Raw genomic sequence first — 72,089 nt, 5'->3', positions numbered from 1 at the left:
AATAGATACTTTGTCAATTATTTTTGAATGAAAATGATAAGATTCCCTCGAGGAAAGCTTACATGTAAAGTCAGGCTTCCATTTGAAATAAGACTTGACATGGGTGATTTATGGTCATGTGTACATACCATATCATGCCTTCATGGTATTTATGGCTTACCATATTCAACATTTTATTCTGCATGATGGCTGAAAGATCAAACTTGGCAGTTGGTATCCATAAGGAAAGAAAAAAAAAAGGATCTTAATCCGTAAAAATAGGTGCTAGTTCAAAGGTAGATCCAGGGGCCAGTCCGGGATCCCATTGGGGCCAGTTTTTACATTTTGATTCCCTATTTGAAAATGTATTGTTCAATTTTTTTCTGCACACTCGGCAGGTATTCTTTTTTTTTCTTTTCTGGTGCCTGGTTTCACTGAAATGGTCTAGGAAGTTTTTTATTACGTTCAAGATCAAATTTATTTCGTTTCCAACTTTGAAATAATATTTAAATGTAAATGTCACTTTTATCTCACTGCAAAGTTCGTGTTTAATGAGAATCCTATAATCTGATGCATGCTAAACAAAAATCAACCCAAGAAAACCGGCTAAGATCCTGTCAAAAAAAAAAAAAAGGAAAGCTATACGTGTATTAACCACTTAACGGAGGTCCTTGAAGCTGCAAAGTCCGTGCTGTGTTCCACGTGCATTGTGAAATTCATGTGTATAATGATGCTATGATGTGACCCTGCATCACAAAACCAACAAAAAATTTAAGTTAACTGCACTAATCCTGAAAGAGCATGCTCTTAGCATCATTATATATTATATATACATATACATAATGTTATGATAATATGAACAAAAAATACAATTGTCTCACATAATGTGTGACATATTTACTGATAAATATTTGACATGGCTCTCAATTTTGCATGTCAAATAACAAAATGCATAATAACGTATCAGTATGGACATATGCCCCCAGTAAATTGATGACAACAGTCATGTACACATATATAATATGTTAAATAATATGTACACATATAATATGTTAAATAATATGTACACATACATAAAATATGTCAAAAATTGAAAAGATCCAAAGTACCCAAAATGACTGTTGGTGCACTTTGGTATCTCCCTGGCCCACTGTATGCTGGGGCAAAGAGCATCACAAAATGTTGTCCAGTTGAAACAGGAATACAAAGCAGAGTGTATAAAGCAAAACATTTGATTTAAGTTTTTACCCTAGGACTACAGCTAACAAATAACAGCAGCTTTTTTTTTCTTCTGAAACGAAAATTTTTCTCTAGTAATATGAACTTTTAAAAAATATGAATATTCCCTTTTGCTCCAGACCTTGGGGCGAAACGACGCAACCTCCCTAAGAGTTCGTGGTGCATGAGTGCAGATTTAGGACAGCATAATTATATCTAGATAAAATGAGAGTGTTTCGTCTTATGGCTCGGTCACAAATACCATTAAAGGGAACGCAAACCCAAAGAGCAATGTGGATTGATGTTGGAACCGCTGGATGAGCAGACTACTATAGAGGTTATGACGTATGAGTGGACGACAATACAAAGAAAATATAAAGACAATTCAACAAAAATTCACTTTTCTAGCATCATGAAAGAGCTTTTGACTAACCGCCTTCAGAAAGCAGGGGGATAATTGCTACCCTCAACATATGTCTGTATTAAGTTGATGGAATTTTTAATTTTCATGGAAAAATGAATTTTTGGGGAATTTTCTTTATATTTTCTTTATATTGTTGTTCTACGAACTCCAGAATTCGTACGAACAGTGACATTCGTACGAACGCATCGTTCGTAAGAACTTTGTGATCGTAGCTTTACCTTGTGTTACTCCTTGTAATGGGTTCTCTTGCTAGTCACGGGTGAACTAGCACAATGAAAAGAAATTCTCTTTTTGTACATCTCTGTTCGGCCAATACATCCAAAAAAAAAAAGAGAGAAAAGAATAATGAATGTCCGAAGTCTCGACGAGGCTGAAGTCCGTCGCGATTCAAAAGCTATGCATAAAGACATCGAATCCCCAGGAATGCTCCATCCCTCAACTAGCCTCGCAATGTGCACCTTTCACTGGTCAGTAAACACAGCTATGTAAAGTGAATACAACAATAAGTGTATAACGCGACTCTGTCGCACGGAGACATTTGCCGTCGTGAGCAGATAGAAAGAGCGCAAAGGTAATGTACAAGAGTCATTGCAGGCTTGTTCTTTAGTGCTTCCGTTTGAGATTCTAAGCTAAAATAGGGATTTTGGTATGTTTTTTAAGTTGTTTTCTCGAAGTATTTCGTTCTTTTTGTTGCTTTCTTTTATCGAGACATTTTTTTTTCTTTCTGGGTCTCGGGTTTCAAAAGCATCGGATTCTAAACACTAAGGAGAATGAACTATAACGACAGCATCGCTTGTTGCTGCAAAATAGCTAAAGTCTTATCATCTGAAATAGATAATTTGTCAATTACTTTTGAATGAATATGATAAGATTCCCTCGAGGACTACCTACATGCAAAGTCAGGCTTCCATCTGAAATAATACTTGACATGGGTGATTTATGGCCTTGTGTACATACCATATCATGTCTTCATGGTATTTATGGCTTACCGTATTCAACATTTTATTCTGCATGATGGCTGAAAGAACGGAGCTCCGATTGTTAAGACGTTAATATTTCTACAAGAACTCACTTCCTTTTCTCTCAGGTGAGCCAAAGTCGTCAAGTGAGCTATTAGAGATCATTCATTCGGCTGGCTATTATTCTCAATAACACCCATGTCAGAGTTTTTCGTATTTCTTTGTACATTTTCGTTGAAAAAAAAGGTGAAAATAAAGTTTGAATTTGAATTTGAATTTAAATGTGAATCATCCAGCGTCGTGCGTAAAAGATTACGTTTTCCGCTTCTTAAAAGTAATTAAAGTGTATCTGCACCCTGAAATTTATTTTCTGACATTGTAGGTTGTTGTACTGGTAATATCCCTGTCAAATATAAGAGTGCAAAGTTACTCACATGCAGAGATATAGCAATATATAAAGAGAAATATTTAGAGCAATCTCTAAAATGCCAAAAATTAAATGCACCTTGATCTAGGGGTAGTCGCTTGGCGTTATCGACTGCATTCGATTGCGTAGTTCGATAACTTTTCGTACGATCAGTGTACTACGATACTAGTGCTCTCAAAACACGCAAACGCACGCAAATGTTCACGTACGCAGCTAGGTTGATGCTGCCACGCCACGCCGCCGGGCCACCAGGCAGCCAGCCGCGGCAGCATCTACTCATGCGGATGCATATCCGGCTAGAGAGCTAGAGAGCCAGCGCGTGAGGCCGGTGCGGCATGCATGCAGTGGACCGGCCCAGCGTCTATGCACAGACTCCCAAAGCTGCAATGTAGTCCGTAGTACTACCTAGTAACTGTGCACTCTCGAAATAAAATTGCAAGACGCTCCGACGATGGAAATCTGATACTGAACACAGTCCCGGTCATAAATTTTGATTCAGTGCGCTTGTAACAATTTTAAACAGGATGGCGGTATTCGAGCCCCTGGCGAGGTGCGGGCACCTCACTACTGTTAGACGTCTGACGTTATAGTAACTACACATAGAATCTAGAAATATGACAAGTTTGATATCTACGGAAAGCTAAGAAGCTAGTTAACAAAACTGGATATCTTTCAGACGATGTAACTTTACCCCCAAACTGTTTTTTGAGATTGAAAAAAAAAACACCCAATTTCCATGACCACGTAGCTCCGTTCGCTACAAGAAACATCGGATTTGAGGCGACGTCACCAATGTGTATGAGCTGATTTGCCGTACGCAATATGAGACCCGCTCTGGCAAAACCTGAAACTTCTCGGCAAATGTGATTTCGCGCTACAGCCCGAAAATGGTCAAAAATGACCTCAGGGACCAAATTGACATTTTGGTATCACGTTGTAGGGGAAAGTTTCTAGTTTCTGATTGATATCAACAACATTTCGAAATACAACCTACAAAATGTGGAATCTTGAAGAGAAAAGTTGGCCAAAATCTTTTGTCTAAAGACCAAATCGCCTTCGCTTACGGCGAAAATGACTGTTCTTTTGGCGATCGTGTCTTATTCTGCCTTGAACCCTGACACATTTGGTACCTACAGAAAGCTCTACCTCTGCTTACTCCAAATATGGTCATGGCATGATGTCATGCTACTCACTTTCATTTATTAATTCGTCTGAAACATGCGTAAGTTTATGCAAATCGTCTCACAGACGCGTAAACAGCCTTGTTACCAAGACACTTGATCGGAATACGTGCAACTACTTACCTACGTGTTATACTATGGGGATTGCTGCAGCAGCAGTGCATGCTTGCATGCAACACGTGTATCGTGACTGCTGCTCAGCACGGAAATGTTGTTGACTTAGTTATCATCCTTCATGAGTATGTATATGATTACCTCAGCTATACGCAATTCCCCCACAATGATCGATTTGTTCTGTCAATAATAACAGCAAATTACGGCTGTACGAAGGAACAGCTGATCACGGCGATCGTGAATCTTGAGCAGACGATAGGTTTTGTGCTTTTAATAATAATAATAATAATAATAATAATAATAATAATAATAATAATACATACAATTTCTATAGCGCCGTTCTCCACTTTGATTAAATGCTCAAGGCGCTTTACAATTGTACATCAAAGCAAACAGACTGAAGATACAAGTACATAACCGTAATAGAAGAAGATGAAGAAGTAGAAAAAAAAGACATGAAAGTCTGTCTTCAAAAGACACTGGTCTTCAAAATGCACTGCTAAACAAATAGGATTTTAAATTACTCCTGAAAGATGTTATAGAGCTTGAGTCTTTCAGCTCACGAGGAAGTGAATTCCTCAGTGTTGGTCCAGCGTGAGCGAAAGCTCGTTCCCCCCAAGATATCCTAGAAAACGGAATATGTAAGAGACCTGAAGTTGAGGATCGAAGAGTTCGTGAAGGTTGGTATTGACGAAACAAACAAACATTGTAATCAGGAGCTGTTCCCTCAATAACGTGATAAACCAAAAGAAGTATCTTAAACCGAATACGCTCCTGTACAGGCAACCAATGAAGACTCTTCAGGATAGGTGTGATATGACTGCGTTTACTTGACAAAGAAACAATACGTGCAGCGGCATTTTGTAGCTTTTGTAATTGGGCAATTTGCGAGTTTGGTAGATTGAAAAACAAACCATTACCGAAATCAAGGCGTGAAGAAATAAGTGCATGAACAAGTTTTTCCGTGGCAGAGCGAGTCAAATACTTGCGAATAAACCAATATTGCGCAATTGATAACGGACTGATTTAGAAATGTTGGTGATTTGATCAGACATAGCCATGTGAGAGTCAAACATAAATTTATGGGTGTAAAAAATGATTCCAATGAACACAAACAAACAAACAATTTCACGACGTAAATATATAGTTTTGGCGGACGATTTATTCTAGATTGACAACAAATTACACACCAATATCCTGAAAAGTGCACACAGTTTGCCGATAGATACGTAAATTCCACTGGGTTGCATACACATTTTGGTGACGTCGCAGATTTGGCACTTTTCGTAGCCGTATCGAACTTTTTACAGTGCTCAAATTTGGTAAAGATAAAGATTCTTATGATAATTCAAAGCAGAGACAACTTTATTCCATGATTTATGTCAGATATTAATCAAAATAACATTAAATGATGGAAAACAGTCAGTTTATATGATATTATTTCCTATAAATTTTTCTTTAACGTAACTCAAGCAAGAGTCGATCGAGTCGTGATCGCCAAGCGCTAATTATAGAATGGGTAGCGAGAATCCTGCGATCTGATTGGTCGAAGCTATGTGTTGATTTTTACTGGCCGCACGCTGAGTCACAGTGGTAAACATGTTATCGCGCACTTGTAGCAAGAGTACGCGTACTTGTAACAAAGGTTCGCGCACTAAGCGAGCGTTCGCGCACTCAGTACGAGACGCCTATTGGCTAAAACAACCATGCATCAGTATACAAATGACGCACAGGTCTGAGTGCGTCAGTCGGAATTGTGTGTATAAGGTAACTTAACACTCAAGGCGAAGCAGAATGGGTTTAGGCTAAATTCCATAGTTACCGCGTGCATAGTTTCCATAGTTTTTACTGATGCACGGTTGGCCATGCGTCCAGTATAAAGTAATGCACGGCTGGCCGTGCGTCCAGTAAAAACTGATGCATGCTCGTTTACGGCAAGCCAAAAGGAAATGCATCCAGTAATTTTGTCATCGGGTAACACGATAGAAAAATGGGTTTTTGGCAAAAAAAGTACCCATTCTATAAATCAGATGACGCACATGTCTTTTCGTGCGTCAGTCGGAATATAGTGTGCATGCGGTAACTATGGAATTTAGCCTAAACCCACTCGGCTTCGCCTCGTGAGTTAAGCGTTCCATAGTTACCTTATGCACACAATTCCGACTGACGCACTCAGACCTGTGTGTCATTTGTATAATAGTTGGTTATACCGGGCGCATCATCCGGCGGGCGGGCCGGCTAGGCCGGGCTAGCGCTGCTACGATGCTGTCTAGTTCGATACATGTCACGCTATACAGGCATTAAGGCACACGATACCGATAGACAGTATTCGATATAGCTGTGTGCGGACGGAGGCAAACGAGGGAAACGTGCACACACGGATGGTCGACGCGCGGCTACTATTTTCAGATTTGGCTCTATTGCAGAGCGCACTAGTGCGTGCTGATTTATTAAAATTATGGCTAATATTTCACAATTTTGGGCATTTTTGTGATGGGATATGATTTTCTCTAGAGTTCTTAAAGGGGATGGCTAGTAACTGATCAGTGGGAACCAGTGGGAATGCTGGAGGATGATTGTTCCAATCCTTGTGGGATTCATTTAAGAGTACATTATATATCTATTCTTGTGTGAAAATTATTTGCTTCAGGATGGTCTCATATTCAAGTAATGTGCAGTTTAATGTTTCCAGGTAAGCGTCCCTGGTCAGTGACGGGGCATTAATCTGCACATTTCAATATATCAACTGACAGTTGATATATTGAAAACTAAAAATTGCCATTCAATTAACAGTCATTAAAAGACAAAACATAAATGAACAATGTAAAAGATTCCGTGTTACCAAAGTGTAGATATACAATGTGAGTCTCGGTATTATAAAGGAGGAAAATGGGGAAAAAAAAGTATTGGATCTGACAATCTGTGAACATGTTCTTACTCCAGCTGAGTATACCAGGTTGAAGCATCTTTGTGTGAAAATGCATAGATTATGTAATATGGGTCTTTGAACACAAGAATGAAAGACAGACATAGAAATAATATGGAAATATGTATGTGTATTCAAATGTATGGTATTCAATATCAAGAACGTCACTGGCTGTTAGAAACGTATTTCTTTTTGTCACAGCACATTCCTCCTTTTGTGGTATTGCTTTGCTCTTTGCATGTGGGTTTATGTGTGTGATGTGTGTATGTGATGTTAAAGGGATCGTATAGTTTTGGTTGAGACCTAATTTCAGGTTTCTAACATTTTTTGGTGAGATAATGAGAAACCTCTTATGAAATATGAAAGAGCATGTAATTCCATGAGGAATTCAACATTTATTTGATGAATATTGGTTTTGAAATGGCTGAGATATCCAAAACAAAGCAATTTTAATAAAGTCTGGGACCCAGACTTTATTACGATCACTTTGTTTTACTTTGTTTTTGGATGTTTCACTCATTCCAAACCCAATTTTCATCAAATGAACTTTGAATTCCTCTTAAAATGTTATGCTCTGTACTATTTCATAAGTGTTTTCTTGGTATCTCTCAAAAAGTTAAAAGCCCAATTCTCATCTCCACCAAAACTGTACCATCCCTTTAATGTAAGGCCAAAATCAAAACTCTTAGCAGGGAATGAAGTGACAGACGGACGAAATCTGGGAAGACGGGATTGTTGCTGCCATGGATAGTCAACCTTCGGAGAGCTTGGCGTCGTCCAGCGTCCCAAACCCAAACAGTGATGCGAAGAGACGCCGCACCTTGACCAGCATCGTAATCTTCGTCCTTCTCACCGACTCTCAGGTGTTGATGACGGTCGTCGGTAAGTTCACCATCTCTTCTGGGAGTATGAGAGGAGTGCGGTGTAGTGGTTAAGACTCTTTACTCTTAAAAACTGGGCTCATGGGTTCTAATCCCATCATGGTATATGGTATATCCTGAAATAAGCACTTTCACCTATACCGAGTCCTTATCCATCTGTTTTAATGGGCAAATAACGATGTCGGCCAGTGATAATGACTCGACCCTCTTCGAAACCAAATTCGACTTCTGAAGGTGATACTATTGGTAGATGATGTTTTAGAATCCATGTGGTAGAGAAGATTTTCACGAGCTGTCTACAACAGTATAGATGTGATTTTATTGCGAATTGAATACTTTCAACACAAAAGTAATAATACAAATTATTTTTTCCCTTTGCTGTAGACTATCGAACCTGGGAAAAGTTTGTAGATTTATTTGCAGAACATTCATAGCAAAGATAATACACCCAATTTCGAACAACTCACCACAAATTCAAACAAACATATTTTGCTTTCCACCCACCAAGGATGCCGCATTCTGTAGTAAGATCCTTTTGATTTCTTAACAATATTTTCTTAGGGAGCTAGGATAACCTATGAGCACTATAAGTCTGTCAGCCTTCCAAAAACGAAAAGAAAATCCCTTTACGCTTGGATCCATGCGTAATGATTAGTATCTGTAACTATTTTTTCGCTATCCTCTTGTGTATTTGTAGAATAAAGAGATACGAGTATAGGACTTTTCCCTGGTTTTTGCCTTTGAAGACGAATGTAAGATGACAATTCCGTGTTCTCTTTTATCTTTTACAATACTTTGATTTCAATTCCATTGTGACATCAAGAATTACGTTGAACGTAGTAACGGCTAGCAGACAAATAGAAAACAACCACAAGCACAATGTGATTTTGTCTTAAACCGTATAGTTCCCCTGGTTCCAGAAGTTCTGAGAGATATCTGCCACAAACGCGCTTCCCTCTTTCAAATGCGGGTGAATATCTCGGGCTGTCATCGGACGTTCCGTACATACGTTGACGACAAGGGGAATTCGACAAACTATGTCACAGCCTTCAGCACCAACACGTGGTCGCACCCGATGACGTTGCTCGACGAGGTCGGGGAGGTTGGTAACGGTAGCTGCTTGAGCCTTCTCAGGGACATCTACGCTGCTAAAAACAAAACATTGTCCAACTGTGAAGACGCCATCAACAGGAACACCGGAATAATTCTATCTGTCAAGTTTCTGACCCGGCTGGTACTTACCCTGCCATGCAGTTTGCTGATCGACAAGTACGTACACCATGGGCCCGTTTTATAAAACTTGTCATCAGTGCCAACTGCCACATTTCTATGACAAATTTGCTCTCGGCCAATCAGATGCAAGGATTTCAGTAGCTTATCACATCTATGACAACTTGTCACTAATGACAAGTTTTATGAAACGGGCCCCAGGTATCAGATCAATCATTAGGTTCCTATTCGATCCCTGGCTACTGTGGTTGTGTCCCCATGCAGGCAAGGCACAATTGGACTCTTTCCTAACTATCTAGTCCTCGGCAATTTATGTAGCCTGTCTTTCTACCCAAATCAGAATTCATTAAAATATGTGTACTGTTGTGTTGAGGAGTTCTGAACGAGTAAATTGACCTACTAAAGCTTATTCTAGAATGTATGAAAATAGTAATGATCCCAGTGTATACCAGAACAGTCAATCATCAAATGAAAAAATCTCGTAATCCATTACATTACTCAAAATTCTGCAATCACATTTTTAACTTCTGTTCTTGAAGTACCACAAGGGAATATTTGACCCTAACCTGGCTTTTTGCATAGAATTTAAATACAGGAAATGGTTTTGACTGTTATAACTGATTTGTGGAATATGAAAATTCTTAAACTTATCTACACTCAGCAAAAAAAGAAAGTAAACGCTTTTTCAAGTTTAGATTTCTCATCGAATATTTAGCTGAAAGCTAATGTATTATATATCATATTGAAGGTAATTTAATTGGCTATCAATCTGGTAGGTCATCAAAAAGGGAAACTTTACGCATGAGTGAACACCATTGTTTTTCTCTTCCAAGGCATAAAAGCAAAAATTGCAAAACTGAACAAGTTGTCATTCATGAGTATGTGCTCTTCCATGGTATTGGAACAATATGAACAAACAACAAATTTTACAAAAATAAACATGAATTAAGTTGCAAAAATAAACCTTTTATCTCCCTGATATCTCTAAAGCCCAAAAGATCAATGAAGGCTAAAATAATGGAGGAAAATAAAGCATTTTATGTCAAATCTAAATTCAATTGAAATAAGAGAAGTAAAAATTAACAAAAATGGCAGAAATTTGAGGGTTTTTTTCAAATTCAGAAATTGTAAGGAATGTTTGGTTCTTGAGATTGTTAAATGGACTCTTAAATCACTAAATTAAAAGAAATAGATGAAGAAATTCTGCTCATTTAATCATCTTTATTCTTATCATTCATTAGGAAAACAGTCTGTCTAAAACAATGCTTTGCTAGGGTTTTCGACACCGTTTTGTCTCACCAGCCAAGCTTCTTATCTGCACAGTTAATCCCTTGTACAAACATTGACCTATAACAACAGAAGAAGGTACTCCTTTGAATCCATACACGAGTAGCAAAACTGATCTAGTTGGCAAAGGGTCTAGAATTCAGACTACCCTTATCCAGAAAAGGGTGTCCAGATAATCCCCAAACCCGAGTTGGGAAAGATTTTAGACGTGCAACTCCTCCTCCAACTCGGGTTTGAGGGATATCTCAGCACCAGTTTGTAGGTACGTAGTCTACATCAAAGACACTCTTATACATTTGCGGCAGTGGAAATGCAATGGTGATGACCAAATTAATTCTTGTTGCATGATTGTGATGTAGGCATTCGTAATATTGTGTTAATTTTCTACCATACACAGGCTGCAGGAATTTTTTTTATTACGTATTCAAGAAAATGCAATCTATGTGCAGAAAAATATTTTTTCTGCAAGAGTACTTCACAGCTCCTTACCACTCTGGTCTAGGGATTTATTCAACAGCTGTTTTAGGGGATGCAAGGTCTAAAACCTGAATTGTATAAAGATACCATATTCAGGGAGGTGGGGAAATCAATTCCCACCTCTCTGGCATGTAGAAATGGCAGAAAGAATACTCATGACAACATAGCAACAGCAATGTGCGGCAAAGCACACTGATGTGTGCGTGCACCCATGCATGCAGTCATTTTACACTTGCCAGACTGAAACAAAGGGGGCGGGGGAGGTGTCTCTCTCATGATGTCTCTTCTGGGTATATGGCAGTCAAATCCTAATAGGATTAAGATAGCAGCTTTTCTTGTGTAAACATTCAAAACGGTGAGTTCAATTTAGACGAGGTGTTCTCGTCATGTTCCCTATGTCATTTGAAGTTTGACTTGACAGAAAATTATTTTTCCCCTTTTACCACTTTGTGTTTCTTAGAGGTTATAAAGAGATAAAGAGAACGAAAACTTATTTTTCCTATTTCCTGTCTCTCATTGTGTAAAACTAGTCTTTTGTTGTCAATGTTATCGTGAAGAGCATTTGCAAATGAAAGAGAACATGTCAATTTTTGCAATTTTTAATTTTGTGCCTTGGAGAACAAAAGCGAATGTGCTCACTCATGGGTAAAGTTTTCTTTTTAATTATTAAACCTTTCAGCTTAATAGCCAATAACCTTTCACATGGTATATAATACATTGATTTTTATAAAGATCTTCTATGAAAAATATGACTTCGAAAAAGTGTTTACTTTCTTTTTTTGCTGAGTGTATTTTAGGTCCAATGTTATTGAAAAGTCTCTAAGGGAATGTTCATCTCACCCTACTCTTTTTACTATAAAAGCCTTCTTGAACACAATATGAAACTTGTAGGCCTACTTCAAACGGTAAACACCATTTCAACAGATCATCGACGCCTAATACCTTGGCCTGTCGATTTGCAAGAAAAGGGTCTACTGCTTTGAAAAGGCCTGAATGGTGCGTTCTGTATGTGATGAATGTATACGACCTATAAAAGGACATCTCCAGATGATTTTCAGAATTCATAGAAATCGGGATGAGGAATAAGAATGTTTCAAAATTTTTAACAAATTGCAATGAACAAGCATGGTGACATGGCAGCCTCACCATAAGAATGCATGAATTGGGGCTCAAGGTAGCAGAACAAAAGAAGGCGCGGACAGACTCTACACTGGTGAAATTTTTAAGCAAGAGTATTGGTTTCTCTGCTCAAGGACCACAATCAATTCCCCAAGTCTATACATGGAGCTGTCGAATAATGTATTACATGATGTCACATTTCGAAATTCGTCTGGAATGCCCCTTTAAAGCTGGCAAAGAGTTCTGCTCCTGTCTGGATTGCTTCAGACAAGAACTACTTGAGCGTATATAGGGAATATCAGAATATTCCTTAACAAGCACAGGAAAATGGTCTGAGCTATTGCTCATCTGGTCATACTCTGATCAAGTTCGCTCTAGCTATGGGAAGTTTCGAATGTCTTTGCCATTATGAATATAAACATAACTGATTTTTTTTTCATTATGATATTGATTTGGATATTAACTCGGACCACATTGAATCATTATTCTATTAATTACTTTCAAGGTATGCATTTCAAAACAAGAAGATTCCAAGGTTTTTAAGTTCTCATGAATTTGAACTTCACAATAAACTGAGAATGTATATTGTGTGGAGAGTATCTCCATATTTGTGCGACGCATATACATTTGTTTAACAAGTGGGATATGATCTGATTATTATTTTGTTATTATCGCAGCGACACCTCTGAATTTCACTCGTATCTCACAATGGAGAAAATTAGATGGACCTGTTTGTAAACCGTTGTGCAAGGGAACCTGGTGGCCTGTGTAAAAAGCCTATATGAGCATTTCAGAATTCAGTAGGGAACGGGTTAAATTTGCCAAATCTACACTAAATCACAAAGAAAATATCTAATTAATTTCCCAGTAATATGAGAGACATACGGGAGCTTTTTCAAACTTGTGTCAAACTTAAAAATGAACACGAACTGGAAACTTTTCAACAAAAAAAAATGAAATGGTAAAACGAACAGTTAAGATATCAATATAAGGTTTTGTAAATGGTGAAGTCGACACTCAATGTTGTATTTACTATTTCATTTCTTATCTAAAATAATGGTAATGCAACATTTTGATTGTTAATTTGGCATTTACAGGTTTGACGATTGTCAACATTCAAAACGTTGATTTTGTCATTTCATTTGTTAGAGAGTAGCAATTAGGTAGCTTTTATCTTTTGATAACATTACTATTTGCTCCCCTTAAGCATTATTAAGGATCAATGAATAGTAACAAATTCAATAAGAGAATTCATCACCAAAATATAAGAACGTGACTTCATTTTATCTAATCTATAAAGTAATAGTAGTCATAATAAAAGTAATGATAATCATATTCAGATAAGACCATAACTCGTTATGCGTGTTTATAAACACAAAACTCGTAAAAGAATAAATGTTCATGTAACTATTAAATGATAAGTTTTTAACACTGATTTTACTTTTTTTCAAAATCTGAAATAGATCTAAGGTTAAAGGGGATATCGTTTTATAGTGATCAATGGTGATGGTGCCATTTTTCTAAAGCTTCTGGTGTTACCTAGCGTTTTTGATTTCTCACTGATTTCAGAGGGGTATCTTTTACTTTAAACGTTAGATTAAAACCAAGCTGTTATTGCCTGATGATTTCTCAGAGATACTGTATTTTGATCTTACTACACAGAATTGGGCTATTCATTCCTTTTATAGTCTCCACTGCACTACTGATGTTATCATGTTTAGGTAAGTGCTGCTTGTATAATTATATCATTGTCTGTGTTGTACACATTACTTTTACTTTTGCAAATCATAAAACGTAATGAAGGAGTATCAATGTGTGGTCATTATAATGATATGATGGAATATGAAATCTGATTCATACGCGTCATGTCAAAATCCTTCGACTCAATTACCCGATTTATCGAGAAAAAAAAAAGATTATTTCTCCACTCTCTCTTTCCTCTTGTTTTAAAGGTCTTTTTTAATTTTATGTTACGAAATTAATTCGATTCAGGATTTGCGTTTGCCCACAACATGCCCTTCCTTTTCCTGGCTCGTTTTCTGCATGGCGTCGGTGGAATCGGTGTTGAAGTCGCGGGTAATTCATCGTGTTTTTCTTATTTCTTTTTTTTTTTCATTCTGTACTGTTATCAGGTTATATTTTTCTTCCAAGTCATCAGCTGAATCCCGTTATCATAATTATGACATAATTACTTAATTGCATAGGTTACAAATTTTCCAACTTGATGCATGTACCTGGCATACTCCACTTTACATTTTGAATTGTTAGCAGTTGGACAAATCTGACTATGTAAACGGATTATGATAGCAAAAGGAAATTGATAGTTTATATTGTCAGCAAAGCACAGAAGATCACAGGGTATATGAATAATGAATGATACATACAATATACATTAATCACACTGGTTTCAAAACATACACACACAATCATTCACTAAAACAATATTTGACAGCAGTATAATACCGTGATCGAATGCATTATAATAAATAACAGAGTGGCTTACATCTCTACAGTCTTGTTTCTTACTTACACGTCTCCTTTCTGATAATGATTTTAACAAACACTTTCATAGAGGTTATAGAAGTTGCTCATGTTTTCCTCCGCTTATGGCCGGCGGAGCGTTTTCCATGAGCTAACAAGCAAAAAAAAAAAAAAAAAAAAAAAAAAAAAGGGTCCTCATGTCATCTCTCCCCTTCCATTTCCTTACCGCGCTCACACTTCAAGATCTCTATCTATTTCTATTTAGTGCCACTTACGTACTTCCGGGTTAAAAAAAAGTGTGGGGGCCCAAAGTGATGACACCTTATGTATTCCTTTGTCTGGTGCACAAAAAGTGTGGGGGCCCGAGCCCCCACGGCCCCCACGGTTCCGCCGGCCATGTTGAATGTATGTACACATTTCTTATGAGCACGACGAATCATTAGACTCGAGTTATTGGCAATACTGCCTTTTCGATCATTTTGAATTATGTTCCAATAGAAATTTAAAAACTGTATAAGACTTCTTGAAATACAAATGATAAGTTCACGTTAAATAGCAAGACACGTAAAAGTAAACTTTTTTTTCTGGTTTGCCTTAACTCGTCTTTTCAGTTCCAAGATAATATACCTGAAGAAGTTGTGCATCAGTGCTAATACATAAAAATACTGCTGGAGCATTTGTCCTAAAAGACAGCGTCCGAAGCCCTACAAATCAGTTACTTACAGCATTAGTTAAAGAATTTAAGTTTAAGATTAAGTTATGCCTTAAAGAAGGAGGAGTCCCGATGACAGAGATATGAAACAACTTCATGGGCAAACATGCACTAACTGTATTTTTGTTCAACATTCAAGGTCTATTTTGACGTTGACAGGAAAAATCGGATATTCTGATGTTGCTTAATTCATCTCATATTTTGCAGGAATTGCATACCTTTCGCTTCTATACGACCACGACAAAGACGCAAAAGGATTGGTGTTTGGCATACTCACAAGCTGTTTCGCCGGGGGTAATCTAAGTGAGTGTTTGGCTTACGTAACTGACCAGTTCAATGTTAAATAGAGTGAATCGCGACAGAGTTTAATCGGGCAACATACAGCGTGCCAGATCGCGCCAGGATCCTTGTTTATTTTAACAGTCAGTGTACCAAGAACTTTAACAATATTGTATTATCTAATTAGAGGTTATCAATGGTAGAGTTGTAGTAAATGTATATTTTAACGAGTAGTTTGGAAATACGCAAGATAAGTTTTCCTTATGTTTAAAGAAATTTGTATTACATTTGAACCATAACGAAACATTTCTCAATCCTAAATTCATAATATTGATTGATTATTTGAAATTCCATCACAATCACTGACAATGCAGAACGAAGATGTGATTTGCAAATAAGACACACAACAACACTGAAGAAGAGTTCATTAAAAAAAATATCCTAGAACAGCGCTCTGTCTGCCTGTGCTTCTCCGCTAATTATAGGGGACACATGATTATTACAAGTTTGACATCATAAATAGAAACGTATTGTTAATCATTGAATTGAGAGGTAGCTTTTGATCTATGACCATGCAACGTCCCGTTTCCTTTGCTTAAATTTTATGGAGAAGCATTACGGTTGATAAGCTTTACTAAGTTCCATAACTTAAGTAATTATTATTTTCTAAGAGAGTTTCTATACGGTGTAGCAGTTAGTTATAGCAAAATCTTCAGAGACTGTTTTCCCTAAAGTTTAATTGTGGCCGTGCATCACAAAACAAACAAAAAATCGCATCCCTCGATTTTCCATAAGGACTCAAAACAGGTGAAATGGGTCAACTTTTAAAGTTAATCTTGAGTTTTTCATCTTTTGTGGAAGAACTATCTTTCTTCTACAGTATTCTTGTTCTTGAGCTTTGGATCACAACACAAATTGGAAAGTGTGTTTTCAGCATTTTTTTTACAACCCCCCCCCCCTTTTTTTTTGGGGGGGGGGGGTAAAGAGTAGAATGATGAGGTATGTATTCGAAGCTACTTTTCGTTTCTTGAAATCCTTTAAACACTCTTCAATTTCAAGTCTAATAACTTTTGAAAAGATAATGCTACTGCTTTGAAAGTTTGAATTAATCATGACAGAATGTGTTAATAGAACACTCTCAATTTCAGCTTAACCCGATTGTCACAGGGGACTTTCCTCTGAATGTGGGGAGCGAAAGTCCTCCCTGCGACTGGGATCTTTTCTATAGTCAAAGGTTGACTTTCTCTAAATGCAGCAGATTGTTAGCAGACCATTCATTCAATCAACTCTTTCGACTTGTGCAACCACAGTGCCTCGAAAGAAGTAGCCAATCACACAGTGTTCTTACAATGTAACAAGCAATAAGATTCATTATACTGGTCTCAAATTGTGGTCGTTTACAATAATAACATAGTACAAACTTGAATACAGATATCAAATTCCACTCGATCTTGAGCTTGGTTGCTGTGCTCGTTGGTTTATTCTAGAAGCTCCCGTGCTTGGTTGTTCTAGGTTGTCGACGATGCCCTGCCTGATGTAGCGGGTCGTCTCCCCTTACTGGTCGTTGGCTTCCCAACTTCTGGTCCTTGTCGGAACCCTGAACTGTGGCCCTCTCTGGAACCCTAAACGGTGGCTCTCTCCCTGGAACCCTAAACACCAACAGTTGTTGGTGTTTAAACTCGAATCCTCCTAGATTCTCTTCTGGACGGTCAGGCTGTCCAAGCCGAAATGCAACAATCCCTGAATCACACTGATTCCAAATAACACTCTGCTACTCTCTAACTTCGCAATCTCGAAGTAACGTAGCCTGGTCCTGAGTGTTCCGCAAATTATGTGGCATCTGAATTTTATGCCCAAACACTGCATATTTATACATTTGTTGGACCATAGGTTTCCATGTAAAATTAATTAAATGAAGTGACTTCCTTGAAAGTTTTCATAGAAGTCCTGCCCCCTTTTCTTATTGGTTGGCGTTTTCTGTCTGTCAAAACTTTCCTGAGTATCTCATTTTGCATTGGTCAAGCCTCTGCTTGACGTCATCACTTCCTGTCCACGGAAACCAAAATTCTTTGAAGTGGTCCTGTTTTGACCTAGCTAGAAACTTGTGTTTGACGTCGTGAATGACGTCCACATACCAGATAGTATGAGGCATACTACCAGGGATACCCTTTCCTCGTATTTTGACGTCATGTAGGGTTTACTCATCCCCAAAACATTTAATTCCAAATCACTCTCTTTTACTTTGATTGTGCATCGCAACATCTCCTTATATGGTTATTTTGATGCAAGCTTTTGTCTTTAAAGCTGCACTTCTTTTGTAACCATTGCGATAACATCAATTTCTTACATGAGCTACCGGTACCTAATAAACAGTAGTACAATGAGACAAATTATTACGTGACAAATACAAAATATGTCATATCATGACACTGATAATCTTTTCGTTGTTGCTGTTCCGATGGTTGACATCCTGTGTTTTGTCCCTTTCATCGCACAGCTAGCGCTTGGTGAAAAATTAAACGCTTCAATCATGTCAATAGACCCTGTACATCAGATCCTCTTTTCTCGTTTCACACTTTTCCAGAGTGTAGTACGTGTGCTTTATTTTCAGTATTTAGGTAGGTTAGGGGAGTCCATTTGCATTGAGTTATATACATCATCTTAAAGCTTTTGGTCTGCTCTTTCAGAATCTGCCCTTTACTAAAAATCCATATCTGGGGATTTTTTCTTTGTTTTGTGATGCAGGGTCACAAACGATCTGCTTTGACAATTTTATTAAATGACAAAAAGAGAATTCAACCTTTTTAAACAATTTTTCCAATATTTTTGATACGTCGAAAGAGAAATGTAGCGATTATTTGTAACTTGGGTGCGATCATTTTGTTCTAAATTACAGAATTATCATTGCTAATTTTGATAAATAAGGACAACTTCCAGTTTAAAGAGATATATCAAAGAGTTCTTGAAGCAAAACTACTTTATATATCATCCACTTCAAACGTTCAGTGCTAATGCCATCATTCATGTGGACCTTTTAGATTGTAAAGTTTTTACTATTTAAAAGTTCCATATTAGTCTGTTGGAATGAACTGCATCGTATTTGGATTGGGCTAAAGAGATATTCTGTAAAAAGTTTGTTAACATAACATTGTTTGAAAGTTAATTCGGGGCCAATGATTGGGAAAAAAGTAGACGCTTAAGCGATTTCAGCTAGGTTACTAATATCTTCCCATTAATATTATGCTTTCCAAGTTGTTCATGTTTTTTTTTATCGTTTCAATATGATGTTCCCCTCTGTAGATTAAAATCTAGCGTTTTCTAATGTTCTGTAGAACAAAAATAATTTTGTGATGTTCGAATTCCACCATTGAAATTAGTGCGATACTAATTAATGTTTATTTAAATTCTCTCTAGATAGTTTAAGTATGTAATTCATGAAATTAAATGAGGAATGATTAAAGAGCTACTAGCTACTAGAGCTAATAGATGGAGTAGGGTGGTTAGTTATTTTGTACAGACTGTTGCTATAACGTCATATGTTATCGATCTATCAATATCTCCCGTATAGTCGGTCCACCTTTTGGTTCGATACTGTATGACTTTGCCGGCCAGGCCTCACCTTTTCTCATTCTTGCTGGGATCACCCTACTTATCTTAGGTAAGTTTTCACATTCCCATGACTCGTTGATAATGTGCAATTATTCAATTTGGAAACTGATTCTATCCCGAAAACCGAAGAAACATGCAGGCGATCGACGGAACTTTGATTGATTTCAAATAATGCTTATGACTTTAAAATGGGCAAACAAAAGGTAAATTTCACGAAGAGTAACTTTTCATCTTTGCAGCCATTTTCCCACTCGTCATCCCTCGAGACGTTGCATTGGGTTCCAAACGAGAGAAACATTCTGCACTTCACATCGCCAGAAATCCTTACACACTTCTCGTGTCAGGTAATAAGCTCTGCCTTGACTTCCCGAGCTGCTCTTCTTTTACGGATGTATCCTCTAACGATCGTGTTCTTTTTCAAAGTTGAAAATAAGAACAAGAGACCCAGGGGTCTAGCGCTTACCTGAGCATCGCAAATTCACCCTCCACGCATCCTTGCAGACTAATGGATATTGCCTGAGAACAAAATAATACACGGGGGGGGGGGGGGGGTCTTGGGCGTCTAGGAAGACATGGTGTCCATTTGTATATTTCATCAAACTTGCGATAATGCCTGCCAAGTTTGGAAGAAATTCGAAAATGCGCTTACAAAAACAAGATAAAAGTGAGAAAACTGGCCCCGCATTTGTTCTCAGCCCTAAGGGGACCACCTCCTGATCCTCCGAAAACAAACTTAATGTCGTATTTACTAATGTATTTAACCCGAATATTTCCTGTTTTAAACAAGTTTTTTTTCTTCTTTTTTGTTTGTTTGTATACGATGCCTTATGAGAACGACCCAAGTCCATGGAAGACCATTTCGAGTAAACTTAAAAAAAACTTCATATCTTTTTTTATTTGTCCAATAATATTCTATTTAACTGTGATGGGAAGGCAACATTGTATACTCTCTTAATTTCTAGGATTTATTTTTAAGTCCTAAGGATTTATTGCTTTAAGTCCTAGCGGACTGTAAATACAGACAAAACCTTAGGACTTAAAAGTAAGTCTTAGCTAGGATTTAAAAATTTAAGTCTATGTTCGACTTAAATTTCAAGTCTATAGGATTTATTTTTTAAGTCTTATTAGATTACATTTAAATCTTTCTTAGACTTGTTTTTAGAATAAATCCAGCTTGGATTTAAATGACGAAAGACTTATTTTAAGCCTTCCTTGGATTTATTTCAAATAAATCCATCATGGATTTAAACTCAGACTACTGAAAATGACAGCCAATTGATGCACTTTCTTCACATGTAAAGGTCTATTTATTTTAACAAAATCAAACTGATGCATTTTTCACAAACATTGATAAGTTACAAAATATACAGATGATTGTCATACACATGTAGGCTCCAGAAAAAATGAAATACGACATGATGAAAACAGAGCATATTTTGCAATAGTCTCAGATGGTCACATCTTCACATTCATGTTACTGATGCTTCTTTCACTGTGTTCTGTAAACAAGTTACTAGACGACTGGAACCTTCATTGCCAAATAGATTACTTTTTTTTCACTTTTTTTAAAAATCTTGCAAGATGACTCCATACAACTCGATTCACTTTCATTTTATGTATTTCTTTCCCTGGTGAGCATCGTTAAGTCGTAAGATGGAAACTATGAACAAATATAAGATTATATATGAATTCTAATAACTTAAATTTTAGAAATGATGCTGTGTAATAAACAATACAGCCTCCATTAAGTTGACATTTAGATTTACACGCTTTGTACGTCCCATGCATGCAATTTAAAGAATTATTTGATTTTTTGGAATGATGCATAGTATAAATTTAATCAAGAGGGAAGTAAAGGCCAAAATTAGTGTAATCAAATTAGAAAAGAGAAGAAATTTCCCTACACAGAATGGTGTAAAGACTATGAAAATCAGCTACAAAATAAGGAAGATATGCCTCTTTTCAATTTCACACATTTCCAGAAAACAGATCTTGTCCAGTCTTTATGAACGTCCAAATGAGGGAATTGATGATGTCATTCCTTCAAAATATTTTTACACTTTTCACCTGCATGTATTTGCATATTCATACGGACTAGTCAAGAAATGTTTTCTGAAAACGTGTTACATTTCCTTATTTCTTACCAGACTTCCCTAATTTTTCCACTATTCCGTAGGGAAAATTTACAATTGAATCCAAACTGTATTACATACAACAGTAGGGAGCAAGATCTATGTAAACTCTGAAATAAATTCACCTTAAAACATTAAGAAGCTCAAATAACAATTAACATTCTAAACTTACTTCTAAAATTCCTTGAATATCGATTGTCTGAAATGGATTTACATAAGTACATTTCCATACTGCATTTTGGTAGACAAAATGTTTGACAAAAGAATATACAAATTCCTGCTTAATCTATTGATATTAAAGAATCCATCTCAACTGATGACAGGGAACCATCTCAAGAGACTGTTCAAGTGAGATGGACCACTAGTTTCTTAATTACTTTGATGTCATATCTTGTAACAAAGCACTATGTTGAAGTGATGCAATCTGAATTTTTAACTAGAATTATCACTCATTGTGATTAATATACCCCCACCCACAATTGAGGGAATTAGCTCAACCAGGATTATTTTTTCTTACTTTTTAATAAAGAAAAAAATTACCATGACAATGCACTGTTCCACCTCTCAAATCAAGTGCTCAAAAACTGAGTGAGCAAGATAAATAAACTGACGATTTCTATGGTTTTTACTAAAAATTGTGTAACCATGGCAACACAATGTTGGACATCAAGAAAAAAATGAAGTTTGCACAACTATAGGCCCTATATCATAGCCGTCATATGTGCCAAATTTCAAGCTAAATGCTAAAAGGGTGAGGGGTTTAGTTGAATTCACATTAGTGTATCATTTTCATGCAAAATATACTGTTACCATGGCAACACATTTTCCACAGTGACAAAAGATTTTTTGCACATCTAGGTAATGTAGAGGTAACATGTGCCAAATTTGAAGCCAAAATGCTCTAAACAGAGACAGGATCAAGAATCGAAATGTTTGTATGATTTTCATTGAAAATGCACCGTTACCATGGCAACACATTGTTTAACAATGATGAAATATGAAGTTTGCATATTTCTGAACTACAATGGTTGCATGTGCCAAATTTCAAGCCAAATGCTCAAAGACTGAGGGAGTTACCTGAATCCAAAATATTTTTGTATGATTTTCATTCAAACTATGTTGTTACCATGGCAACACAATGATCAACAATGACGAAAGGTTAAGTTTGCACATGTACGTACCATAGTGGTCAGGTGTGCCAAATTTCAAGCTAAATGCTCAAAGACTGAGGTTGTTACATGAATCCACAATATCTTTGTATGCATTTTAGTGAAAAGATGCTGTTACCATGGCAACGCATTGTTCACCATTGATGAAAGATTAAGTTTGCACATCTATGCTAAAGTTGTTGCATGTGCCAAATGTCAAGCCAATTACTCAAAGAGTGAGGGAGTTAACTGAATCCACAATATTTTTGTATGATTTTCATTCAAAATATGCCGTTACCATGGCAACACATTGATCGACACTTACGAAAGAATACGTTTACACATCTATATACCACAGTGGTCTTTTGTGCCAAATTTCTAGCTAAATGCTCGAAGACTATTCTAAGTTAGCTGAATCCACAATATTTTTGTATGTTTTTTGGTTTAAAAAAAAGCTGTTACCATGGCAACGCATTGCTCACCACATTGTTTCCATATCTATATACCATAGTGGTCATGTGTGCCAAATTTCAAGTCAAATGCTCTAAATTTGTTTAACTAGGTGCCCATCTGCGCTGAATCTATCCTTCCTCGTGGGTTCAAGCACATACTTTGGCTGGAAAACCAAAGTTTATTTCTTTATAAATAGAGAGTTTCATATTAAAGTGTTTAGCCACAACGTCATAATGAAAATAGCAACAAATCAGCGCTCAATAAATGTGATGGACAATGGCTCAACAACACTGTGGGAGTGATGAAAATTAGGTAATCGTTGAATAATTACAAAAGTGTTCAGGGGAACTTAAACTTTCTTCTTTCAATTTAAATCAATGCGGATCTGGCATTACTTTTTTTTTTTCATCATCAACCAGACATAATATACAGAAAACAAGCCAAAGATGAACAATAAATAAATTGAAACTGGACATGTATAAAAACTTGAAATATTGTTTAAATGTTCACGTAGCAATGCAAATGCAAAAGTGAGGCACACACATACATGATAGCACCTCTAAAGGAAACATTGCGCCATTAACTTTCCTTATTGTGTTATTTTCATTTAAAAATGCACACAAAAAAAAATTACAAGGAAACTTTACTACAACCAGGGCATGACAGACATGCTTCTTGTGTGCATGGATTTGTAGCTCAATATAAATGGAAAAGTGAGGCACACATAACATAACTCAGTATCCATGAGTCAAACATTATGCATGATAGTATCTTCAAAGGAAACATTGCAGCATTTTACCTGTGTTACTTTGATTTAAGAATTCACCGAAAATTAAGAAAACTTTGCTGCACATCAGGGCAAGTCAGATATGCTTCTTGTGTGTATGGGTTTGTGGCACAATGTCGGAAAATCTTACTAGCATCATACACTGACGTGTTCTTGAAGTTCGTGGCTAATGCCCAGAACGTAGCCCTCACTTGGGATTGTAGCAGTACATGAATATGCCGCCACAAAATCAAAGAATGCTTCAAGCACCCAAGCATATTTGACAATGAAGACACAGTGGGCTTTAAAGAGTCTGTCAAATTCTTGCTTCCGGTCATCTCCAGCCTGGATTTAGTATGGTCTTGTCCAGGATGAAAAAATACTGGATGTACGTCTAGTCACTCCCTTATCTGACTAAGCAGGGCTGGCTGAAGGTGGCATCTTTAGCATCACTGAACTTCGCGCTTCTCGCTCGTGATGTATACGTTTCGCGCGGATCAACTTGGCGTTTCCGTTTGCTAGGGCTTTCAGGTGGGAGAATCTCCAGATCAGAAGATGCTTGGGGCTGGGGTTGGAGTCTCTGCATCAGCACTGCCATGAACATTGGTTCCTACCTGAAAAGAGATTAAACATGTATAGCACTACTGATATTTCGAACTAAATTTCACTTGAATCGTTTGAGCAAATGACAAAGGCTACAATTATTATCAAATAAACTTTGCATCACATAGAGGGAAGTTAAGCTCTCAGTGAGAGGGCACTCTGGAGGGAAAAAATAATAAAATGTAATTTTACATATTGATCTTAAATACAATGTACTAATAACATATTCATCACATAACTATTAGTTTGTGATGTACAAGTAAATATTTCTGATATATTTCGGAACATATTATTTTAAAAAATTTTGTCTCATCTGGTAAACCTCAAAGCCTTGAAAAAAATTCCCAGAAATCAGATTACTTTTTGCCATCATCGGGGTGGGGCCTACTTGATATTTACATGTTCCAGACTCATAAGATATTTGATGTACATATTATTACAAATCAATAGAAGTCAGCATGCATTTTTAATCCGTAATTTAATGAATTTAAAAGAAAACTGTCAAAACACGGTAGATACCCCTACGCAATACTCATTGCTGAATGTTCTAAAGTTTGTTTGAGAAGAATCGCTTCAAAAACACTGATATATCAGAGAAGAAAACTTTGCATTTCTCACGACAACATGAGAAATTCAGATTTTTAAATTCCACCTGTTACTGAGTACATGCAGATTCTACACGAGTCTTGCTTTGTAAGATACGAAGCTCAAATATTCTTCTCTAAACATGAGCTGGTACTTAAAAGCCCAATGAAACATGCATATGTATTGATAATTCTCAAAATTGGAAGCTCAATGATTTGATCATAAACTGATTTCAAGTCTATAAACATTAAGCATATACTGTACTTACAGGCACATAGTCATTCTGCACCAGGTACTGCTGGGCATCCCTCGGGAGCATGAGAGGTCCTCTCCCTTTCTTCTACATGGGGATGTTGGGTCTGTGAAGCATCGCTGCAAGTAGTGACATTCCACAAAATTCCTATAGAATGGAACACAATACAATTTTTTTTTCAACTTTACGTATTTCACCCATTCTCTTTAACATATTAGATATGATGTATTGTATCAGCTCTGACAATCCCTAACATTCAGTTTTCGACTTATTATCAATATCAGTCTATGAAGAGCAAACTCGTACACATTCACTTTCCTGAAAAGTGTAATAGCAATGAAGCATAAACAAATGAGTAAGTTTTACTCTTACACTTTGGACAGAAATTGTTCCAGTAATTATAATCAATGCCACAAGATCTATGAGGATTGGCGGAAGGACTTACTGTCTCCATCCATGTCTTCACATCTTCTTACGATGTCTTGCAACTAAGGGTGGTTTCGCTTGGCAAGTGCAAGATTCTATTGACGTAAAATGGCCCCCATCTGTTCACCATCTCCTGCACTTTTCTCGGTACAACTGGGCAAAGTCCGCATTGATCTGAAAATAAACACAAAAACTGTGAAATATCAGTGATAAGGAAGTGGAAAATGAAAAACAGAAACGCTTGACAAAAAAAAAAGGAAGAAAACAAATATGCTTCAGGGGTATAAACGGTCGCCATAGCCACATTTCTAGATTTTTATGTAATTAATTATTTCTTATTGGTCTCGAGGGTTGTATTTCATGCTGGAGGAAAAAATGAGACCGATATCTCTGATTTTTGTTTCAGATGTTATCGTTAAAATCAATTTTTAGAAATACCAGGGATGTCTTGCATATCTAAACACCAAGAAGGGATAGTCCTGACAGAGTACTCCTTGGAGTACAAATTATACAAATAACAGGTAATTTGCATTCCCTTTATCTTAAAAAATATTAAAAGTAAAAAAATAAAAAAGGCCTCATTTATTGTAAAACTTCACTACATTCTCTCATTGGTGTATGTGATGCTTAATGCATACATCTCAGCCAGAAGTGTAGATCTGTAGAATTTTTAAGTCTAGATTCTTCTACTCAAACACAGATCACCACATTGATTATGCTACAAAGAGAACTAGAAATGTCGCTATGGCGACTGGTATGCCTCCGCCATAATGCATGATTCTCCTAATAGGTCTATAGTACATGTGGACAATGTGTGATTACATTTTCACAAAATTGGCAAAATATTAAAATGACATGTTTGTCACAAATGTATTGAATGTTTACCTTCCTTGACCTATGTTTAATTGGAAGAATAGGAGAGCATGTATTTGGGGATTTAAGAACTTATGCACTGAGTAATTTTCAAGGTATGGAGAAAAAGCGCAATTTCTGTATTGAACAGTAAATTGTTATCATTTTCATCTGGCCTTTGATTTATAAGAGAAGCACTGTCAGGCAGAACATACATAAATTCAGCATGTACTAAGTTTCAAGATAACTTGAGCCACTTCCGAGATATGGAGAAAAAAGTAAGTTCAGCACTTTCACTTGATCTTTGACCCTTGACCTTCTTGGCAAAAAAAAAATCCCAGAGAATCTCTATTGGGTTATACATGCATACATCAAGTTTAAAAAAAAAATATCCTGCTGGCATTGCATAAATATAAGGAAAATAGTAAGATTTTGAAGTATTGCCCTTGACCTTTGACCCCTGACCTTTGACCCCATGAACCCTAAATTCCCTAGATAACCACTGCCAGTCAGTAGATGCATATACACTATGTTCCATGAAGATACCTTGAACAATTTCCAAGATACAGAGAAAAAAGTGAAATTTTAACATTTTACTTGACCTTTTGACCTTTGACCTTTTGACCTCATGACCCCAAACTTTCACCAGAGAATCTTAATTGGGTAGTTCATGTATACACTAAGTTTCAAGAAAATATCTTCTGGCATTGCATAGATATGGGGGAAATAGTAAAATTTTAAGCATTTGACCTTGACCTTTTGACCTTTGACCTTAAGCATGTGCACCCAAAAGTTGATAGGCACAACTTCACCCCCTAATACACATACATGCCAAGTTTCATTAGGATACCTCAAAAGGTTTTGGTAGTTACCCTGTCCACAAAATTCATTATGGACGGACGGAAGGACGGACGGACGGACGGACGGACGGACAACCCGAAAACATAATGCCTCCGGCACCACTTCGTGGCGGAGGCATAAAAACTGGAGTAGAATACCTTTATCCAGGTGCGAAATCTTGTTCCATTGCACGAGTTAATCCCATACATTATTTGTTTCATACAACGCCTTCAACAATAACACTAATATACAGACTTACTAGTTCAAGAAAGAGTCTTGAATTCAGTGCAGAAATGGCAACCATAAGGCCGAGTGCAAGTAGCATTGAAGTTGATTATTCCAGTAAAATGAGTGACATGATGCACGCTTGATAGTAAGAGTGTTGAGTGCACACGCCAAAGGTAATTGTTTATTGTGACATCAGACTCAGTAGACCTAGTCATGCAATGGAACAGAAACTGTTTATTAATTGTAGACCCCCTATTTTAATATGGGAGTCAATGGAAATTGGTGATGTCAGCCAATATGGCCCATGCGATAGAAGTTTTTACAGTTCAGAGCTTGACGCCACTGCACTGGCATTGCAACATTGGCGCCCTAAACCCTGGGGTGCTCATCACACAGGGGGCTTCGTGTTTGGGCTGGTCGCAGTTCAATTGTAGCGCCCATAGGGTCTACGTACTATTGGTGGCCTAAACACAACGTTAAAAATAAAACCCATCTAACAGCATATGCCCTACATTTTATCACAGCATAGTGGGGCATGATAAGGCCTAGAACTGTGCCTTTCTACGTAGAAATTGATAAATTAAACCTTACAAGAGTGTAGGAAGGGGTGAACTGACACTAACTTGTTACTGTTACTCAGTGTTAGACGACAGTTAGGCCTACGCTACAGTAGCCTATGCCCATAGCTTTACCTTTCAGTCAAGACACCAACATCGTAAATCATTAGGTAGAATGGGCGCTTTATAAGAGTCCCTGTATTATTACACTTGTACTTGCAGTTTCACCGAAATAGAGCCCCCACGGAATACTAGTATAACGTTAGCCTACAATGTCATGTAACTTGTTACAATGTTTGGATAGACACATTAGCCATGAACAGCTAACGTTAGCACTGGCGCTTCAGGGATGGACAGCGCTGTATAATACAGTGGCAAGGCTCAAACTCGCCAAAAAAAAATGTAGGGCGGTTAGTGCACATCTTAACATCTTTTATCTTTGGTTACTGAGTCCCAGAGTTATCAAACACATTCTTAAGCATTCATACAGTAATATGCTCACCTTTAAGCAACTTGGTCAAGCTTCTGTCAGATCATACCCTCAAAAAACTCCGGCCTGCATGACTTCTGCCTTCAAGACCAACTCAACTGTTCGAGTCAATAGCGTTTGTTTGCAAATGGTCAATGGTTGTTCAAGTACTATAGTACATGTACAATGTACATATTGTGCACTGAATGTGTGTGTATGACTACGCTATCTAGCATCGCATGAAGCAAAGTGACGGCCAGCGCCAATTCCGGTTTTAGGCGGTTCAAGATAGCGCATGACGTCATTTACAAGTCATCTGATTGGCTGAAAGTTTAAGTCCTTGTTAGACTTAGATTGCGAACAGCTTCGACACTCAACTTTTAATCGAAGCCACCTAAAATAAGTCTTAAAGACTTAAAATATTTTAAGTCGTAAGAAAGATTTAAAATTTAAGTCCTAGAAATTAAGAGAGTATACAAATTAGAACATATATTATTATGACAATTAACATTTACATTAATTGTGGAGAGGCCATTTTGTGTGATGGACTTGGCTCGTTCTTTGATTCATATGGACTTGGGTCGTTTTTTGATTCATATACATGATATTCTGCTATGGAGATGAGAGAAGGACGAGAGAGGGCGCTATGATATGAATGTAGGAATGACCCAAATCCTTCATTCTTACATTCATATAAGATTTAACTCTTTTATTTCAGGCACTTCCGGGGGTAATTAGGATTTATCATTTATACACAAGATGACTCCATGCATTAGCTACAATTTCCCATGTCAAACTGAATTTGGCCAAAAATTGGACTTGGGTCGTTCTTATATTCAGGTCTTTGATTCTCTAATCTTTGCAATTGGGGGCCCCCAAGTGAGGAATGGCTTTCCATTTATGCAATGTTAGTTTGTATTCTATTACCCTAGAGAAAAAAAAAACAACGCACAGCTTGGTGCCAATTTGACCGATGCGTTTTTAAGAAGAAGATAAAGATATGGAAATTTCCGCCCAGGTCCACCCTGGATCTGCAATAAACAATCATGAAACTGCAGTCGCCAATCTATACTTATTCATAGAGTATAATCTCACGAGATCGACTTCCACGAGTCATACGGCCCACGATTTTGACATTTCAAAAGGGTCCATGAGTCATACGGCCCATGAGTCATACAGGCCATGAGCTTGACACTATAGGCAAAAATGCCAATGAGTCTGACAGTCTTATGCAAACAAGGCCCACGAGTCTGATACTATATATATAAGCAAATAAGGCCAATAAGTCCGATGCAATGCTCACGGGCTCAACGCTGGGCAGAAAAGGCCCATGAGGACATTAAAGACCCGTGATGTAATGGGGTCGAACTCGTGGGCCTTGTTTTTCTAGTGTGGGACTCATGAGCCTTATAATTTGGTGAAAATTCGTCATGGTGTTTAACAATTTAAAAAAAATAGATGTAAAGAGATTATATTCCATCACATATGTAACCTTTTTTTTTGGTATCATTTTTTTCTGTTCCTTCAAATTGGACTCTATTCGTAACCATGATCTTGCGCAGGCGCAAACATTGTTGCGCTTGTTGGGGAGTCTGCGGTGGCGGCCACTTTACCAATCTACTTGCGAACAGAACTTGATGTGCCAGAGTGGAAAGTCGGTAAGTAATGTTATGATAATGAGACGCCATGGGTGTAAGCAGGTATCATGACCTCAGTATATTTCTTGGCTTCTGGGTGGTAGGTCCCCTTACCTTAAAGGCACTCAATCGTGGCAAGTGGTTTGTGCGGCACGGAGACGAACGCAACACGCTGCCTCCCCCATTCTGTATCAAATGTAGTGACCCCGAATGAGAATAGCGCTGGCTCAATGGGTCAGCGAACAAAACGCTAGGCTACAAGAGAGCTCTGTGTGCTAATCTCCTAACCCAAAATGGCTGTCCGAGCTAGCCACGAGAGTTTCCGAATGGACGCACGCTCTCAGTGCGCATGCGCATGAAGAGAGGCCAAAAGAGCCATGCGTCTTCTGGCCTCTCTCCTCCAATCACCACAGCTCGCGGTGACAATTATTTGTGTATGATGCGTACACACACACGCACACACACACACGTCTTCTGGCCTCTCTCCTCCAATCACCGCAGCTCGCGGTGACAATGTTTGTGTATGATGCGTACACACACACGCACACACACACACACGTGTCTCAGTTGCAGCATTGTCCCACACGTTTATGGATATAGCACCAAGTCTGGCATTGCGCAATTGCATGCACAAACTTCGGTCGTTCGGAGTTTACGTACCATTAGGGATGACGATCGGCTGCCTTTAAAGAGGAAATCCACCCAAAAATAGATGAATTTCAAAAGAAAGAGAAAAATATTCCCTACAGAACGATACAAAAAATAACAAAAATTTAAAAAGAAATATGAATGATATGACATTTTGAAATGTTACATTTTAGTGTTTTGCGGAAAACATTTATTGACCAGTCCTAATGAATATTCAATGGAGCGACGTGATGATGTCCTACCCTCACAATTTTTTTATGTATGTTATGTTATGTGAAATTCTGAAAAATCTTTATTTTTAGCTTATACAAGTAAAAGCATATTCTCATATACCAAGAGTTAGCATTTGTTCTTTTTCATTTTGGGTGGTTCTAAAGCAAGTTTTATGTTTATACACCTAAAATATGAGATTTTTGTCGTTTCTGTATATGAAATAAACAAGAAATTGTGAGAGCATGACATCGTAAACTTGCTCATTTTAATATTTTTAAGGACTGGTCAAATAATGTTTGTCGAAAAAAAAAATGTGAAATTTCAAAATGTCTTATCTTTCTTATTTCCTATCCCATTTTTGTCATTTTGGTATCGTTCTTTATGGAATATTTTCTCTTTCTTTTGAAGTTTATCTATTTTTGGGGTGAATTTCCTTTTCAAGTCCCTAACAAAACTTCGGCGAGTGCAAAGTGCACAATCATAATTTAAAAGAAACTGCTCGAATGCAACGGGTTTCTAATTGCATTCGCAGTCTACACTGATTTCAGCTATTTCATGTACAGATATGGACTGCTTTTCGGAGCATTGCTGATATCGTTGCCCCGAGGAATCTAAAGCATGGAGCTTTAATCGGAGGAGCTTGCTAAGAGGGTCATAGAATAGAGTTGAGATCTTGCGAGCGATAATACTATCAATAATACGCCAATAAAAGCAGTCTGTACCTGTCTTATGTACCGAAAAAAAAAAAATAAATTGCACTTGGTTTGGATCGCGATTGCGGGCTAGTCAAGTCAGTTCACACACCTGACGCAGCTGCCATTTACTTTTGATCAGCGATAACATTGGACAAATGCTCATTGCGATGTACCTCTCGAGCTCTGGAAGCTGCGCCTGCGTTAAAAATATTATTATCCGCTTCAGATACTAAATATATAGAAATGGCATTGTGCTTTACTATTGCATAATACCATGTTGCAAATCAAAGACCTTAGTGGTTGCGACGTGCTACGTACTGCGCGATAGAATTCACAAATGAGTGCTAGTAATCATTACAGTGGTAAACAAATTGTTGGTCACAACGGCCGTGCCAATTTCACAACAATTGCATTGCACAAGGGTCACTTCTTGCGCCATGAAAGCTGAGCAACTAAAAAGTAAATGTACATACGACCACGTTCATACCCCATTTGTACCAAGGAGAGAACAGTTTTGGCACTATAAATACGTTTGGGTGTTTGTAGATTTGAGCGTTCGCAATGATTGAATTCACTCCCACGATTTCAACCAACCAGAATCAAGGATTCAGATTATTGTAATATTATGAATTATTTCATCACAGCAAAATGTGTCTCTGTTTTCATGTGTTGGGGGCTTTACGCGTCAAGGGAATCTGTCATTCCTTGTCTTGGGCAAAATATGCCGATAAAATTTGACTATCCTCGACGGTACTCAAGACAATGCTTTGGGAAAACTTCTAATGAACATTTAATTTTTGTACTGCCTTTCATGGAGAATGGTCATAGAGATGTTATATTGTATATGCATATTCAACCACAATCACACTTGTATATTTTCTAACGGTACACATGCACTGCTGTGAGTGTATGTACGTGTCCCATTGTGCGCACTCGCGTGTATGTATATACAATAGTTGTAATTCAATTCAATGTTTTATTTCATTTTTCGACAAAAAAGATATGAACATCACTTTTTTGATAACAGAAATTAAGGTGCGTAAAGTATAACATGAAAGAATGTATATACAATGATTGTACCACCTTATAATAATTATACACTATCATATAACTCAAGTGACTAGAAGTAATTATACAGTATGCAAAATTCGAAAAATGGATAATGCACTTTTGTTTTTCTTGCACTTTTTAATCAGGTATAGCATTCTTGCCGGCCAGTATCTGCAATCTAATATGCGGTCCCCTCGTTGGGTTCTTCAGCGGAAAACTCAAAAGGTTTTGTATCAAGCCAGCGTTTAAGCATTCATAACTGCAGTTCCTTTAGACTAACAATTGTCTCTATTGGGTGCATTTTATTTGTTTGTTTTCATGGAATAATATGTTAGCATTCACAATATCAATCAGCAACGAAGAAGGAATGTGAAAATTACCCGACATGAATTTTTTGATTGCCTTGACTGAAAGCTGTGATAATGAATTATAATGATTAATGATAGTTTCTCGTTGTTATCTAAAAAAAAAATGTGGGATTACGAATGCTTTTTCTAGATGTACAAGTGTCATAGGTATATCATTATCAGAACATATTTTCACTATGAGATTCTTTACTCCAAGGTACATTACATCGTGATTTGTTTATACAACCACACTGATTTTAGATAAGCCCGAATGAATAGATGATAAATAAATATATTTATTTAAAAAAGGCTGATTTGACCCGCCTTCTTGGTAAACCCACTGCTTGTAACAGCATGTTTAGACAATCATGTAAACCAACAACTTTATGAAAAGTGGAGAAGAGCTGGAAATACAAAAGAACTTTCATTTAAAAAACATCGAAAAATGTATTTATATTTCAAACAATTTCAAACCATTTGAAGAGGCATCAATGATAAAAAAGAACAGCAATGATAATGCATTATTCATAATGAGATATTAAAGTGAGGGCTTATGGAAGTTCTCAACTCTTAGTGAACTGAATTACAAGGACTGTTTACAGACAAATATGTGTTGCAACGTGAGTTTTGAGGGATGTCATGGTATGATTCATTATTTATAATTTTCGAATCTATGAGAGTATTGTTTCTGATTGATCGAGCAAACAGACTCTACAATTATTATCGGCAACAGGTATGTTGAGATCCACTGTTTGACACAAAGCGAGGCATGCTTGATTAAAATATGTAGGACCTATCGATATTCTATTTGAATGGTTCATTACATTTCTATCGATTTTTTTTTTCCAGATGGTTCGTAATTATGATTGGGATGTTACTAATGGCGGCAAGTGTCTTCACGGTATGATTTTTTTAAACAAAAAAACTGAGCGTAGTTGAAAGAGTTTCCCCAAACAGTGTCATTACTAAAATTGAACTACCTCATCATTATCGCTGTCACAATGATAATAAACACACACAGACACACAAATTCCAGATTTGTTTGAAAGCTCTGCTGTTTCTTATTTAAAAGCAGATTAACTGAAAGCAGGGAAAGAATTCGAAGACAATAAAAAGGTCAAAACTAGTGTTCCTGCATGTGAAGAGCCCACGTTCTATCTGGGCTTGCCTGGAGGTTTAATCAAAGTAATTCCAAGATTCCCCGGTAATGTTTGAAAGTTTGACGAAACCTTCATGATGATAAGGGTATCATTAAATAACATGCACGGTCACTTCAGAATATGAATATAATATATATGATATAATATACCCATATGAATGTACTTCTACATTTCAGATGTAGGAATAAAGCATAGCAAAGGAGTTGCCGTTCCTAAACATTTTCAGCTTTTTGGTTCTTTTCACTACCAGATTCCATTCGGCCAGAATGTCATTCATCTCATTCCATCCATGACCGTACTTGGCGCAGGGACTGGTGAGTTTTGCACACACACTTCCCCCATTTTTACAGTTAATTAACCTATTCAATTCAGCACGGACAACGTGATATACATGAGACTATGAAAACATTTTCCTATCATGTACAAGAGGAGGATCCCCAAACAAAAAAGTAAAGTTATAAAAATAATAGCCAGTTATTCTTCTTGTCAATATTTTCCATATGTTTCGAAAACCTAGAAAATAATGCAAAGTATACGTGAGTACATGATATTATTAAGTGCAACTATTTGATATCATCTAGGCGCCTAGGTGTTAATGTAAGTTCATTGATTCCGTTACAGCCATCACTACATGTACTTCACTTTTACTTGCCATAATTGCAGAATGTACTGGTTGCAATGTTTGCTGCTTTATCTGTTCATACATTTTTAGCTATTACAGACACGACAGCGGCAATGGTAGTTTTTCAAATCGTAGAAGTCTGGTACGACGGCGCCCACAGCGGGGGTTCGGCTATCTATTCCTTTCAGTTTTGCATCGGTTTCATGATAGGTAGGTGAATATTGCGCCAAGTGATATTGGCACCATCCATCGCGTCTATGCATAAAATGTACTGCTATTTAATTTCAGCAGTCTGTAACTGACAAGTAAATCCAGATAAAAATCCTCAAGAGAACAAGATAGACATCACTGAGATTCAGATTCAGCATCGTCGAAATAGGGTAAAATCATTTAACAGAATAATAAATGGGAAGATGACAAAGCAACGTTCGGCCCAAACTTTGACATTGACATCCAGCCAACTATGAGTAAAGTTTCGCAAAAAATTCAGGGATTTCGAAAATTGAGGCTACCTGCCATGCCTGCGGTACTTTTGGCGAGTGGACTTGGATATGAGACGATGACGGATATATAAAAACGTACTATAGATCTGACAGAACAAAAACAAAGAGACTCAAAAAAGACAGAAAAACCCAGAGAACTCTTCATTTTTGGAGCACTGCGTTGTAATGGATACGCCTTCCTGGGTTCGAATCCTGCTAGCATCATTAAAAGTAAAACGTCAGCTTGAACGTGGTGTAAAACATGCCATGATAAAAAGTTGCCGTCTCGCTGTGCACTTTAACAGTGCATAAAATGAGTGCGTGGCTTCGCGGTGGGACAATAGTGCTAATAATAGGAGGGTCCTCGCACTGTAGGGCCGATACAATAACAAGAACAGTGCCCCTACTAAGGTACCCCGAGTAAACTTTATAAAAAAAAGTCTACTGCCTGAAAATTAGAATATTGGCAAGGTGTGAAAAGAGAGTAGATGGAGCTGATTTGAATGTAACCCATTTCTTATGATTCTATGCGCTTGTTTATTCTCTAATGGAGCCTACATACCTATTCTTCCTCTTGATTTGTTTACAGGGTCGCTGTTGTCCGGGGGACTAGTGAGAATAATAGGATTTCAGTGGTAAGACCTCCATGTTCTTGTGTGGTGAAAGGGGGGTAGCAGTAACTCGAACCATGCATTATGTCTTATGAAATATGGTAGCTATAAAGTGACACCTGGGCTCCATTTCATAAAAGATGTTAGGATGGCAACTCTTGCTGGAATGGCAACTTCCAACAGCAACAGCCAGTCAGGAAGCTGGATTCTTGTCGTTACTATAATTGCCATTCCCGCAAGAGTTGCTATCATATCAACTTTTTATGAAATGGGACCCAAATCGCTATAAACTTCATGAGATCGAAAGATTTTCGTCATTTTGAGGCGATCTGATCTATGCACTTGTGACTACGAAAAATTAAAGCATTGTGGGGATGTAAACACGTACTGCGTACAGGAAAAGAATTGATACAAGCTGGGCTTACAGTGCATGATTTTCCCAAAGGGTATTTAATCAGCAAAAGTGGAAATATTGTGAGAAATACAAGACCTATTTACACTGTAATCATATCCATCGGGTACAAAATTCATGCCGGCTGAGGGCGGAGCTGTGAGATCATGACGTTCACGTCGTGAGCACGCGTACTGAAAATCGAAATGGGTTGTAACTGGGTGGACGTAATGAGTGGACTGCAGCCATTTAGCAACGCTGAACAACGTGAACGGCGTCCCCGTCATACAATCGAAAAGTTCCTAGCAACGCATCAATAAAAAAATAATCTATTTCGTCCATTTTGGGGGGCCATTTGTTAATTGAAAGTAATGTTGATAGGGGAGTAGAAAAAGTGAAACTTATCACATCGCTATCGGTTTCTTTCTGAAAAGTATTCATATTGTACTCTATCTACAGGTTGAGTTGTTAATACATGTGAGGTCGGGTGATGTGAGAAATATCTGGCGATAGTATGCACTGGAAAAAAATGCTGATCACCCCTCTCCTCCCTCACATTGCGTTGACGCACATAGTGTGCCTTTGTGGGCTTCACGTTCCTACCCAAATATTTCCGTGTACGCGGTCCAGCTTGATTTTTAATCACGTTGGATACTCAAACGTTAAAAAAAAAATCAGGAAACTGGGTCGTCACAATTTCATTTCAGCCTTTGTATATACCATTAACTAACCATTTGTGGACTATTACTCCATACAGTCAAATAGGCCAGATGTTTCAATGAAGTCACTACTTACGCAAGTGTACGCAAGAGTACGATGGTGCCGACAACACATAACTGTCTTGCGATTTTTTTTCTGTCATTTTCCCGCCAACAGGACAATGTGGACTATTGCCATAGCAATCGTTGTATACTCTCCCTTCTGTGCCTTGCTGAGTAAGATCCCAGAGACAGAAACTCAACTGATCGAAACAGAAGATCAGCAAGTTCTCCTTCCACAACCAGAGATTTCCACAGTCGAGGTGCACCAGCAGCCAAAGAGGAAATAATGACCCTGGATTTCCTTTCTTAATGATACCAACGTTCTTCTTTTTTCTCCTTTTTTTTTAGCTCACCTGAGGCAAAGACTCAAGTGAACTATTGCGATCATTCATGATCCGGCGTCCACCATGCGTAAGCCTTTAAAATGACAAATATTCACCAAACTTAGGAGGCAGCAATGGTAGGGTATATGACTGCAATTTGTTTAAATTATGGAAACCATGCCACATGAGGACCCGAAGTCGGGAATCTTTATAAATATTCCGATCTAGAACCAGAAGTGATAGAGCTACGCAGCAGTTAGTACTATGAGTAAGTATACTGATGATTGTAGTTTCAAAATTGTTTGTGGTGGATCCATTGCTACCCCAAATTGGGGACCAAATTGGGGCTCAATTTTTACATTATCATCATCTACTTGAAAATGCATGGTTAAAATGTTCACAGAAGTCGTCAGGTGTTATCGCTCTAGTTATTATAGTAAAAATGAATATGCGCTATTTCCTTCCTTGCGGAGCACTAGGGACCAAGAAACCCCCAAAGAGAGTGAACTAAGAAAAAAAGCTCTATGAACTCGGGAATTATAGCGCCAAACCGCAATGAGCAAGTACCTTTGTGAGTGTAGGGGGGGGGGGGGGGGTAGGGCTATGTAGTTTTTGTTTCCAGACTCTTGGCCCTTCTACAAAATGCACCCTAGGCGGCGACAAAGTCCATTTCTCTGCCGAAGACAAAGACTAACCAGCTCACCCTGCTACGTATCTCGTCCTATAGAGAACAGTAATATTCTGGAAAAGCAAAACAATAGGCCTACAGGCAGACAGGCAGATTTTCTGGAAACCACACTATGGATAGGTATGAACTAAAATACATGTATACTGGTCATCTTTACATTCTCATCTGATTAAAAACGTATGCCTTTAAGTTTGTCACTAAACTTGGCAAATGTTTTAACACTCGGTGATAGAGTAGATTATGCACAATTGGAGCACCAATATACCCCTCATGGGAGGTCCTTTGAGAAATCCTTCAAGCATTAAATACCACATGTATTAGTGAGTATATTTTCAAGTTTGCTTATGTCATATCCAGGGTGGCCCAATTGTATAGGAAGGACCAAGTTTTGGGGCCACTCTCTACATTCTGGTCGTCTTTTTCAACTATATAATTATTTTTTCATCATAAGTGTGACAAATGGGCCCTATGTCTCACCAAAGGCTTCTAAAATTTGCTTAAAGGACGTAGGGGGCCTATAGTAGCAGGCGTGTATAAGAATGACTGTTCAAGAATGTGATGATAAATGTACCTATTGAGCTCATTCAAGGGATTATAGCCACCGGTCGTATACCTTGCGTGAAGAAATGATGAAAGAATTACTTTACTTCTGGAAGTAGATGTCATGTATGTTTGCAGTAACTTTTGTACGGTCTTGCTGGTAATGTAGCTAAAAAGCATGTCACTTGTAGTCTCGAATATTTGCTTTATGTTTATTTTTTTTTAATAAAGACAACTTTGCAAAGATAAATGAAAAAAAATCTAGTCGATTTAAGTTGTGATGTTAGGAATCATGTGGCGCAAGTTCGTGTGTTGTCTTTGAATAATGTCCACAACTTGCACTATATTTTTGTCAGTTTCTGATATTCTATGTCATGGTGAGGGCACTATTTCTCAAAGTGAAGGCTTTATTAAAAGAGTGGATGTTATCTCACGAAATGAAGTGTGTGTGTGTGTGTGTGTGTGTGTGTGTGAAAACAAACATTATAACCCACGAATCAGACAAATTTACGTTATGCTTCATTACACCATGGTCCCGACGACCACGGCAACTCTGTTTGCCTGAAATGTGTGTGTGTGTGTGTGTGTGTGTGTGTGTGTGTGTGTGTCAAAACAAATATCATAACCCACGAATCATACAAGTTTGCGTTATGCTTCATTACACCATGGTACAGACGACCACGGCAACTCCGTTTGCCTGGAACGTGGTGAGCCGTGCGTAGGACAGGTGGGATATTCCCCTCCCGCCTGCCTCTTATACTCTGGTCAGTGCTGGTGTGTTGTCATACTCTATAGTCGTGAGCATGTAGCTATCAGAGGCTTTTCTCACCGTGTCTGGTCAGACTAGACTTATACACATGATTTCCCTCTGCGTACAATTACGGACCGCCTCAAAGTTTTGTTTAAGCCTATTACGTTCTGTCACGTTTTGTTGCGGTTACCCCTTTTTATTGCGGCCTTGTGGATTTCTCATCGGCACTGCGACTGCCCTGGAAAATCTTTTGGCGGTTGCTATGTTTACACCACGTTCCCGGCGGCCACTGCAGCCCTTCCGCCCGAAACGTAGTGCGCCGTGGGTAGATATGATATTCTGTTTTTGTTCTTTTTTCTTTTCTTTGTTTTGTTTTGTATTTCCCTCCGTATGCTATTCTTGTTTAGATCCAGTCCTCTTCCCGGTGAACATATAGCTATCAGACGCTGTTCTCACGGTGTCTGGTCAGGTTAGACTATAGGCCTAAGTAATAAAAACCTGTCGCGTCCCGCTACGGGCAGCCTCCAAGTTTCGTTACAGCCTGTTACACGCCGTCGTGTTTTGTTGGGTTAACCCCGTTTTATTACGGTATATGAGGTTTCTCATTAGCATAGGGACTGCCCGTAGCGAATTCTTTGACAGTTTAAAAATCTGACACGGCATCCACGGCAATCACACTGCCTGTCACGTTTGTCTATCCATTCACATGATAACGTTGTCTCAACTTCATCCCTTTTTGTCCACGGTGGCCTGAAACGTGACTGTCGGGGCCGCCTGGAAAATGTTGTAAACGCAGCATTAGATAAATTAATACGTGAAATATTTCGGCATAGCAATCGTTTGAACAATGATTGGTACAGTCAGTTTCAGAGGACGCCACCTTGCGATTGGCTGCAGGCAGCCTGGGAACATGTAACACAGATATCAAAATCGACATTTTACTGTACAAACAATTGCATTGGATAGTCGAGGCCGTATCTTCATTCTCTTCTTGAATTATTCTTGGATTATCTCTATGCATTTTGAAATCGTGTGTATTTCACTTTAATTACTCCCTTGTTTGTTCGATTGTCTATTTTTTAATAGCTGGCTGTCATTGTGCTTATTATTTTGTAAGCTTGTAATTTTACTAATGAATTCCTTACATCAGGTGCATTAGAAACCAAATACTGTACGAATAAAATAATTTGCCACACACTGGACTAGTAAGGAAGCGATGAAAACATGAACGGAGGTGGGTATGCGAGAATGTATGTGTAGTCTAGCCTGACTAGACGCGGTGAGAAAAGCCTCTGATAGGACACTACAGATTTCCAGTGCGAAAGTACAAAATTCTCCAAATGAAATATATTGTCATATATCAACTTTTCATAACAAAATAACAAAATGTCTCTTTGGATCGAAGTTTTTCGAGTGTACGTGAAAATGCTGGATTAAAGACATGGGGTACATTATTATAGGTTTTTCCGGCCAATTTCACACTTTTGTCAGTCTATTTGATAGAAAGTTCATTCAATTTAGCAAAAAATCCTCATCACTGCACATTCTGTCATTCAAAATTGCAAGTTCGTTCAATTTAGCATTTCGATCAATGAAAATTGCACATGTGCCATTCGAATTCGTAAAACGGGCATTCAAATTGGCACGTGCTCTTCAGTCATTCAAATTCGCCAGCACTGGACAAAAAGAGTATTTCATCAACATTTTATTTCGCGTATGGGCAGTCAAATTCCAAACATGTTCATTGACATTCGTCATGTTATTTCTTTTTTGAAGAGATGAGAACATTTAAACGCCTATTTCTATGTGACTTTTTGATTCATCCAAGCACTGTTAAGCAGTGAAAGTATCATACTTTTGACCCTACATAACTCGAGTTTGTTGTTCTGTAACGCCTCTTTTTTTTCATATATGTCATTTTAAGCCTACATGTACCAATACTACAGATTAGATACATGTTCATTCGCATTCGCCATGTTATTTCTTTCTTGAAGAGATGAGAACACTTAAACGCCTATTTCTATGTGACTTTTTGATTCATCCAAGCACTGTTAAGCAGTGAAAGTATCATACTTTTGACCCTATATAGCTCGAGTTTGTTGTTCTGTAACGCCTCTTTTCTTTCTTACATGTCATTTTAAGCCTACATGTACCAATACTACAGATTAGGTTGTGGATTTGTCTGGGTGTTTGTCTAGGGCTAGTTAGGTTTTTATCTGTAGTTTGTGCAATTCTTTTTGCAAATTTAGTCTCATGTGTTAAGTAGAAGATCAATGATATAAGATGTTATTATATGTTTAGGGGGAATGCACCCTACAAGCTTTGCTTCTTCAGCATTCTTCCCTATCTCCTGCATTTTCTTAACATCAGATTTTTTTTTTTGGTGCCTTTTTCTTTTTCACCTTAACATTTGTATATCTATAAATTCCACTCGTCATATTTTGTAATATGCACATATATATGTATCTATATTTTACGTGGAAGGAAAAATGTATTTACAAGTTCTGTTGGAGATGGAAAAAATAAATGAAAAATAAATGAAATTAACTTCATCTTCTGACATTCATTACAGCACAAGTTAGATACAGACGTATTTCTCAAGGAGACAGAAAAAGAATTATAGGAACATTTTATAATCATAACCTTGACTTCCTAGAACTGTCCAACACACTCGGAATAAAGCGCTCAGCGGCCAGATAAGTTGTGGCCACATGCACTATCTTTGGACTGGAAGACTCAATAGGCACATCGAAGAAAAAAAAACTGCCAAAATCTCTAAAATGAATACGAAAATAGGAAATGTAAAGACGCTTGCAAAACAATAACTATATTGAAAAGAAAGAAAGAATCAAAGCATAAACATGCGTGCTAAATTGACAGCAAAAGATTTTAAACTGGATTCCCCCAAATGAATTCGAATGAACGAGTGCAGAGAATGTCCGTGATCACGTGACTATGTCATTGGAAATTGAATGAACGAATAACGAAATGGTGCTTGTTTTACGAATTTCAATTGAAAAAGTGTTAATTAGAATGAGGCTAAAGGTAATTTGAATGTTCCAAAATGAATTTGAATGAAGAGATCATAAAATTGAAATACCGAACATGTCATCTACGCTAAATTTTGCTAAATTGAATGCAGCAATTAGGAATTGGACTGACAAAAGTGCAAAATTGGCCGGGAAAACCTATACACTCTGTATGGTCATAAAGTTGATTAAAAATATTTCCATAGGATTTACAAAGCCAAGTTGGATAGAAGTGTTGTGCTATTTGTGAAGTCGATTATTTCTTAAAATCCTTCTCAGTGTCGAGTTCATGATAGATCAGCCTTTGGACTCTACTCTTGGCCGTATTGAGAGGGCGATGCATGCGACTACACTTCGAGGAGTGCGATACCCCGAATCATAACGACGCGACTAATGAGAGAGTACATACGCTCCACTCGGAGATAGCGCCATCTCTCGGCCTGTCGCGAACAAGAAATAGTACAGCTGTTACAGCACCGATTAAAGAAAAGAAAAGAAAAGAAAAGAAAAGAAAAGAAAAATCAAGGACGGTACCCAGACTGAGTTCAAAACAGCAGTGTCGAATTTATATGTATACACCTGTTCACTCCATCTACTTGAAAATTTCAGATTCAGCGTGTTAGACAAGTAGAACATGTGGATATCGGAAATGAGATACTTTGATTTGATTTTAATCGAATCAAAAACCATCGGAACATGAATAGGAACCGCTCCGCCGCAGAAAATCACTTTTAGGACGTTTAGGGGAAGTTATTTGGATGTACATCATACGTTACGCGTAGCATGGGTCACACGCTTTTAATGGAGGATTTAATACTCTATAGTCGGATTATAGGGTATTCTCCTCACACAGACAGACAGACAGACACACACACACACACACACACACACACACACACACACAAAACATACAAACAAACAAACTTTGTTGATTTGGGAATCGGAGAAGGATTAATGCACACTCGGTGAGATAGTGAGAAGAATCAAACAATGCATTTATATAATTGTTATAAACTTTACTAATTTCCGTGTGCAACCCGCTGTAGATGGATGGGAACTGAATTTGTGACGTCACAATAGTAGAACTGAAAAACTAAAGAAAAAGAAATCCTTTTCAGCATGTCGATATACTAGCTTCTCCAAATTCTTAAGGACTGCGGCAAATCTAGTTTTTTTTTTTCTCTCTCATTAAGAATAATAAACGAAGATTAAAAGAGGAAGATAAAAACTGATATTTGCTTCTATGTCAGCATTGATATTAATGATTGGCCGCAACAAAGATGTAAATAGGAGGTGATGTTGTATTAACTCATCCCACGAGAAAAAGGCCTATATACGGAGTCGTCTCGATGCCTCTTTTCTTGCGGGATTGGGAAATTTCATCTAAGTCGCCTTATTGTGCGGATGTAAAAACCATAAATTTCCGCGACTTGCAGAGAGAGAAAGGGTGCGCGCTCTGTCCGTTCCGAATGTGCCAGGCCAGCGGGAAATGCCCACTCATCAGGAGAGCGAAACGACGACATTCCAAAGTGCATGCACACTTCGTCCTTACTTGCCACGGGTCTCGTCAGCGGGAAGGCCTCGGAGTCAGCTGCTTGGAGTTGGCCTGTAGACTCGCATCGAGAATCACAAATTTTACATCTCGTCATCACTTAGCTCTCGACACTACGAAACTACGATGGCGACGGAAACCGCGGAAATCGGAGCTGCTGACATCGCTATCATTGTCGTGTACTTCGTGTTCGTCATAGCAGTGGGTTTGTGGGTAAGTACAGGCTCTCAAGTGTGATCAAGGAGGTACTAGTAAACTCCTTGGTGTGATGTACATGAAGAGATTCTTTGGATGTATAGGCCTATACACAAAACCACCTGCCCATTCTCCGTCTGGAATTAGGGTAGGCCTATCATGATGATTACACGTCGAAGACTCAGAGATTCCGCGGTAAACCAGTGGTGTGCATACCCTGCCCTTACGATACCAGGGGAGCAGTGCTCGCCTGGCTCCTTCTCGATTCTGTCTGTTCACTTTAGCCCCACATAAAATCGACATTATAATATAATAAGAAAGCAGTTTGTAACTGCACGCACGGCGTCTAACCAAGGAGTAACCCCGTCGCGGGGCGCTGTAACACAGTAACAGCGCCCCGAAGCAACCCGTGCAATTTTAGGAAGCACTCAAATGCACTGCAACACGTAAACAACTCACCGCTCAAAAGGACACTTGGATTCGCAACGAAAAGCCACATGATATAAAACCATTATTGTTGAACAATAGAAACGACTATGTATTTCTCACCATTACCTCCGAAAACAAGATAAATAGTCATCTTTGAGACCGTCTAGTCGAGATACTGTCCGGTCGCCGTTTTGAACGTATCACGCAAATATACTGATCTGCGCATGCGCAAATGAATATTCATATTTTACGTCATCTGCCATATGTACAATATTGCTCGTATTTGGTTCTCGGTCTCATTTAATAAAGGACACTAAACTGTCTTGTTCGTACCAATACGATAGGTATCATGGAGTTCAAAGATGCTCTAAGTGAAGTAGAGGAGGATGCAAAAAGAATTAAGTTCAAAGTGGAGCAAATAGAAATTATCAAGAACGCAGTGAAACAGAATGACACCTTCCTAATGTTGCCAACTGAGTTTGGCAAGAGTGCTTGCTTTGGTTTCATCACCAAATCTTGGAAGTTGGATAAAGCAGGGCTGCACACTAACCCATTTTTTTTTTTTTTCTGCCGGTCCAACCTGTCTCTGTCGGATCAGTAAATATCCATTTTCCTCCCCATTTTTGTATTGGTCGGAACAGAAAATTTACTGGTCAACAACAACCTGAAAAAGCATTAACTGGCTTGCAAATTTATTTTCATGTTTTTGTCGACAATAATATTACCTCCCCCCCCCAAAAAAAATACATTTTGCAAATAAACATTTTGTAAACTCAAGTGCCTTGTTTACGGATCATTTTCTTGAGAAGGAACAAAAAGGAATCATTTGTGAATTGATTTGTTGATACGAAAAGGAAGTAAAAAAAAAGAAAAAAAGAAGGGACTGAAATGCGGTTTTTAACTTTCCTCCGAAAATTTCTTCCCGTATCTTGGCGTTCTTGAAAGTACACTGCAGGGTCGAATTTGTAATGCTTTGTACTCCTATCTCTTCTTCGTGTATAGAACCAGTTTAAAAGAATTGAATGTTTGTGAATCAAAGTGTTAAATGATTATGAACAAAATCAGATTGTATCAAATGCGTTTGTGACTTTTTGTCAACATCGGCGCACGTAGAGTAACACGCGTTACTTAAGTTCTGCGCTTTTCACATTTTTGGTGCTCAGCTGGATTGTAATGATTATATGAATTATTTTTGCTGTATAGTATTTTCTGATGCACGTGCCAGAAGGGGTTCTTTATTTTTCTCCCGATAATCTTTTCGCATTTGTGCATGCGCTCTTGAAAGGTATATACGGCAGCATACGGCATCAGGGTCAAATTCACGATTCTTTTTGCGCTTATTTCTAACTCAAATATCAGCGGGATTGTGACGATTTCATGAACTTTACTTCGGATCACTGTTCGGATGTAATCTGTTGTGATGAACACACCAGAATTGTTGACAATGCACCCTTTATTTTGCTCCGGTAATCTTTTCGCATTTCGTAAATGCGTCCTCTCGGATTAGAAGAAATGATACGGCCGAATTCATGATTCTTTTTGCACCTCTTGTTCTCCTCAAACTTCAACGGGATTGTGATGATTTCATGAATCATTTCGGCTGTAATTTTTATAATGCACGCGCCAAAAGAGGTTTAAAATGTGTCTTATTTTTCTCCCGAATTTGTGCATGCGGTATGCGTTTTTGAAAGATACACAGCATGCAGGGCCAAATTCACGATCCTTTTAGCGCCTATTGTTTCCTCAAATTTCAACGGGATTGCCATGATTTCATGGATTATTATTCGGCTATAATCTTAATGATTCACGTGCCAAGAGGGGTTGAAAATGTGTTCTTTATTTTTCCCCGATAAAATCTTCGAATTTCGTAAATGCGTTCTTGAAAGATCATAACACGGCCGAATTCATGATCCTGTTTGCGCCTATCAATTTAATATCAGCGGGATTGTGACGATTTCATGAATTCCTACGGCTGTAATCTTTTACTTTGCACACACCAAAAGGGGTTGAAAATGTGTCCTTTTATACTTTTTACCGATATTCTCTCCCACATTTCGTAAATGCGCGTCCTCTCGGATTAGAAGGTATTCACGGCCGAATTTATGATTCGTTTTGCGCCTATATTGTCTCCTCAAACTTTAACGGCCTCGCGGTGATTTTATGAATTATTTCGGCTCTAATCTTTTGTGATGCACACACCAGAAGGGTTGAAAAAACATTCTTTATTTTTCTCCCGAAAATCTCTTCGGAATTATTCATGCGTTTTTTGAAAGACAGTATTCAGGGCCGAATTCGATATCCTTCTTGCGCCTATCGTTTCCTCAAATTTCAACGGGATTGCCATGATTTGATATTCGGCTGTAATCTTTATGATGCACCACCAGAAGGGGTTGAAAATGTGTCTTTTATTTTTCCCCCAATAATCTCTTCGCACTATTCGAATATCACGATTTTTTGCGCCTATTTCTGTACCTCAGATATCAGCAGGATTGCGATGATTTCGTGAATTCTTTCGGCTGTAATCTGTTGTGATGCACGCACAAGAAGGATTGAAAGTACATAGTTTTTTTTCCCGATAATTTCTTCGCATTTGTGCATGCGTTTTTGATAACCAACATGGCATGCAGGACCGAATTCAAGATCCTTTTCGCGCCTACTGTTTCCGCAAATTTCAACGGGACTGCGATGATTTTATGATTTTTTTTTTCTCGTCACATTTTGTGCATGCGTTCTTGAAAGGTAAACAACAGGACAAATTTCGTTATCCCTTTTGTGCCTATCTTCATTATGAGACCATTCTGAAGGAATGAAATGAAAACAAACGCAATCAGATCTTTATACTGCTGTAATTTTTTCAATTTTTCTAAAAATCTGCACAAGTAAACTCGTTCTATCATGTCATCTGCCACGCTGCTGCAAAGCCGGGATCGGATCATGGGTTTAAAAAAGGCATGAGTGAAATGACCACAGAAATGCGTGCGCCTCTACGAATACATACTCCTTGTCTGATGGCATGACCGCCGATCGCAAGCAAACGAACGATGTAAACGCGTTGGGGAATACCGGCATGCATTTCAGCAGTATTGTACATACACGTATGTATAAGGCTTAAAAGGGTATTGATCAAGCAAGACAACATTAAAAAAAAAAAGCCATGGGGAGCAATGGAATACAATCCCAATGACCATGTGGATGGATCTGAAAGGGTTAATTTCTAGTTTTTCATTAACCAATCCATTATGCCTTTAAGATGAAAGCCAATCTAAAATTTTATCAATTTCACGACAATGATAAAAAAAATCCAGCAGAACAGTGCAAGAATGATAAAAATCGGATAAAAAATAAGGAAGTTATGACATTTGAAATTTCAAAAATTTTCAGAAGACACTTCTTGTCCCATTGCTATGAATGAATGAATGAATGAATGAATGAATGAATGAAAATGAATGAATACTCAAGAGTCAATTTTATTTATCTGTATGTCACAGTACATAGAAATTTAGCTTCCAATTCTTCCAACTTGTTACACACAATAATTATGAAACACACACGCACGCGGACACACACACACACATACACACAATCAAACAGAAAGTGACAAGCCTGACAGAAAAAGAAAGACAGGAAGGATCTCCTCTCATGCGATAGAAGTCTTGGGGGGGGGGGAAGGTCTCTCAATAAATAATCAAACAATTCTCAACTATTGGAAATAAACAAAACATGTATGTAACAGAAGTGTATTCAATTCAAATCACAGTAGAAAATGAACATGAAGCAAAAATGAATATGAGTCCCCAAGAAGCAGAGTTTGTGAGTGGAGCCCATTGTGAATGTACAACATTTAATAAAACTATAATGTACAGTGTGAAAGGAAACTTGATCTACATAGATGAGACATCTGGGGCATTTCCTCTGCAGACTGGGGAAAAAAATAAAAAACAAAACAAAACATACCCTCTATCATGAAAATCACCTATTATTTTCTTAATCCTTCACATCTCCAGATGTTCATTATGTGTGCACTTCCTTTATTGCAAATAAATAATGAACCACACATTCGAAATGCGCTTTAAAAACGAAATAAATAAGTGCCGGTAGGCCCGATAGTAAATCATCGCCCAGCATGCATTCTATTTGTTACGTCTCATGAATATTCATTTCAGTTCTCAGCGAGCCGTCCGGTTTTTTTCCACACGCATACATTGCGTATTACAGTATGTGCTACGTTTTATCCATATTAGCGCATGCGCTGTGTAAGTCATACTACAATACGAAATGCGGTAGGACTTTAAAAACCTCGGATAAACTCTTTCACAGGGCTCTCAAAACAGATCATATTGTAAATCGACTTCGCCTGCCGTGATTGTAAGTATCTTATCTAAGAGTAAGGCCACTAATTTCGGTATAAAACCCTCTATTTTGGTCTCTGGTCACGTAAATGCTTAGCCATATCAGGTGCTTCCGTGACAGGATAGGTTTGCTGTGCGACCCCTTTACGGTACGTATTTGTCCGTATGGGGTCGCTGCTGCGGTTAACCAAGGAGGTACTAGTACGAGAGTCCCTCCTTAGTCTAACAAGACATATTTTGCTTGGATTAGTAATAGGATTTGGGTCGATATCACATAACCAAGGTGGAATATGTGGTATTCGTTTGTTTTTTTCTCGTGGCCATTGGTCTTATACTCTAGCTCTCCCTATTTCGTAAAATTTCCATAGCCTTGACCCAAGACTAAAGAGAGTGGGGCGGGGCAGGGGACGTGTCTGCGTCTTGCTGAGTCGAAATAGACGTAAAAACTGAACATTTTGACAGTTGTGTCTCCCAGCTGGTTTTTCTGTTAGGGCCAAACAAGAATGTACGAGAGAGGGCGGGAGGGAAAGAGAGCTTAGAGAGAAGGGAGTGTGTGCATATGTGCGTGAGTGAGTGTGAGTGTTCGTTTGCTTGTGTGTTGTTGTTGTTATTATTATTTTTTTTTTTTTGGTCCGGGGGACCTAACTTTACAAAACGTCTGTTAGTCGATGTAGTGATGGGGAATTAGAGCGAGATGAAATCACTCGATTTCTTTTAATACAATGTCAAATGTTATTGATTTGGCCAAGTGGAAGTACATTGTTTGTATATTGAATGAAGGACAAACTCAATCAAACTTACCAATGTCTGTGTAGAGTGGATTTATGCGATTAATTTGCTTGCATAATGGCAAGATGTTGAGGAACGAAATCTTTCCAGTCAGTGACATCAGTCACGTAATAAACATTATGAATAAAAGAAACAACAGTTGCCAATAAATGACAGAAAAGAAAATAATTGTAATGGACGGTATAGGTTCGAGAAAGGGAGCACATTAAACTTGTCGGCCAGTTCAAAGACAGTTTGACTAGCTCCATGACAGTTTTTCGATGGTGCTATAGCGACGAAAAGATCACTTAGCGCGCCTGGATGTGAAGAACCAGTGAGGATTTCTAAAGACCGTATTTGTTTTCCAGTGCTTACACCTAGAACCTCCTCGATCTTCCCCAGAGCTTACCGCGGAGGGAAATTTAAATTTCCGCTGACGTGTTACTGTCGAGAAGATAACAATTATTACAGAGCAGCAACTGTCCAAATTTTGATGAGCAGGTGGATACGCCAGGCGCGGCACACGGGGATGGGGGAATGGCGCAGCACGCAAGTGGGGTGGGGGAAGGGGGCACCATAGCAGGTGGGCTGTGACTCCGATAACTACACTCAGAGAAACGTTTAATAGTACATAATATGCCAGTAAGTACATGTCATATGGATAGTAAGGATACGATATGGGCGTGTATAGTCTTTGTCGCGTATGCTTATCTCCGCACTGGCTGGGATATTGTCCCACCTCTGTATTACATCAGGGAGGTGGAAAGTACTTGCACCCTACTCAGTACACTCACAGGGCGCACTCAGCGTCCACTTCAAGCGGCGGATAGGGGGTGGGGGGGGGGGGAGGAGCGCACCTGGCGCTCGCCCCCGTTTTTGTTTTTTGTTTTTGTTAAAACAAAAGGAATGAAAAAACAATAATTAAATGAAAATCAGAAGTAGCACCAGGATAATTTTTGCCCCCCCCCCCTTTACGGAATTCCTGGATCCGCCCCAGATTTCGGGGGGGGGGGGGGGGTCGGAACAATCATCATAGATGATACTCTACGAGGCCATGTTTTGTTTGTGTTTTCTCAATCGAAATTCTTACTTGGTCAATGTTCGTCAGATAGAGAAATTTGAACGGTAATTTCATCGACGGTCACCTCTTTCCGTTGGATTTTGTCCAACACAATAATGTAATTACAAACTTCCGCAGAAGCACGCTACCACCACCGCTATATCCTTTACCATCGTAGGCCTCCATCCATACATCAATGGAGAACAGCAGTCAGAGCCTCAACCAGAATGAAAGAGAACAGAAAATTTTTTGGACCCAGCGTCGTTACTTTTGTTTCAAATCGGCTGATGGCGAAAATTGATCATGAGAATCTCAGGCCGAAAGCGTCGAAACTTGCTTGTCAAGGCCTGTAACACTATAACCTAAAGTGGACCTCATCTATTTATCGATAACTTTATTTATGTTTCTAGTCTTAAAAGTCTTAATTCTTTCAGGACAAAAAAGAAATGAAGTGACGGACTTAATTATGACTGCTACATTTATACCTCAGTACACGCTGTATTAGATTATGATTTATAATCTGTGGTACAGGAATGCAAGTACGGTGTATGAAAACGACACCAGCTGAGGTGAGGGGTGAAATATACTAATAATAGTGATGATAATACAATGTAGCTAGTTTTGACACAGGCCTGTAAAATTTCATTTTGTTAAGAATAACAATGCGCTTTGTAGACTATATTATTACTATTATATGGGGGCGGGGAACGGGGGAGGGGAGGGGGGTCACGCAGTTGTTTGGTCAAGGGTAAATGGTGGGAGGTAAATATTCGGGATGAATCTTGGGAAAGTCAAGGGGTATGTTGCTATTCTCCCATCCCCCTCCTGAATTCTTCTTTTGTTTTGAAAAACGAAAGGAACAAACAAATGATACCATTTTGTGTTCTACTTCAATCACCTTTTTTGTATTTACGCTGAAAACTGCTACATTTACTTGAAGACTTGGTGCACTATACGGGAAATTTCTCTTTCTCACCTGCTAAAATATCGCTTCATTGTTTTATTTTCTCAGCAACAGGTAGATGCGTAGATGATAATCACTCCTAGAGGTGAAATAAATAAGCAAACAAACAAACAAAACGGCTGCATTTATCAAGATGTCCATGCAAGATCAAAAGGCACATACCGACACACATTGTTGTCATGGCTCTTTGATTCAATGTCATGAATGTTGCCTTTCTTCGAGGCTCTACAGAAGTTTTAAATGTATATCATACTGCACAGTCTTGTGATTTCGCAATCATTACTTTACAAAAGTTATGGAAGTCAGTCGCTGTTTTCGCTGTTGGACACCATCCAAAAGTTGAATTAACTCCGAGCGTAAAGAGTGCCACCCGCCGCTCGCCAAAAGACCACCTCTAACAGAAACGACGCTAACACTTGTCAGTGTTTACAATGACTCATACATTTGTCAAATCGATAGAATACTCGTGATTTCTTATTCAGGAATCAAGGGAGAGTTTACTTGGCAGGATGTGTGTAGTTGGGGCTCCATCTAACCACAGTGAAATCCGGTTTGAATGAAGAAATTAATAATTGTGTAAGGCAGTGATTATTCAGGGAGGTCTGAAAGTATACCTTTGCAAATATTGACAGTTGTTTAGTAATGAAGATGAAAAAGAAAGAAAACAGTGATATTGTAAAGTTGTGACATGTAGCTCTAGGACAAATAGTCAAGGATATGTAAGATCATTGAACTGATGATGATTACAAGTTGATTTTTAATGTTGACAATGATACCATTTTCCCGTAGTTTTAATGATGACGGTATCATAATGATGGTTATTGACGTCTATGTTTTATCTTTGCATGAGCTTTGTTTAGTTTCGTTTCGTTTCGTTTCGTTTTTAACAAAGAGTGACAATGTACTAATATAGAATGAGAAAAGAACTAACAATTCAATAATACAATATGATAATACAAATTATAATTATGATAATACAAAGAGTATAAAGTAGATAATTGTTGAATCTATTAGCTCAAGAAACCTGTGATTGATATCTTAACGCAGTCCCACATGGAAAGACGACTAAACCGTTCTACATGTATTTCCCCACAAATCTGTTTATGGCCCAACATCCCTCGCCTCTGCCAGTCCATGTACAAGACGAATCGCGGAAATGCCAGCGGCTACTTCTTGGCGGGTCGTTCCATGCTGTGGCTGCCCGTAAGTATTGTGCTCTTGTATATCACTGTTTTCTGAACTAAAATCATCCTCTCAAAGAATTCCTCAAATACTCCATATCCGTCTTTGATTTCGTGTATCTTCATATCCATCATACTTTCCCCTTTGTGAAGACAACACGGGTGATCAAGGCGTTTCTTTGCAGTTTCATGTAATGGACTTTCATTTTGTGAAATTGGTCGGCATGTGCAGCTTCCCACTTTATAATTTGCCTTTCTATACAACTGTAAATTCTTGTAAGAATTCACTTTATATTAGCTTCTGGGAATCTACGCCCTACAATCAATGCTTTATGTAGATGCCTCAATTAATTCACGTAACTATGGTGTCTTTAAGTGGTACTTGTACAGCAATGGAGAATGGGAAATAGTTCATTATGAAGACTCGTTTGAATCACACAATCTTTCATCAGTGATAACTGATATTACGTAAAGGGCAAGTAAGAAGCAAGCCAGAAACTGCCTTTTCTCATTGGTTCTAAATTTCCAAGAAGATATCTCATCACTAAGAGTGTGTTTGAACTCCTCTTTTTAAAACCTCGTTTTGTTTTGATTTGTGTGTTTTCCTGTTTGTTTGTTGGCATTTTTTCGTACTCTACAGATCGGCGCGTCTCTTTTCGCCAGTAACATCGGCACTGGACACTTCATAGGCTTGGCGGGCACGGGGGCCGCTTCCGGTTTGGCTGTGGCGGCTTATGAAATAATGGTACTTGTCCGAAAAAGGGGCAATGGGCTTTCTGTAATGGATCGACAGTACCGACATTAGATGCCAAGTCGATTATTGAGTAATTTCCAAGTTATTGGGTCAAATGTAACTCACTTACATGTAGTTTTTCTGATTGTCCTATGGAATGTGTCTGCTTTGAAAATGTGAATGTTGGCAGTGCTGGAACATTAACACGGTCTTGACAATGGGTGATTTTTCTCACCTTACACCTTTACTATTGATCAGTTGACAAACGTTTAATATCAATTTGTATGATAAGATTCATAATTTATATCTCTGTATATGGTATCATTCTAGTATCTCGAGAAATGTAGGCGCGGTAAGATTGGTCAATTTTGCTATGGTTTTGTTTACCTTTTTTGATGTGTCAAATCTTTTTGATTCAACAGCTATTTCACCTGCACCTGACAAGATTTCTGAGAAGCAGAAACTGCTGTGTTTTTAGCAATTTGAAAGTGGTTTCGTCGAATATCAAAGCCAGCTTGCTAAACAAATCAAACTTTACACGTTCATGAAACCATCCATCAATTACATACCTCGCCAACGTCACTTATGAATGACTCCTTGTCAATGCTGCTACTCAAAACTACTGCTACACTCGAGTTGAGGGGCTGGCTGCAACATGTGTTTTGGAGCAATTGCTATAATAAATTTAGAGGATTTCTATCAATTTGCTGATAATTTAGATGTCTGTCAGTAATATAATTTATGCATTTAATGATATCTATTGATGTATTGATGTATTTATTCATTTACCTATTTATCTAGCAACTTTTAACCGATTTTTCAAATTATTCGTGTGTAATTATTAACATTTATTCAATCAGTTATCTATTCATCGAAGTTTTGCACATACGTGTATTTATATCCATTGAGGTATGTGTTCATTTATCTATTTATCTAGAGATTTTTAATCGATTTTTCAGTTTATTCGCAATTATCTATTCATCTATTCATTTATTTATTCATCCATTTATTATCCCTAATTGCAGGCGTCCTTTGCCATTTTACTGCTAGGTTGGATCTTCCTTCCAGTATACGTTTCATCAGGGGTGAGTCTCCGTCCAAACAAAAAGAAACGTCAATCACAATCTCCGTAAACGCCTTCTATCCAGTCATGTCAAATCTTTATAATATTCATCTCCTTGTTTCTACCAATAAAATTGTATGCAAGAGAAAGGGCAATGGAATTAACGACTGTCAGAGGACCGGTAATCAATGCACATAAATTTCATTCGCATCTCTTTGAACCACGTTTTTTTCTTACAACCATCCTTTTCCCTTTTATTTGAGGCCTGTCCTGCAAGGCAATAAATTCCAAAGTATTCAGTTTAGGGAAAAAGTAAAGTAATCATTTGTTAGCTGATGATACCCGAGGAACAAAATGTAATTTAAGGTATCATTGTAATAATTTTGAATGCATTAGCAAGCTGATTTGCACACTGCAAAATCTATTTAATCTAAACTTACAAAGGGATTTTATCAAATCTTTGTCAAAACATGTTTTCCTTTTTAAAGAGTTTGGGGTGCCCACGTTTTATATAATAATGTCCCTCTTTTACCCACACTAAGATGATCAATGTGATAATAACATTAACGAAAATATTTCAATTGCATGCTCTGTGCAACGCCGTGGGGTTGATAGTACCGAGAAGAAAAATAACATCGTCTTGGTCGGCCGTGTTGTGATTCTAGTACCTTGTGATATTCATACACTGTACTAGTTAGGAAGCCGTGTACCTGATAAAGCAAATAAGCCACCGTAAAATGATCACACTTAGGATCATAAACTGAGACTTAATATGTTTACTGTACATCACGCCCCTCACCCCACGACGTCTCGCGTTGATAACGATAGCCCGATGCTGCTGCCACAATATAATGCACTCTCCACGCGGTTAACCTTCCCGTCTAGCCCACCCGAAAATGGGTAACGGTCCATAATAATTATGATCTAGTTGTTTCTATGTTCTATATACTGGGTGCCGAGCTCATTTCTAACTAGATGGGAACCGTAGGAATGAATATGGTTTATGAACCCACCTTTGATCTGTAATTGATAATTAAATGTTCGAAAACAAATGTTTATGGGGGGATTGGTACCTACACGCTGCAGACCAAATAAAAACCTTGTCCATTGAACGACCGAACTCTTGGTGTTCCCTTGTTTTTACCAGTATACGCTTGTCATAGCAAAACGTCATTTCGTGAGACAGTTTCGACACAATATTGTAGATTGCATTCAACCCATCTGCACAAAGACCGGGGTAGCTTCGCCAACATTTTTGGAACTGAGTGATTGAAGCATGAAAAATGAAAATCCGACACTTTATAATGCAACAATTAGAGACTTTTTACTAAAGTCACGTGTCTCATGAGCAGAAACCACGAGATTGCTCGATGAAGCTCCCTTTAATTTGGTTCTAAGATTGTTTTGTGTCGATGAACTTTGTTTTCTTTTCGTTTTAGATGAAACTCTAATATTTATCGAATATTTATCGAAATACATGTAGAACATAGGAACAATATTTATCTGGCTTTCATCTTACCGTAGGTTTAGGGTTATTTTTTTCTGTTTCCTTTTACACTCTTTAAACGAAGACAGACAAAAACTCGTCGATACCATAGTATCATGTGGTGAGATCAATCATGACCTTCCCTCAAGGTTTCATAACTTTGACTCTGCGATTTACAGGTTTACACCATGCCGGAGTATCTGCGAGTGAGGTTCGGAGGACAACGGCTGCGTATATTCATGTCTCTCTCAGCCCTCTTTCTCTACGTCTTCACAAAAATATCGGTGTGTTTCCCATATTCTAATTCATTCAATAATTAATGGCGATGCGTTTGTTTGATGTTATTTCAAGTAGTTCCAAACTGAAAAATAAAAATAAAAAAGATAGATAAAGATAGATAAAAGATATGATCAAGAAACTTATATTTATTTTTAAAATATATTGTGCTAATGTTGTTTATATACATATGTTTATTTATGAATATCAATTATGACATCGTTGTAGGTAATTTTATTCAAATGACATAATGTAAGAACTACTGTGATGCAGTGGATTTATACAGTAATACTGTATAATATACTTCCATATAATGTTATATCGTACGGTGTAATATAAAACACAATGCAAACTGTATATTTTATATATTTGATATGTCGCATATTGGAATACAGGTTGATATATTTGCCGGTGCAGTATTCATCCAGCAGGCGTTCAACTGGAACATATATGCCTCCATTTTCATCCTGTTGGCTGTGACGGCAGTGTACACCATTACAGGTAACACGCAGTTACAACAAGTATATAAATATACATTATGTATCCTTTAGATTATTTTCCCATTAGGAAATAGTAGATATTCAATTCAATTCAATTCAATTCAATTCAATTCAATTCAATTCAGTTCAATTCAATAGTGTATTCATTTCCATCATCAAAAAGAAAAGAAAAAGTTGACATAATTCAAAGTGATACAATTTTTTCATTTTTCTTACACTCGTCTGATCAAGGATTTTTTTTCAAATACAATATAAAGTATGTGCACGAATGATGTCATAAAAAAGAAACAATGCACTTTGCCATAGCAACAAAAATAGTAAATAATCACAATGATGGAAAACAGTGTTCCACTAAGAAAGCCAAGCTTGTAAGACGGGGAACACTGGAACAAAACAACAACAGCACCAATTTGTTATACAAATAAAACATATTCATTTTAAATTCGTCTACATACTGTTGTACATTTACTCTTTGATATAATAAATGATGCTGATAACGGGGTATGAACAATACTTACTAGAATTTTTTTTTTTAGAATGCAAACATACAAATTATATAACTATCACATATCGGTGGTAGAGAATTAATTAAAAGAAAACAAAGAAGGTTAAGGAGAAAGAAATTTAGGTAGGGAGGGAGAAGAATGAGAAGAAGAAAGGAAAGAAGAAGTTGAGGTCGAAGAAAGTAAATTGGAAAAATTAGGAAAGGAAAAAACAAAGATGAATAAGAGAGAGAACAATTCGTTCAAGGGCCTGCGGCATAAAATTTTTAACCTGAGAAAACTTGGGTTATTTTGAACAGAGTTTTTCTGTGTTAAAGTCGACAGAATCATGCGAACCTGAATTTTTGTTTCTTACCAGAATTTTTTTTTCCTCAGGTTAAAAGTTTTATGCAACAGGCTGCAGGCATGAAGAAGTGAAAAACAAGAACAAAAACAAAGTCAAAAACTTTTGGATGACAAAGGTTCATGAAGATGAAGAACGTCGACAACAAACAATCGCTGTCGTTATGGTTGGCGCTGATGTGTGCCATTACTGTACGAATGCTTGAAGATCTTCCACCTTCCTCCTGGCTGACTATGATTATAATTATTATGTATTGTCTTTTCAGGTGGTCTGGCAGCCGTGATATACACCGACACGCTGCAATCCTTCGTTATGGTGATAGGAGGCGTTGCACTAATGATAATCAGTAAGTCAGTCATTCATCACTGCATGCCATACAAACTGGCAATTTAGTGCCGTCGCCTATTTCTGTCCTTTTTTGTTCCTTGTCTAGCACAGGAGTCATTGCTTTCCTTATGATGAACAATATCTGTAATATGCTGCAAAAGAAAACAAGGCTCACAACTCAACAAGCAAGTCACAACTCATGCACGTAAAAGATCTCGCTTCATTTATCCATCGCAAAGAGCAGGGTGCCATAACCCGGTGAAGTGGTGCCGCCTCACACCCAACTGGACCCTATGGAAGACCAGATAGCACAGCTAAATATGGGCTGTCCAGCCATCTTCTCAGATGAAAAATGAAATGATAAATGAGATGAGATGAAATGAAATGAAATGAAATTGAGGTTCCATGTGTTTGCTGTTTTTATATCTTGCTGCGTTTTAATTTTTTACAATTATCAAGTCACACGCACTCGTATGATAATCAAGACGCCTACATTGCGTACGTATTTTATCAGTGAATACATCAAGAGCTCATAAATCTATCTTTCTCGATACATCTCAGGTTTCGTAGAGATTGGAGGACTAGACGAGCTCCGGGTACGCTACATGCAGGCCATCCCGTCTTCGACCCTCAACGATACCAACACGACGTGCGGCTACCCGCGGGGCGACGCCTTCAGCTTGATGCGGCACCCCGTCACCTCAGACCAGCCGTGGCCTGGTACCATCATTGGTATCATGGTCATAGGGGTGTGGTACTGGTGTACTGATCAGGTAAGCTGAGATTGCGGACCAGGGCACCTCTGCAGCATGTCGTGATTGTGGTTCCTCAGTCAATAGTCGTAGGATCATAAAACATGCTTTTATGAATGAGCCTTCATTTTTGAGGATTTGTAATAAAGATCTTTATCGGGACTAATACTCGTGAACAAACGACAGTCACCATTCCTCATGAGAATTGTGAGCCTGAACAATGTTCCAGGTACACCACCCCATAAGAATTTGCATATTTTGTATCAATAATGATATAGTATGTAACCGAGTAACATTCATATTGAAGAGGACCTCGTTCTGACAAACGCGTGTCAACGATGATTCTGTATTGTCTTCTTTTAATGTTGGTGAACCGAAATGAGGTAAACTTGAACTCACGTTGGATTTTGATTAAGAGTCATACAAGAACTGACATACACTTCATAGTTGTAATTCAAAATCCCATTTATACATGTAGGGTCTACATATGGTTTTCACAAAATTCCATATGTGATAAGTAACCTGAAATCGAGCCTTGTCCCATGATAAATGCAACTTTTTCTGATCAACCAGTTTCTTCGAAAAAAGAAATTATATCCTCTATCGTGTTCCGTACCCTATAGGTAATCGTCCAGCGCTCTCTAGCTGCCAAGAATGTGACCCACGCTAAGGGCGGGTCGTTGCTGGCGGGATATCTCAAACTCCTACCTCAGTTTCTCATTGTTATGCCCGGCATGATTGCCCGCGTTCTCTACACTGGTAAATCCATCACTAATCTTATCTTCTTCCCCTTATTTTTCTTTTCAATCCTATCCAGAGTTCAAGGTTTCTTTGTTTGCAGATATTTTTCTGCATTTCTTTCAAAATAAAGGTTAAAGATGATCATATTTGAGATATAGTCTTGTTTGGTAAAATGAATACAATTGTAATCAATGCAGAAGGCTAGACTATCATAGGTCATTGCATGAAGAGATAATAGCCCATAAGATGCAGCCGTAATAATGTGTGTGGAGGGCTCTCAGAAATATGAAGATAGGGTAGTTTAGTTGAAGTCAAGTGTAGTCTTTGTCCGTCAATTATACTATTAAGTTGCACAACAAAGTTATGTATCATAGCGGTAGAGGAACATAGACAAAAAGATGCTCTTCAGACTGGATTTGTGGGGAAGGCAATGAGGTATTGAATTCATTGTAAGAATGAGATTTCATACGTCAAAGCGTCCTGCCGTTGTAAGCAAGTCTCCCTTTTATAAACACACAGCATTAAGTGAATTGTGACCTTTTATTGAATTTTAAAAGGAGGTAAATCCTGCAAAGATGAAAACATCGAAAAATATTGTTCAGTTTAAACTCTGCCCGTAACACTCATTACTAATAATCATATTATTGAATGGTATGAATGAATGATTCTGTCCTTTTCCTTCATAGAGTGCATAGGGATGATTATGTATGTTGTGATATGCAACTTATAAAAAATGGATAATGATAATGATAATGATGATGATGATGATTGTGATGACGATATTGATGAAAAGGGTGATGTTGATGTTGATGATGATGGTGATGATGATGATGATTATCATCATCACCACCATCATCATCATCATCATCATAATCATCATCGTCATCATCATTATCATCATCATCATCACCAATTTTCACTGCTTTCTCACCTTGCAGATGAGGTTGCGTGCGTCGACAGTGATTCCTGCATGGAGTATTGCCAGAACCCCAGCTCGTGCTCCAACATCGCCTACCCGCTCCTCATACTCCGTCTTATGCCGACAGGTGTGTGCAAAGTAACGGCTGAGTTTACTCATGGCGACATTCGCCCTAGCCTGATTCATTTGTGTTTGATTTCTCATTTTACGATTTGTGACTTTTTCTGGAAGATATGGTTGTGAGGAAAACCGAAAATCAAGTGCAGAGTTTATGAACTGGTCTATTACTCTGCTGAGACTTCCCTTTCTGTAAGACTGTGTGTGTGTGTTTGTCTAGTGTTTTTTGTGGCAAGATAATTCTTCAATATTTCTATCAATTTGAAAGGAAGAGAACATATGATACAAACAAAAAAATGGAGTACACGATGACACCTGTACAGCCTCTATTATGGAAATTGGGCGCCGGCAGAAAGCGCGCAGGTTTTGTTTTGTTTTGCTTCGTTTTGTCGTATTCTTAACCTTCAGCTTTCGCCTGATTTTCACAATATAGCAACAGAAAACAAACAAACAAAAAGCAAAAACAATAACGTTGTAATCAATGCCAAAGTGCTGAAATCAACATCATTTTTGAATTGGTGCTATTGACTTTTCAGTGATATTTCACCATACATGTACAAATGTTCAGTGCTCTGTCACTGGTGCATCTGATATAACTGTATCTTCTCTTTACTTTCTTTAACTGTCCTTGAATTATCAACATTTGGTTTTCTCCAAAGAATATCGTGCACCAAACTAGAATTGTGTAAAGTTAATCACACCTCCCTTCTGCATGTTCCGCTTGTCCTGCTTCTTCTAATATTTTTCTACTAATACTATTGCTACCACTATCGTTTCTTCCTCTTCTTTATACTCTTCTTGTTTTCTACTTCTCGTGACATCGTCTTCCTCCTCTCCCCCCCCCCATCTTGTCTCTGTTTCAATCTTCCTTTTGATTTCTGCTTCTTTATTACCGTCGTTTTCCTCTTTCTACTTCTTGTCTTCGCCTACGTCCTCTCTCTCGCCTTGTTCGTGTCTAGGTGCTCGTGGGCTCATGATGGCCGTGATGATTGCTGCCCTCATGAGTTCCCTCACCTCCATTTTCAACAGCGGAAGTACAATATTCACCATGGACGTGTGGCGCCGACTACGTCCAAAAGCGAAGAACACAGAGTTGATGATCGTTGGCAGGTGAGGGAAAAACATACTGTGCAAAACCAAGCATTTATCATTGCTATCGCTGCTATCAACCACGATGCGCAGTAATACCTGCCGTTCTTTGAAGACTTACGTCAGTTTGTAAAGGCCTACATGAATATTCATGCGACCTGAGACCATTACGACGATGAGATGAAGTTCAGAGATTGTATCTATCAAATCCCGATGACCACTCATCCTTTCAGCGCACTTCAAATTTTTATGAAGACCTCATGATCATCCCATTTATAGAAGAACAGCACCAACAATGGCTTATCGAAATTTTGAAACATATAACCATGAATAGAGTACATGTTAGTGCCGATCAGTTCAATAAAGAAAGATATTGTGGATAGAGTCACGTGATTTTTTAATTTGACTCCTGACAAGGCATGACAATTTATCAGGCAAACATCAACCCCAGACGAAAACGCTCCCAAACAATTGTTTTAAATTCATAATAGGATGGGTTCAGTAAAGTCTACAGTAGATCGCATATAGATCGCACTCAAAATGCACATGGGGTCGTGTCATTGTATCTTGGATACAATCAGAGAGCAGGTGCGTAAATACGTAGAAAACCGGACAGGCATCTGGTCGTTCATGCTCAAAGACCGCATTTTTCGACTCTGTTCTAGGGCATTCGTCCTGGTCCTAGTTGGAGTCAGCATCCTGTGGGTTCCAATCGTCCAGGTAGCCCAGGGTGGCCAGCTGTTCCAATACATCCAGTCACTACAGTCATATTTTGCGCCCTCTATCTTCATCTGCTTTGTTTCGGGCGTGATTTGGCAGAGGACAAACGAACAGGTGAAAAAGAAATCTTAAAAAAATGATGAGAATGTTATTTATTTTAGAATCATATTTCTATTTCTACTTGTATAAAGTTTAACCCTAAAAAGGCCGGGGGGGGGGGGGGGGAATTGAATCAACCCCGCCCCCCCCCCCCCCGACATTTTTCGCGACTGCTCCGCCGCGCGAAATTTTTTGACCGCGCCGTTCGCTGACTTTTTACTTTCAAGTCTCGCGCATCTTTTGACACCATTTTCGCGAAAATTGCGCGTCGTTACGACGCTGCATAACGTTTTAAACATGCCTGTCAGACCGAAAATAGCTCAAAAACGTGATTTTGTGTATAAAGTCTATGCAAATGGAGTTTTCTCTTCTTATTCATAAAGATATGATTATTTTCACTTTCATAGGCTGAAACTAATTACTTTTAGCATAATTATGCTTGAAATAGGTTCTGTCATAAATTTTGCGGAAAAAATTATAAAACAAAAGGTCGAAAAAACAAAGAAATTCATAAAACAATAAAATACATAAGAAGTTGATTTTGATACCAAATTTCAGGTACATTGTTAGGGATGCTACAAAGAATGTTTTCACCAAAAATTAGGATTCTAGGAGCTTTAGTTTCTGATTTAGAGCAAAATGTATGATTTTATGCATATATTAGCATAATTGATTATTATGACGAAAATTTCCATTTCTTTTTGTATAGCTTGGTAGATTACACCACTGGTAATGCATGTGCCAAATTTCATGGCGATTTCATGGGGGGTTGAATCAACCCCTCCCCGGCCACAGAACACCCAAAAAAGCCCGGTCTGGTTAGGGTTAATGCCGATACAAATTAAGCACCATTTGCACACATTTCAAAGTGAGTCAATCATCAACCTTTCCAATGATACATCACTTTTTACATAACAAGAAATATTTTCGAAGCTATGATTGAACGTACCCTTTACAATGTACAACGTGTATATTCTTTTCATTTCTGTTTTTTTAACATCTTTAATCTGAAATATCTCATCATAACATGAAGGGAGTTAACTCGTTTTGTGATATAATTCTTCACATGTACAATGTAAACATAAGTAGGAGTGTCTTGGGCTTATTGATACTGTCTGTGCGTTGAGATTTCATCAGTGAAAAAAAAAAGTTTCTGAGCTGCCATGATACCAGAACTAGTTTATTGGCTAAAAAAGAGGTAAACACTCCGTGGTGATTTTTCAAAGCTTAGTAATCAAAGTCATACTCCTATATACCCAGGTTATACAATGTTTTAGAAGAGTGTCCAAGATTACATAGGGATTTGAAATCATATATATATATATATATATATGTATATATATATATATATATATGTATGTATGTATATAGGATATATTTAGGGATTTGAAATCATGTATGTATGTATATTATAGTCATAATGTCCATTTCAATATCAAATACATCACAACATCACCTCATTTACACTAAAACCTGTTTTTATTGATAGGGCTACAATTTTCATATTCATCATGAAACGTGTTCACACACACACACACACACACACACACACACACACACACACACACACACAGATGATAAAGATGTGTGTGTTTGTGTTTTTGAATTGTTGTAAATTTGTTACATACGACCACCACACTGCGAGAAGATAAAAAATGCCGGAATAAAATCATGCCAAATGGAAAATGGCGTATGCAGGAGGGAGTCACTAAATCTCTTCCAATTTCTTCCAAGGGGGCATTCTGGGGGCTGGTTGCCGGAGTGGCACTCGGGCTGACACGGATGATTCTAGACATCATCTACCCCGAACCTGGATGCGGTGTCGATGATACACGGCCTTCCATCGTGAAAGGCGTCCATTTTCTCTACTACAACTGCATCGTCACCGCCGTGTCCATGATAGTCACAATTGCCGTTAGTCTTCTTACGGAGAAACCCACCCCGGCACAGGTAGGCGCGGATGCTGATTGATAATCGTTTTCTATCATTATCATTAATATTTTTCCTTTTGGCATACAAACCTTGCTCGTCAATGCTTACTTGGATGAAATTTTTTCTTGTATACTGTGGAGCTACCGAAAAGCAACCATAGCTAAATGGCGTAAGTTACTATATTGAAGAAGACGTTTACGAATTAGGAATGATGAATAAAAATTTATGTGTGCCAGCCAACTAACTAGCCAAGTAAATGAATAGCAACAGGTTATCCATCCAATCGGTTTTTATCGTTTGCTTGTTTGTTTGTTTATTTGTTTGTTTGTTTGTTTGTTTTAGCTTTTATGAACTACTTGCTTATAAATTCTTATTACTCTGATTCGTGTGATTCCGGTGTTAGGTCATGGGCAAGACGTTCTGGACCCGCGGCATGGACCCAACCACAGGCGAACCCGCCAGGTCTGAAACGGAGCCAGATAAGAGCCCGGAAGGAGTTGAGATGATGAAGCCGGAAGCCGCAAAGGAGTCTGGGGAGGAGAAGAAAAACCCGGAGAAAGACGCCGACGCCCGAGTCGAAAGTGACGCAACACCGAACTCACAGAATGACGAAGGTATAGACCTTTTGCTTTGCCCAGGCCTTGCAAAAAAAAAGATTCTATTTTTATCCCTTTTATGCTTCTGTCGAAAATTACGGGGTCAATATGTGTTCATTCCTCTGTTAAGTCTCGATCTGATTTTTAAGGCAACTAAGAAATAAAAAGATATTTTTTTCTAATGAAATAGAAATGATGGAATATGACTCTAATATAGCTAAATTGTCGTTACGAAATATCTTATATGCGAGTTTCAAAATAATGCTATTTGTTGTAATGGATAGAAATAATTTCTGCAGAAAGGCTAAACCTCATTCGATGGTACCGTAGGTGGTCAAAATCAGTGAGCTTTATCAAAATGCTAATTAAGGGTCATGTTAATTGCGACAAATGTAGTAAATGTACGAGAAGTGGAGGCATCCAAATCGGCTCTGTACAGCAGTCGAGATGCTATTATTTTCGTTTTGTTTTACACGTTATCACACCTCATTTTAGTCCATGTATTGGGAAAAAGAATTTTTGAAGGATCTAAGGCATCTTTTTCTCATGGATTTGTTTTTGTTTTTATTTTAAAGAAATGAATAAATGTATACTTAAAAGAGACCTCCGATCTCACTTTAAGGGTCCTCACACAGCATTGACAGGATACATTACTTGATTCCTTGTCTGAAAAAGCCTTTCTTTTATGGCAGATGTAATTATTCTGTGCCTTGCGCAACTTGATTATTTTATTATGTAAGCATGCTGAGACTATACTTGGACATAAGTGACCTGTATAAACTAAAACTTTGTTTCAAAAGTAAGGATATTTGGGATTTAAGTCACTCAGATGCTATTTGTGATAAACTTACTCTGCTCGTATATTTGATTTCTTGTTTAATTTCTCGTATGACTGCATCCAGTCACGCCATGTATAATGAGGCACCTTACTGAACACATATGATGCTTTTTTCCAAACAGAAAAACCCAAATGGAAGAGATGTCTCTACTGGTTCCTAGGATATCAGCCGGATGAGGACCATGAAGTCCCGGAGGAGGCGAGCATGATAAAGAGCATTGAGGAGAATCCGTTCTGGCAGAAGTTTGCTCTCGTCAACGCCGTCGTCCTCTGCGGGGTGTGTATAGCCATGATGGTTTGGTGGTGGTAGCCATGGTTACAGGATGCCCATTAAGGCCTACACCAAGGAGCAGCGTCATTTCTCTTTAAAAAGCCTCGCAAGATAATGCACCCGTATGCTTTGACTGAATTCAGCATCACATCACAAGCTACACTAGTGTTTGAGGGGGTGTATCAACTAGCAATTTTAAATGTGTGATATCTTCCGTCGAATCTTTAAGACTCTGAGAAGTATTCCCTCTTTCTTTCTCTCTCTCTCCCTCTTTCGCTTGTTGTAAATTAAACTGGAAAGGGAATTTCTATCTGTGATAACATAAAACACAACATTTGCAGTGTAAATAGATATTTTATTAATTTTTGTAGGCGAGTAGGAGAATTACATGTACAGTATGATTAACATTATACGTGGAGATTTTGTATTTCCTATCTTTTTTTTTAAGCTAATGTATATAATTACATGTAGTCAGCATTAGTCAAATATTTTACGTATGAATCAGCAAGAAAGGACTAACAGTCTGTCTTTCTCTACGTTATCGAAGCATTTTCGTCATCCAGTCCAGCCTTTGTAGACTGCCGGGAGATGGAAGGGGGTCATCCCACGAGACCGACACCCACACGTCATACAGCCCACGAGTTGGACATTTAAAACAGGTCCATGAGTCATACAGCTCACGAGTCACACAGCCCGTGAGTTCGACACTAGGCAAGTTAAGCCCATGAGTTCGACAGTAGGTAAAAACAGCCCACGAGTTCGCCTGATATAACACGGGGCTTAATGTGTCGGTCTCGTGGGCCTTGTCAGCTTAGTGTCAAACTCATGGGCTGTATGACTCGTGAGCTGTATAACTCGTGGGCTGTATGACTCATAGGCTGTATGACCTGTGGGCTGTATGACTCGTGGGTGTCGGTCTCGTGACGTGCACCCGATGGAAGATTGTTCGTGTGTCGATGAATATCTGCCGTTCCCTACCCATCAAAAGAAATGCTGAACCCGCTTATCGAAAATAAAAGGGAATACTACAAGTGTATTTTGTATTCGAATCAAATTCTACAACGCAATTATTCTATTCCAGAATCTTTTAACTGCCGGTGGTCACATTTTGATAAGTTCTAAGCTTACAGTGGGCATATTGACAACGTAAAGTTAGGCATGATAAAATGCAATCTTTGCCGATGTACAAATAGGAGATTTCCCCGTAACAATATCGTGTTGAAGACTTCAGTGGGCACAGTCGTGTGTTTTCACTCAGCCTCACGTCCCTGATCAACTAAATGAATCAGTCGATTACAGATACAGGAAGATACATGGTATATGTGTATACACGTATTAATGTATTCGGAACTTGGTCCAAGTATATCGAGACTGACGATGTTGACAAGTGTTCGTGGCTTGAATCGTAGGTGGTTTTGTGTGTGTGTGTGTGTGTCTGTCTGTCTGGGTTTTGTTGTTGTTTGCTTTGCTTTAAGACATCAGGTAAGAATTAACGTACAATTATTAAAGTTACAATTATTACAATTACCATCAGCTGACCATAGTGGAAATGAAATTCTGTAAATACATTATCTGGTTATACGGAGACAGTGCCATACAAAATGTATTCATGTCACCCTGCATTGCATGCTTTATTGATATCTTTTAATTAGAGCTCATTTATTTCGTTCCATACCTGACTTCTTGAGTTGGCCTACTGAATGCTTATACTGTAGTCATTACACATTTATAACTCATGAACACTACCTCATTTTGTGCCTTACTCTCTGTCTAATATTGACCGATCCGACCTGGTGGAACACCCGCCGTTACAATACGGTAGCCCCTTGCGCACGCGTAATTGTATGCTGAATGCATGATATATATTGCGGTGGGCGCGAGCATATCATATTATGTCATATACTACTATACCATGCATTCGCCACACGCGCATTGGACACCGCAGTAATGGTGGATTTTTCTGCCAGGCCGGATCGGTCTAGATTAGCAGGATATTTCATTTTAATGTTTTGAATGCATCTTTTGTCTACCGTCCAATCTTACGAACGCTTCGACCGTCAATCCGTAATACCGGTAACGGATGTGACTCGATTACTTTGCTGTAACTTGTAACTACCTTTGTAGATTAATAATTACAGTGTATGGTAAATGTGTGTGATATAATATTTCTAATATTTTTGGAGCACTCTGCCCCGCCAGATTTCTATTATTATACATGCACTCTCATCCGATGTAACCGATCACTTGCCCATAATGTCCTGCTTCACAGCCTCTTCTAACGTGACTGTATTGTTACGAAATTTACGTGCATACTTTGTATGAATTTGCGTTGATGTGTCACTGGACTTGGAAAAAAAAATACTTGTACAGAAATAAAATAAAACAAAACAAAACCAAATCAACCTGTCTATAAACTTCATTAACTTCTCATAGCCACAACAGTTTTTAATGACAGTTTAAAACGGGCAGACTCGGATGATGTAGATATGTCATGAGAGAATAGTTGGAGGATATTTCAAACATGTTTATTTATATAAAGTAGGGTATATTACAAATATAAGCTGTGAAAACTAACGAATCCAGCATCAAATACGTGTCATGTAAGATATTCACGAAGATCATACACTTAGGGAAAATTGATTAGAACAATATGTAAATGATACCGAAAAAGTACACGAAAGATTAGTAAACACGCCATGAAATTAGAAAAGAAAAGAAAAAAAATACACAAAGAAGATCTTACAGTAAAATAACTGATACACATACATGTTTGCAATTCGTCAATTACATGTACTTCTAATTTTAATCTTACTATCAATGACTATCTGCTCAATACCATTTGTTATTTTCTTATATGTTTTGTGCGAGAAAATAAATTGATTTGAATTGAATGTGTTTGTGTGCTAATGAGTGTGCGCGGTTGTTCTTGATTATGATGTTGCATTAACTTGAATATACACGTATAGTTTCATAGCACAAGCGCATTCCAGTGGTACAAAATTATTGTATTATAATAGTTCAATTGCAGAATTCCGCTTCATTTCCTCAAGGTGTACAAAGAAGGTCAATAATCATTTTTTTTTTTTACAAGCACGTTTGGAACTGACTGCAAATATTGAGTGCAGGTCGCGTTGTCATTTGAAATGAACCGTGGCATCTTTAATGTGTGACACAAATAAACAGAATTGAGTGTTGAATATTTCTTCCCTAGTTTTCATTTTGGTGATACGGTTGTATCATGAAAATCCCTTTACAAAATAATCAGCTGAAAAAAGAAACTACTTGACTGTCGACGAGTATTTGATTACTTAACATAATTTTTCTACGCAAGTTTTCTGACATATTACTTTTTTCATTTATTCTCTCAATTTATCCATGTGGTTATTTTTAGTCATGCACAAATTGCTACATGAACACGATGAATGATGTGGGTTGTGCGTACGTTTATGCGTGTGTTCGTTCACCTTCATAGACATGTAGGTTGAGTGAATGCAGCAATATTAGTAGAACACATCAGTGAGGGTTTGAGCAAAATCGGACAATCCGTTAAAAAGTTATGAATTTTTGAAGTTTCTGCTCAGTCACGGCTGGATAAAAAGACTACTATAGCTTGTGATGTCACATGAGTTCAACGATATAAAGAAAGAATAAAGAAAATTCAACATATTTCAATTTTTCTCGCATAACAAAAGAACACTCGACTTCTCTCTTTCAGAAGGCAGGGGGAATAATATTACCCTTAACATATACGTCAGTGGCAAGTCGAAGAATAATGTGCACTTTATTCAAAAAGTAAAGTTTTGTGAAATTCTCTTTTTATTTTCCTTATATAGTTGTACACATGTGACATCATACACTGTAGTAGTCTTCTCTTCCAGCAGTGACTGCGCAGATACTTATAATATTCCTAACTTTTGAACGGATTGTCCAATTTTCCTCAAACTTTCACTGATGTGTTCTACTAATATTGCTGCATTTTCTCAATCCTTATGTATATGAAGGTGGACTTGTCCTTTAACCATTTATTTTTATACTCCTTGCGCATTCATTGATTTTCAAAAGTGTGCATGCTTCAAACATGCAACTGATGTTAATAATCCGTGCTGTTTACAGCCAATTGACAATTAATTGCTAGCAAGGGATATTCTAAAAAGAAACCTTTTTCTACATATCACACGCAGGACAATTTCCAGACCATTTGACGTATACCTTAGAGTGCAACAAAATTCATTTTATTTATACATTTTCGTTCAGAAATTGCTGTGAATAGTCCAACGTGTATTACCTTGTGTGGGAAAGTTCCAACTCGGTCCATTTTCCTTTGTCTATATTTTTTTTCTTTCTTTATCTCTCTTTCTCTTCACACACACGCACACACACACACACACATACATGTATTACTGTATATCCCTTCAATTGACATTAAATAACAGTACAGAGCTGACAACTCTGATAAACTGAAACGTTGTTTCAGTCACTTTTGAAGCTCGATACTTAAGCTCACATTATATGTATTCTGCAAAGATACGGAACCTAAATAATCGCATATCCATGCACCAGTATAAATCCATTGGACCTTATGAGAATGCAAATTTATAGTGGAGGCCGACCCGCCTGCAGAGCCTGTGAATTTCTAATGGTTCGCTTCTGTAATCAGTATTTTTGAATTAATGCCCGGAAAAGTAGCTATGATTATTTATTTATATGACTCAATGAATTATCTATATTTCCCTGTTTGTAAATGTAATTTTAAAGGCAATTGGAATTTGAACATGCAATATAATGAACTATTGAATCTAGGGTTATCTCCGTTTGCGCAATAGGACATGGGCATTTGAGTCCACCGCAAGGGAGGTATACGTTTGTATGTTTTTTTCTGATGAAAATTAGCTTTTTCAGTACCTGCAATAGAATGCTATAAGCAGATAAGGCGTCAATCGCCATTTTCATGTTTTACTCGTGGTGTCTAAATACACAAATGTTCTTTACATGCCATCTTACGCGGCGACATAATTCAAATAATGTGGCAGTCTTTTTCTTCTTTACTTCTAATCGCTTTCACTTTTTGTCACTTCAAATGAAATACATATGTAGTTCTACTTTGAAAGTTCATCGTTATGCCTTCGACCATCTCTTTTTTTTTCTCTCCTTATTCAACCAAGTGATGTTTCATTATTTTGATAGCCAGTACCTCTTAGTTACACTGAAAATTGTTGAAGTTTTCCAATATGAACAAAGGACGGCAATGGCCCCATGGTTGCAAGCTCAGCTGCTATATAGTGGGATGTTGAGAGGAAAGAACGCTTGTGGGGATAAAGATGAATTGAATCGCTTGCACAAAACTTCTTCTAGGTAGTATTCTGTATGATGGACCCTGATACAGGGTTAATTTGATCCCTAAACTGTACCTCTATCAGTACTGACCCTGTATTATTGTTAATACTGCAATTTGGTAGCCCTTCAATAACAGATTTTTTTTTTCGACTTGACCAGTGAACAACCCCGAGAAGAATGGGGTGCACTGGGATTGTAATGGGTACAAATAAACATGCATGACTTGAATGCGATTGCTGTTGAACAAGCTTGTGACCCATCGCAGTGTGGCACAGCAGAAGATTACACAGAAATAGATGACGGCTACAGCTGCGTCCCGCCATTAAGGCCTACTGGTATAGAAATGCGGCTTTCCCATTTGCATGGTAGTGGACAAGTGTAGTAGAGAT

At 38.0% G+C, this 72,089-nt stretch overlaps 1 protein-coding gene across 1 annotated transcript; it reads left to right on the top strand.

Annotated features, from left to right (window-relative positions):
* The first annotated feature begins 44,241 nt into the window (after positions 1–44,241).
* Positions 44,242–66,405, top strand: LOC139734331 (sodium/mannose cotransporter SLC5A10-like). Its single transcript, XM_071645124.1, has 15 exons — positions 44,242–44,328; positions 53,012–53,083; positions 53,702–53,806; positions 54,820–54,879; positions 56,523–56,627; positions 57,015–57,120; positions 58,231–58,311; positions 58,854–59,065; positions 59,668–59,803; positions 60,724–60,831; positions 61,781–61,931; positions 62,576–62,744; positions 64,464–64,679; positions 65,065–65,275; positions 66,218–66,405. The coding sequence occupies exons 1-15, from the start codon at positions 44,242–44,244 to the stop codon at positions 66,403–66,405; spliced, it is 2,007 nt and encodes a 668-aa protein (XP_071501225.1).
* Positions 66,406–72,089: the final 5,684 nt, after the last annotated feature.

Source organism: Diadema antillarum, unplaced genomic scaffold (assembly GCF_040938485.1).
Source record: "Diadema antillarum isolate AM-2024a unplaced genomic scaffold, OU_Dant_1.0 seq00000523_RagTag, whole genome shotgun sequence".
In the NCBI taxonomy this organism is placed as follows: Eukaryota; Metazoa; Echinodermata; class Echinoidea; order Diadematoida; family Diadematidae; genus Diadema; species Diadema antillarum.
This window is presented reverse-complemented; position numbering and strand designations above follow the sequence as displayed.

Excerpts from the sequence above, each read along its gene's own strand:
- LOC139734331 (XM_071645124.1), top strand. The coding sequence starts at position 44,242 with ATGGCGACGGAAACCGCGGAAATCGGAGCTGCTGACATCGCTATCATT. Across the intron at positions 56,628-57,014 it reads ACGTCTTCACAAAAATATCG|GTTGATATATTTGCCGGTGC; the intron begins GTGTGTTTCCCA and ends ATTGGAATACAG. Across the intron at positions 61,932-62,575 it reads GAGTTGATGATCGTTGGCAG|GGCATTCGTCCTGGTCCTAG; the intron begins GTGAGGGAAAAA and ends ACTCTGTTCTAG.